The sequence below is a fragment of the Vicia villosa genome, linkage group LG4, assembly GCF_029867415.1.
Source record: "Vicia villosa cultivar HV-30 ecotype Madison, WI linkage group LG4, Vvil1.0, whole genome shotgun sequence".
NCBI classification, from domain to species: Eukaryota; Viridiplantae; Streptophyta; class Magnoliopsida; order Fabales; family Fabaceae; genus Vicia; species Vicia villosa.
This window is the reverse complement of record NC_081183.1, coordinates 184,469,065-184,541,153: the sequence shown is the minus strand read 5'-3', so window position 1 is coordinate 184,541,153 and position 72,089 is coordinate 184,469,065. Positions and strand designations below refer to the sequence as shown.

Below are 72,089 nucleotides of genomic sequence, written 5' to 3'. Positions count from 1 at the left end.
AAATTCTTGCGCTGATTGTCTGGCTAAGCAGGGATGTATGGAGTGGAAGTTTGTTGTCTATAACGAGCTTCCTCATTTTCTGAGGAATTTTGTTGAGTTAGATGCCAAGGGGATTGTTCCTACCTCAGTTGAGGTTTTGTAGTTATGTTGTTTTTCTTGGGGCTTAGGCCCTCCCTCATAGCAAAAAAAAAAAGTTAAATCTAAATTAGACATTCATGGTAATTGCTCAACGTGTAATAAATATGAATTGCTTGAATCTAAAATCCATAAACTTAATCAAGTAATACGCATTTATGAAAAAGGAAAAAATGGATTGGATAATGTTCTAAGTAATCAAAGATATGTAATTGGTAAAAGTGGACAAGAATATTCTAAATTAAAAAATTATATTCAAATAAAAAAGACTATCTTTGTCAAATGTAGCAACGCTTGCAATAATGTTCAACCTATAAAAGTATGTCATAATTTTCAACATATAAAGGTATTTCTATTATCATAAAAATAAAAATAAAATGCCTAACATGACATTGTTAGCTAGGAATTTTTTACTAGAGCCTGAAGACCTGAAAAGTTTGAGTAAAGGTCCAAGGATGTAAAAGTAGGTCGACCGAAAGGAGGCTACATAAGAGACGACTAGTGTAGAAATCTTAGGAAAGGATTAAGGCATGTGAGCAAACATAACAAGCTTTACTTGAAGTTTACCGATGCTATTGTGAGGCTTAGACATGAGCTCTATAGTTACTTACTACCTATTTTCATGTCATTGACAAATATAATAAGGTTCAGGTATGGTATCACATGTCACAACACCATACATCATTTATAAACATTAGATGAATTATTGAAATGGAATATTGTCCAACATATTCACTCACTTTGTTTTAACTCTTTGTTATACCTCTCAGATTTCCATTATTTTAAATACAAGAGATACACTATTATTTGTTACCATAACTCGTATATATTTTACAAATTCTCGTATGAGGTTTCAATGTGGTTTAATACAATCCTCTTAGGATCAACATTGTTTATCACTTGTTACTCGTTTGACTGTATATACGTGTACACACATAAATAAGTCACAAGTTTTTGGAACCGTTGTCCGAGATTGTGTCATTTAAATTTTTTTTATTAAATCTTGTAAAATAATTCTTTGAGCACTTAGTTTATGTTGGCCATTTGGTTAAAAGACATGTAGCGTCAAAAACTCTACGTGTGTGGGTTAATTTCTCTAGAAACTAAAGAAGATTCAGATTTTGAATGAACATTCAGAATCTTGAGGAGATTTCAACAAGCTCGTCTTTTAATTGAGAACCTTGTTCATGTACCTGAACAATTTGAAACAAAATTTTAAACTAACAACAAGAGAGAGAGAGAGACGAAGCCATGGAGAATCAAGACATATTGGCATTGTTGATGACCAAACAAAAAAATATTTGACTAAATTTGTTGGAACCAAATTTTATAGCCCCATTGAATGAATTGGTTGAAAAGTGTACTTGACAAGCTCCCTCAATCAAAACGCTCTCTTCATAATAAAAAAAAAACTCCACCGCCCACCGCCCTTTTTCTTCCTAAAATCTAAATGTTTGGTCTCAATCATGTAGCTACATTACTTGGTGGTGTGATGGGGTCTCTCCTCTGCACCTCCATTTTACCTTGGGCTGTCCAACGTGGTTTCTCTGACGTTTTTTCGGTGTTTTCTAGTGATGGTTGGTCCTCTAAGGTTGTCTCTCGTTACACCCTCATCCCATTTGGGTTGACTGGTTTTTGTTCTTTTCTTTTCTGGTTTGGCTCCGGTGACGTTCGCTTCAAATAGATTGGCTTCCGATTCCTTTAGATCCGGTCTTGTGTTCTCTTCGGTGGCTGTTCCAACCTTTTGTAGGTTTGTGTTTTTGGTGCTGAGTTGGTATCTTTGAGATTTTGATTCTCTGGTTGGCTTCAGATATGTTGAGATCTGTAGGTTCCAAAATTTTAGATTTTCCTCTCTGCGTCGACACTAACTTATTATCCTCATTAGTCTTCGGGATTAATGTGAGATTGGTTTCATATCCTTATCATTCAATTTTATGTTGGATTGTTAAACTCGAAAGAGTCGTTTTGCTTGCTGGATTTTTTCCTAAAGGTTGTTGGTTCGTGAATCTGGTCGTGTTGGCGGTTGATTCATATACAAGTTTGTTGTTCTTCAAGAGATGAATTCGCTTGTCTATGGTTTTCTATGTTGCTTCGAGACTGTTGAAAGAGTATTGTGGTGTACTTTTCGTTATTATCGTATCCACAGGGATTATTGCGATATCACCGCCGTTCTATAGCCTATTTTGTCTTGAGTTAATGTTACTTTAAATTTGGGTTTGCAAAAGGTCATTCAATTCTTTTAGTAGCAAAGAGTAAATTAATGAAAGTTCTAAGTTAAAGAAAATGTATCAAGATTCGATTTCATCGACCTAAATTTGTATGTCTCCTTATAAATATACGTATATGAACATGGTAACGATCAACATAATTACGTATCGACGCCTATATCGTCCGTGTCCGCAACGATATAGTTAGATTTACCGTATTGTTTAACCGACGATTTCTCCACCGTTTAAACAATACAAATAACGTTTTAAAACCGATACTAAGTAAACATCAAACGCTAAATCCATGTCTGCAATTTATAGTTTGATAGATGATAAAGTTAGATCTAGATACAAATATTGATGTCTCAAACACTTATACCAAAGAAAAGGCTTTAATAAACAAACTAAACCATCTATATTGATCATCACTTGTTCATACACATATATTCACAAGAAAAACCTACAAAAGGCTAGGAAGATTACATCTTATCTTGATACAAAAGAGATTTAGCTATCCATGAAAATGGTAGCTTGCTCAAGAAGTAAAGGATGAAGATCAACAAGCATCAAAGGCGATTAATCGACGATCAAAGCTTCCAATCTTCGATTCTTTGTTTGCTACAGTGCACAAGTGTTCTTTAGCTCTCAAAATCAACCAACCAACATAAAATATCTGAAAACTCCTTTATATAGTATTTCTGAAATCTGTCCAGGGCGCGTCGCGCCCTCCAGCGCGCTTCGCGCCAATACACTTAAAATTATAAACCGCCCATGCGCGTGACGCGCGCAACTCTCTGTCTGGAAGCTCCAAAATATCTTGCCCAGGGCGCGACGCGCCCACATCCCAGCGCGACGCGCGCATACTTCTGCCAGGCACTCTCTTGCAAAGCTCAAAACAAGCTCCAAACTTCCCCAAAATTGGCTAAAACCTACAAAATCATAACTAAAACACATATTAACATAAAATGAAAGCTTAATATTATAAACCATAAATAATTATCTAAAACTTCAGGGAATTGTACGAATATCCGATAAAAACGGTCGAAAGGTGCCATTAATTAAACTAAATATAAACACAATTTGGCACCTAACAACTCTCCCCAACTTAAACTCTTGTTTGTCCTCAAACAAAACAATGATAAATTTCCGGGAACACAAAATATCACAAATGAAACAACAAGGTAGAAACAAGAACAATTGAATGGTTCAAATTCCAAAAGTACACAAAGATCAAGCTTTACCAGTTTTCATCAAAGTACCATGATAACAATGCTAATCCTATATACAAATTCTATGTCAGAAATTCCACAAAGCAAAAGAAGTTCAAGAATGAATCACACCTACGTATTTCTCTACTGAGAGAACAAAAATGGAGGATCCTAACACTCACCAGACAATGACGCAAACATACCGAATTAATTATAAACTCATCTAAGCATAAGATATATAAAAAGTATATAAGCATGAATCACTAAGGACTTTCGGGTTGTAGCTTGGCTTGGTTAACAAGGAAGTGTCATTTCTCAAGGCCATTGAAACAAAAGGGGTCAATTCCTAAGAGAGCATTCAAATCATGATAATATCCACACATCCTTATCAACCGATCACACAATTTTATTGCTCAAGAGTTAATCTTTTTATTTTAAAAGAACTAGCTATATACAAAGCTCTTCTCTTTTCCTTTTTCTTTTTCTTTTTTTTTTTTTTCTTTTTTTCTTTTTCTTTTTCTCTCTTGAGCAATTATTTATTTTCTTCTACACACCAATACAACCAAGATCAAAATTTTATTCTCCCCAACTTGAATATTACCACCACATAATCACGAATGCTCCCTATTCTAAGGCGAAAAGGAATCAATCCTAACCACATTTCATGGTACTTTTCAAGGTTCAAAGAAAGTCATCAAGATTCAAATCAAAAATCGGCAATTATAAGGCATGACATGATACCGATTGAATCTTGGCAAAATGGCTCAAAGTGGTTAGCAAATACTCACACACTCACCGGATAGGTTATATTTGGATTGGAAGTTTTTCTCATAGTGCAGAACAAAACGCCTTGATCACTTTCATGCTTAACACAATTTAATAACAATGCAAGATTAATCATAATAAAAACGAGTTAAAACGCACATTGCTGGTATCCAGCACAATTTATATATATACACAGTGGAAAGTCTCCTCACAACTACAGCTAGGCTAAAGTGATTCACAATTGAACTAATTTTATCCACAGAAATTAATGACAACTAATTTGTACAATTAAAAGCATCAGAATCGAAGGTACTTGATAAAAAAAAATGATAAAGGATGTACCTTGCGCGTACAGTTTTCAACTTATATCATCACCACTCAAATTGTGTTGCATCATCCAAATTCATCGTGGCAACAAAAATTCGTGTTCCAGCTAATTAATCATCAGGACAACTTATCAAACCATTATTTCTAAAATATAAACACTAAACTAAAATAAACTACTTAAAAATAAATAAATGCAAAAATAAAATAAACTGAACTTATATAAAATAAAAACCACACCAAACAGGTGTTAACTATCCAAAGGCGTAAACTTAGCCTTTCAAAGTACCTCATCCAAAAGGATGGAACAAAACTATAAACATTAAAAACAAAGTAACTAAAAATTGTTCTAACATAAAACTAAAAACAATAAAACATAAAACAGTAAAAAATAAAGTCTACTCCTCATCGGAAGTCTCCGGATCATCCTGCTCCATCCCCTCCTCAGGATCTGGCCTGCCCTCAGGCCATGAAGCATAGGCAGATAAATCATCCCTGGAACCAACAGGCTGCTGCAGAGAAAGCTGCCGGATAGAATCCTGCAAAAACATAAACGCTCTCTGATGCGCCATATGCATCTGATAGTTCCAATCACTTGCATCACCATACTGTGGACCAGCAGGCGGTGCAGCAGCAACCGGAACAGCTTGAGAAGCATCGAGAAGGTTAGATGCACCAGCAGCAACACCAAAAGGACGACCTCCAAGCAAACAGTACCTGTTAGCAAAAATATCATCTATAATACCATCCATGGGGATCATCCCACCAGTTGGGAACCGGACACCAGCCTTCCTGCACAAACCCATTATTAGACCAGGAAAAATCAACCTACATTTCACCCCATCTCCATGAAGAGTCCCATTCAGGGCGACTCTTTTCAGCTCATTCGCCACAATCCTGGACACATCAATGTTATCACCATTCAGAATACCCTGAACCAAACCTGCCGTATCAATGGTGAGGGAAGAAGTGTGACTCCGTGGCCTAATGTTGTAAAGGACCACCGAAGTCACCAACTGAGCCTCCTCCGTCAACTGACTACGAGTAAAAGTCTTTGGCAGCCCAGCTTTAGTCAGAGTATAGGTGAAACCAGTCCTGCAAATCCTGTCCCTAATGCTGTCTACATCCCAATTTCCTCTATTCAACCTGGGATGGTACTGACACTCTTCTACCAAAGCAAGAGGGTTATCCAGAAAATCAAAAATTGCCTCTTTGCTAAAATCAATGGCCTTACCTCTCACCCATGTTTTAAACGGGTAAGCTTCAGTACCTGACCAACTGCTCGGAGGCAAGGCATTTGCATAAAACTCTCTGACAATCTCCACCTGATAGAATTGTGGTGGAGTGAACAACTTGTCCCAGCATGTTTCAGACAAAGCAGTCCACGCCCTTTGGAAGAGGCCGTGGTCAATAGGAATCACCGTGCGTTCACTCCACACAACGCGGCTTTCAAGCTCATGGTACCTCGCCTCTTGCTCCGGACCTAGAAACTTCGTCCGATCAAACCTGCCAGCTTGTGAGGAAGATCCCTCACCAGAACCAGTCTTCTTCCTTTTCAAAAAAGGTGCCATTCCTGCACAATTGTAATTCAAACAAAACACGCACAATTGAAACAAAGTTAGCATAACCTCTCAACTAAAAACCCACATCAGTCCACATTCATCATCAATCACAAAACAGGCCTAAACAAATACTCAGAATGCATAAAAAAAATTTCAAAGTTGAACCCAGGGCGCGACGCGCGCTGGACAGGGCGCGACGCGCGCTCTGCGAAACCCAGAAAAATCCTTCATTTTTCTGCAAAACAGAAGAGGAGAACCAACTTCTCCTCACTTCTAAGGGTTCCAGCAAGCAATATTTACAGTCAAAACGTGGTTTCTACCCTAATTTTTCAAAATTATTCAAAATATTCCTAAATCTAAAAACCTAACAACTAAAACTATTTTAATGGAAAGAAAGGAGAAGAAGAACATACCTTAGATGATTGATGACAGTAGAGAGACGAGTGTTAGTGAGGATAAATGCAAGAATCAAAAAAATTTGGTTGTGTGTGTGTTTGGTTTCTTGGCACAAAGAGGAATGGAGGCTATGACCTCCAAAAACCCTAAAACTTACTTCTGAACACGAAACCGGGTCGGGCCCAGCATGGGTGGGCCCAAACAAAATTATTTTTTTTTCAAAAATATGTACAGCGCGCGACGCGGGCAGAACCGGCGCGACGCGCCCTCATCTCTGCCTGGAAGGGGTCCTTGAGTACACATAGCGCGCGACGCGCGCTAATGGGTGCGACGCGCGCTACACCAGAAACAGCAGAAAAACTGCATTGTTTCAGCACGCCCAAAAATACCGGTAGATCGTTTCTGGCTCGACGACAACTCAAAAATCCCACCTGCAAAAATAACACAAATACAAGTGAATATATACAACTTGGGGTGCCTCCCAAGAGCGCTTTGTTTAACGTCGGTCAGCTCGACGGTCAAAGGCAATCAAGGATCGCCAAACGATAAAACGCAAGTTTCACGATTAAAATCGCTTCCCCGATACACCTTCAACCTCTGACCATTTACTACCCACTCTTGGTTTGATTTTTGGTCCTCTATCACAATAGCCCCTTGGCTTCTCACTTCTTTTACCAAAAACGGTCCGGACCATTTAGACTTCAACTTTCCCGGGAAAAGTCTTAACCGGGAATTGAAGAGTAAAACTAATTGCCCTACCTTAAAGTCCTTCATTCTAACCTTACTATCATGATAGAATTTGGTCTTTTCTTTGTAAATTGAATTAGACTTATAGGCATGCAATCTCATCTCTTCCAACTCATTAAGTTGGATTTTTCTTCTCTCTCCACACAACTTGTGGTCAAAATTCAAAAGCTTTAAGGCCCAATATGCCTTATGCTCTAGTTCTACGGGAAGGTGGCAACTTTTACCATACACCATTTGGAATGGTGTAAGACCGATCGGTGCTTTGAAAGCGGTCTGATACGCCCACAAGGTTTCATCTAACTTCATTGACCAATCCTTCCTAGAACTAGACACAGTTTTCTCAAGAATTCTCTTAATCTCTCGATTGGTCCTCTCAACTTGCCCATTAGTTTGTGGATGATATGGAGTAGCTACCTTGTGCTTTACTCCATATTGCTCCAACACTTTTTCAAGCGGAGCATTACAAAAATGAGATCCACCATCACTAATTAATACTCTTGGCGAGCCAAACCGCGAAAATATATTTTTCTTCAAAAACTTTATCACGGTCTTACCATCTGCTTTGGGTGAAGCAATCGCTTCCACCCACTTAGACACGTAATCCACAGCTACCAAGATGTATTCATTTGACATTGAGGAAGGGAATGGTCCAACAAAATCAATGCCCCAACAATCGAATACCTCAACTTCTACAATACTTTGGAGGGGCATTTCCTCTCTTTTCCCTATTCCACCAGTTCTTTGACAACTGTCGCATGAGGCAACATGGTGGTAAGCATCTTTGAACAAAGTAGGCCACCAAAATCCCGATTGAAGGACTTTTGTGGCCGTACGCAAACCATTAAAATGACCACCATAAGGCGAATTGTGGCAATGCCACAAAATGCTTTTTGCCTCCTCATCCGCGACACATCTTCTCAGAAGATTGTCACTACTCAACTTAAATAAGTGAGGATCATCCCAAACATAGAAATTAGCATCGTTCAAAAACTTTTTTCTTTGATTCCAAGTTAGATCCTCCGGTATCCAGCCAGATGCTTTGTGATTAGCCATATCTGCGAACCAGGGTCTAACTTCTTGTACCATGTACAGTTTTTCATCGGGGAATTCTTCCCTCACTTCTTTTTCATTGTTTGTCACCTCGGTATTCACTAACCGAGACAAATGATCCGCAATCAAATTTTCTGTACCTTTCTTATCTTTCACTTCAAGATCAAATTCTTGAAGCAAAAGAATCCACCGAATAAGCCTCTGTTTTGAATCAGGCTTGGTGAGAAGATATTTGATTGCGGCATGATCAGTATAACACACCACTTTAGAACCAATGAGGTAAGAGCGAAACTTTTCCAATGCAAATACAATTGCGAGCAATTCTTTTTCGGTAGTGGCATAGTTAACCTGTGCCTCATTTAAAACTTTGCTCGCATAATGTATAGCATGGAATTGTTTGTTCTTCCTTTGGCCTAAGACCGCACCAACCGCATAGTCACTCGCATCGCACATGAGTTCAAACTCAAGCGACCAATTAGGAGCGACAATTATGGGTGTGGTGGTCAAATTTGCTTTAAGTTCTAGGAAAGCTTTTAGACATGATTCATCAAAATTAAATTCCATACCTTTGTTGAGCAAATTACTCAAAGGCTTTGCGACCTTGGAGAAATCCTTGATGAATCTTCTATAGAACCCAGCATGTCCCAAGAAGCTCCTTATGCCTTTCACATTCACCGGAGGGGGAAGCTTTTCAATAACTTCAATTTTTGCCGGATCGACCTCAAGCCCCTTTGAAGAAACCTTGTGGCCAAGAACAATCCCATCCGTCACCATGAAAGTGCATTTCTCCCAGTTGAGAACCAAATTTGTTTCAATGCATCTCTCCATCACCACATCAAGGTTCTTCAAGCACAAGTCAAATGATGACCCGTACACAGAAAAATCATCCATGAACACCTCAATGCTTTTTTCGATCAAATCTGAGAAAATAGCTTGCATGCACCTTTGAAATGTTGCAGGAGCATTACATAGTCCAAATGGCATTCTTCGGTATGCAAAAACGCCAAAAGGACATGTAAAAGCAGTTTTCTCGTGGTCCGCCGGATTCACTGATATTTGATTGTATCCCGAATAACCATCCAAGAAACAATAGAAATTTCTTCCGGCTAACCTCTCTAACATTTGATCCATAAAAGGTAATGGAAAGTGATCTTTTCTTGTTGCTTGGTTCAACCTCCTATAATCAATACACATACGCCACCCGGTCACCGCTCTCGAAGGAATCAACTCGTTCTTCTCATTTCTCACAACTGTCAATCCACCCTTCTTAGGAACCACATGCACCGGGCTCACCCATTCGCTATCGGAGATGGGATAAATCATCCCGCCTCTAATAACTTCACAACCTCTTTTCTAACAACTTCTTTCATGGTTGGATTCAATCGCCTTTGAGGTTGTGCCACGGGCCGAAAATCATCTTCTAACATAATCTTATGCATACAATAGGCCGGACTAATACCCTTCAAGTCGGATAAAACCCATCCTATTGCTTCTTGATTCTTTGTCAACACTTCCTTCAATCGATGCTCTTCCTTGTTAGACAAACCACTATTAATGATAACCGGCTTAGTAGAATTGTCACCGAGAAACACGTATTTCAAGTGAGATGGTAACACATTCAACTCCACCTTTTGCTCTTCAACTTTAGGTTCATCCTTCAACTCTTCAATTTGAGTTTCAAATGGATTCATCTCCTCACAAGCCTCTAAATTTCTCAAGCAATCTTCAATTTCCTTCTCTTGATCTTTGGTGAGAACTTCGAGAGCTTCCATTAAAGTCTTCTCAAGAGGATTCGACAAGTGCATTTGATTCTCCACTTTCATAATAGCCCTTTCGGTAGCATCGATTCTAAAACAATCATCCTCATCATTAGGATGCTTGATGGCTTCAAAGAGATCAAGACATAATTCTTCATCTTGGTACCTTAATTTCATTAAGCCATCATCAATATCTATCATCATTCGGGCCGTCTTCATAAAAGGCCTTCCTAAGATCAATGGAATCTCAGGATCTTCTTCCATGTCTATGACAATAAAATCAACAGGATACCAAAATTTGTCAACCTTGACAAGCAAGTCTTCCGCAACTCCATGAGGATGAGCTGTGGATTTATCTGCTAATGATAACGTCATTCTTGTCGGCTTCAAATCGTTGATTCCTAATCTTCTCACCATAGACAATGGGATCAAATTAATGCTAGAACCGGTATCTACCAAACCTTTGCCTATGTGAACATTTCCAATAGACACCGGTAAGGTTACCCGCCCAGGATCATTCGATTTTATCGGAGTAGTGCGTTGAATTAACGCATTACAACAAGAGCTCACCGTTACTACCTCCGGATCCAAGAATCTTCTCTTCTTAGTGATGATGTCTTTGATGAATTTTGCATACATCGGCATTTGCTCTAATGCTTCGGAAAAAGGAACATTAATTTGCAACTTGCTAAAAATATCCAAGAACCGAGCATAGTGCTTTGCATCTTCTTTCTTTGACGGACCGGGAGGGTAAGGTAATTTCTTCACTTGTATAGAATCATCCACCTTCTTCTTTCCCTTTTCACTCACACTCAATTTTTTTCTCTCTTTTTCTACAACTTTCTCAAGAGTTTCTTTTTCCACTAATTCTTTCTCTTTCTCATTTTCAACTAAATCACCCTCAACATTTTTTTCTACTTCAATCACCCTATCTTTTTCACTCTCAACAATTTCCTCCTCAACTATTTCTCCTACACCCATATCAATATTTCTACCGCTACGAGTTAGAATTGACTTACAATGCTCACGAGGATTTTCTTGTGTAGTAGCCGGAAAAGGACCTTTGTTTTGATCGGCAAGTTGCTTTGACAATTGCCCGACTTGAGTTTCAAGGTTCTTTATTGCGGCATCCGTACTCTTTTGGCTTGCAATTTGCAATTGCATGAATTGGCTAAGAGTGTCCTCGATTGAAAGCTTTGTTTGTTGAGGTTGTTGATTGTAACCGCCTTGATAAGGATTTTGACGATTCGATGGGCCCGCTTCCGGCCTCCATCCTTGTTGATAACCTTGATTACCTCTTTGTTGGTAACCTTGGTTATTGTTGTAAGGTTGTTGTTGTTGTCTTCCACCATATCCTTGATTAGGATTAGACACATAATTCACCTCTTCACCCGGTGGAGGACAAAAACCTGTTTGATGGTCACCCCTACACAATTCACAACACATCACATGTTGATTTTTAGAAGGGCTCCCATTTATCTCTTTGATTTGTTGAGGGAGTTTTGACATTTGTTGAGTGAGCAATTCTACTTGTTGTGTCAATAACTTGTTTTGAGCAAGTATTGCATCACTAGTATTCAATTCAAGAACTCCCGGTTTTCTTTGCAATGCACTACGGTTGTGTTGCCCTTGATGATCATTCAAAGCCATTCTATCAATGATAGCAATCGCTTCTGCAGCAGTTTTTGACATCAACGAACCACCCGCGGTAGCATCTAAAAGAGTTTTTGGTTGAGGTTGCAGTCCATTTCTAAAGATATGGATTTGAGACAACTCATCAAACCCATGACCTTTGCACTTTCTAACCATGGACTTGAACCTCTCCCATGCTTCATTGAGAGATTCATTCGACCCTTGAGAGAACACCGCAATAGAAGTTTTCGCTTCCATGAACCTATTGTGAGGAAAGAACCGATCCAAGAACTTCTCTTCTAACTCGTTCCAATTTGTCATGACATTATTAGGTTGATCAAGGTACCATTCCTTAGCTTTTCCAATTAAGGAATGAGGAAAAAGTCTCCTGAACACCTGTTCTTCTTGGTCTTCCGGAGCACCAATTGTTCCGGCGATCTCGTAGAACTTTGTTAGATGAGTAAATGGATCCTCGTGATCTGCCCCTGTGAAAGGATTCTGATAAAGTAATTGAAGTAACCCCGTTTTCATCTCGGAGTTTCTTCCATTGGCTTGATCACGAGCAAATTGTGCATTGAGTCGAGGGCTATTAACACAAGGCCCTCGAGCTGGAACATTAGGAATCTCTCCTGCCATTTCTCCCTCAACTAAGTTTTCAACCGGAGTTGAAGAAGAAGATGCCTCTTGTTGTTGTCTTCTTTCCCTAGCTAGTTGTCTCCTCCTACGAGTTTTGCTATTCTCTCTACGAGCAGTCCTCTCAATCTCAGGATCAAAAAGGAGTTGATCTGCAGGTACACGTCCTCGCATAAACTGTAATCTGAAAAACTAACCAAGCAAATTAACAAACACAAGGAAAATAAATTTAGAAACAAGATATTAATTATAAGACTCAATACAAAACAAACTATTGCAATGCTTGCAATATCTAAACAACAATCCCCGGCAACGGCGCCATTTTGTTGAAAGAGTATTGTGGTGTACTTTTCGTTATTATCGTATCCACAGGGATTATTGCGATATCACCGCCGTTCTATAGCCTATTTTGTCTTGAGTTAATGTTACTTTAAATTTGGGTTTGCAAAAGGTCATTCAATTCTTTTAGTAGCAAAGAGTAAATTAATGAAAGTTCTAAGTTAAAGAAAATGTATCAAGATTCGATTTCATCGACCTAAATTTGTATGTCTCCTTATAAATATACGTATATGAACATGGTAACGATCAACATAATTACGTATCGACGCCTATATCGTCCGTGTCCGCAACGATATAGTTAGATTTACCGTATTGTTTAACCGACGATTTCTCCACCGTTTAAACAATACAAATAACGTTTTAAAACCGATACTAAGTAAACATCAAACGCTAAATCCATGTCTGCAATTTATAGTTTGATAGATGATAAAGTTAGATCTAGATACAAATATTGATGTCTCAAACACTTATACCAAAGAAAAGGCTTTAATAAACAAACTAAACCATCTATATTGATCATCACTTGTTCATACACATATATTCACAAGAAAAACCTACAAAAGGCTAGGAAGATTACATCTTATCTTGATACAAAAGAGATTTAGCTATCCATGAAAATGGTAGCTTGCTCAAGAAGTAAAGGATGAAGATCAACAAGCATCAAAGGCGATTAATCGACGATCAAAGCTTCCAATCTTCGATTCTTTGTTTGCTACAGTGCACAAGTGTTCTTTAGCTCTCAAAATCAACCAACCAACATAAAATATCTGAAAACTCCTTTATATAGTATTTCTGAAATCTGTCCAGGGCGCGTCGCGCCCTCCAGCGCGCTTCGCGCCAATACACTTAAAATTATAAACCGCCCATGCGCGTGACGCGCGCAACTCTCTGTCTGGAAGCTCCAAAATATCTTGCCCAGGGCGCGACGCGCCCACATCCCAGCGCGACGCGCGCATACTTCTGCCAGGCACTCTCTTGCAAAGCTCAAAACAAGCTCCAAACTTCCCCAAAATTGGCTAAAACCTACAAAATCATAACTAAAACACATATTAACATAAAATGAAAGCTTAATATTATAAACCATAAATAATTATCTAAAACTTCAGGGAATTGTACGAATATCCGATAAAAACGGTCGAAAGGTGCCATTAATTAAACTAAATATAAACACAATTTGGCACCTAACAGAGACTTATACACATTTTTCTTTTGCAATCTAGTTTTATTCCCCGCGTTGGGTTCACTGGTTTGTGTTATGTGTATTTCGTCTTTAAGTATATGGTTTCATTAACTGAACTTTTGTCCAGTTTATTTTATCACTTTTGTTTATTTGATGTATTACTTCTTTTTAGGTTGATCTTGTAGTTGTTGGGTAAGGTTTATGCCCCCTCAGCTTGTTGTTCTTCTTTTGATTTTATATATTTTCCTTTGCTTAAAAAAAATTGGTTGAAAAGTTGGTGACAAAGGCACTGCCAATATTTACCTTATTAATTAATGGATCATTAAAGTATATTAATTGAATGATATGTATACTATGTATTTTTATTTTATAATTTAGAAAAATAATATAAAATTATGGATAAATGTTAGCTCCCAGTGAGGATTGAACTCACGACCTTTCCCTTACGAAGGGAACGCACTACCACTATGCTATGGAAGCCACACAACAATGCTTTATTTATTTACACTCCATTAATTATTTAATGTATAGTTGAAAGTATTACACTCCAGTAATTATTTAATGTATTATTGAAGATTTATAACTATGTTATGGAAACCACAAAATTGTACTTCATGAATTTTCAATTAATTATTTAATTAAAATATTTTAATTGTTTACACCGATTCTTTGGTGATTGGCTTAATAATCAATTTGAGTTTTTGCGCGAGCACAATGCATCTATTAAAAATGCAGTGCATCCTGGGGGATCACTGTGCATTCTTATGTTTCATCACATACACAATATTCCCCTCGTGACACTTATAATAGGCTATTTTCAGCCCCTTTTGTATAAAATTTATTGTGGTGAAATCCTAGTGATAAAAACATAGAGAGGCAAAACAATGGATTCTTATGATTCATTGTTCTAAGAATTGGTGTTAGAACAAGATTTGTTCTTATCAATTATCTTAGTTTTGATGATAACAATAATATGAATTTTGCTTAAGATAATATGGTACTCTAATCCAATGCAATTTCCCTTTCAGGAAATATATAAAGAGTACGCATAATTCAGCGCTCAGAAGTTGTATCTCAAATGGTTCAGCATGCAACATCAGAACATGGTCTGGCAAGACATCAGAAGATGGTCGAAGCAGAATCAGAACATGGGTCTATGGAAGCATCAGAAGAACATGAGATCAGAAGCACTGAAGATCAGAAGATGGTATCACGCTCAGAAGCACTTCAAGGTCAGAAGATCAGAAGATGCTATGCACCAAGCTGTTTGACTCTGATGATATTCAAACGTCGTATTCACAAACATCAGATCAGAAGGAAGTACAGGTGGCAGACTACGCTGACTGACAAAAGGAACGTTAAAAGCTACTAAAGGCTACGTCAGTAGACACAGCGTGAACAAGGCTCGAGGTAGTTGACAAAAGCGTATAACATTAAGTGCAATGCTGTACGGAACACGCAAAGCATTAAATGCATTCAACGGTCATCTTCTCAACGCCTATAAATATGAAGTTCTGATGAGAAGCAAGGTTAACATTTCTGCACCAAAACAACTTATATCAAACTTGCTGAAACGCTGTTCAAATCTAAACTCAGAATCTTCATCAACTCACTACATTGCTGTTGTAATATTTTAGTGAGATTAAGCTTAAACGTTAAGAGAAATATCACAGTTGTGATTATCGCTTTTAAGAAGCATTTGTAAACTCTTAGAATTACATTAAGTTGTAAGGAACTAGAGTGATCAGTGTGATCAGTATACTCTAGGAAGTCTTAGCAGTTGGCTGAGCAGTTTGTAACTAGAGTGATCGTGTTGATCAGAATACTCTAGGGAAGTCTTAGGAGTGAACTAAGCCTAGAGTGATCGTGTTGATCAGTAGACTCTAGAAAAGTCTTAGAGGGTATCTAAGCAGTTGTTCCTGGAGTGATCAGTGTGTGATCAGAAGACTCTGGAAGACTTAGTTGCGGACTAAGTGGAAAACCATTGTAATCCGTGCGATTAGTGGATTAAATCCTCAGTTGAGGTAAATCATCTCTGCGGGGGTGGACTGGAGTAGCTTAGTTAACAGCGAACCAGGATAAAAATAATTGTGCATTTTATTTTTATCGTCCAAGATTTAAAGTCACACTTATTCAATCCCCCCCTTTCTAAGTGTTTTTCTATCCTTCAATTGGCATCAGAGCGCCGGTTCTAAGGTGCAAGCACTTAACCGTGTTTAGAAAAGATTCAGGAAGAGAAAAACGCTTCATTTAAAAGATGGTTGATGAAAGTGGAAAGTCTACATCTACACCTGCATCTACATCTGGCTCTGCTGAGCAATACAACGGAAACAATGGTTATACTAGACCGCCGGTATTTGATGGTGAAAACTTTGAATACTGGAAAGATAAACTGGAAAGTTATTTTCTGGGTCTAGATGGTGATCTATGGGATCTTCTAATGGATGGTTACAAACATCCAGTAAATGCCAGTGGCGTGAAGCTGTCAAGGCAAGAAATGAATGATGATCAAAAGAAGCTTTTCAGGAATCATCATAAATGTAGAACTGTTTTGCTGAATGCTATCTCTCATGCTGAGTATGAGAAGATATCTAACAGGGAAACGGCCTATGACATATATGAGTCCTTGAAAATGACTCATGAAGGAAATGCTCAAGTCAAGGAGACAAAAGCTCTTGCCTTAATCCAGAAGTATGAAGCCTTCAAGATGGAGGATGATGAAGACATTGAAAAGATGTTTTCGAGATTTCAAACTCTGACTGCTGGATTGAGAGTTCTTGACAAAGGATACACCAAGGCTGATCATGTGAAGAAGATCATCAGAAGCTTACCCAGAAGATGGGGTCCTATGGTGACTGCATTCAAGATTGCAAAGAATCTGAATGAAGTTTCTCTGGAAGAGCTGATCAGTGCCTTGAGAAGCCATGAAATTGAGCTGGATGCAAATGAGCCTCAAAAGAAAGGTAAGTCTATTGCATTAAAATCTAATATCAAGAAATGCACTAACGCTTTTCAGGCCAAAGAAGAAGATCCTGAAGAATCAGAATCTGAAGAAGAAGATGAACTGTCCCTGATCTCCAGAAGGCTAAATCAACTCTGGAAGACCAAGCAAAGGAAGTTCAGAGGCTTCAGAAGTTCAAGGAAATTTGAACATGGAGAATCTTCTGATGAAAGAAGATTTGACAAGAAGAAGGTCATGTGCTATGAATGCAATGAGCCTGGACACTACAAGAATGAATGTCCAAATCTTCAGAAGGAAAGTCCCAAGAAGAAGTTTCATAAGAAGAAAGGTCTTATGGCAACCTGGGATGAGTCAGAAGATGATTCAGAAGATGAGCAGGCCAACTGTGCGCTGATGGCGACAGAAGATGACGGATCAGAATCTACATCAGAATCAGATTCTGAAGAGGTATTTTCTGAACTTACTAGAGATGAGTTAGTTTCCGGTCTAACTGAACTTCTGGAACTCAAGTCTCAGATCAGTCTCAAATACAAAAAGCTGAAAAAGCAATTTGAATTTGAAACAAAGAAGCTTGAGTTGGAGAATTCTGAATTAAAAGAAAAACTTTTAAAATTATCCAATAATGTTGGATCTCCTTCTAATTCAGAAAAATCCACTCCTAGTCTAAACCATATTCTGAAAGAATATGATTTAAGTTTCAGGAAGTTCTTATCTAGAAGTATTGGCAGAAGTCAGCTAGCTTCTATGATATATGCCGTATCTGGAAACAAAAGAGTTGGCATTGGTTTTGAGGGTGAAACCCCATACAAACTTGAACCTGTTGATGAAATGAAAATTACATACAAGCCATTGTATGATCAGTTCAAGTATGGCCACTCTCATGATATTAGGCACACTTCACATGCACAAAGTTTTCACATAACACACACCAAGAAGCATGTGACACAACCTAGGAAATATCATGAAACTCACATTAAAAATTATCATGTTGTTCCTCCTATTGCTTATAATGTTAAACCCAAGTTCAATCAGAACTTGAGAAAATCTAACAAGAAAGGACCCAAGAAAATGTGGGTACCTAAGGATAAGATTATTCCTATTGCAGATATCCTTGGCTGCAAGAAGGACAAAGCACAACATGTCATGGTACCTGGACTCTGGATGCTCACGACACATGACAGGAAGAAGGTCTATGTTCCAAGACCTGGTGCTTAAGTCTGGAGGAGAAGTCAAGTTTGGAGGAGATCAGAAGGGCAAGATAATTGGCTCTGGAACTATAAAGGCTGGTAACTCTCCTTCCATTTCTAATGTACTTCTTGTAGAAGGATTAACTCATAACCTCTTATCTATCAGTCAATTGAGTGACAATGGTTATGACATAATCTTTAATCAAAAGTCTTGCAAGGCTGTAAATCAGAAGGATGGCTCAATCCTATTTACAGGCAAGAGGAAGAACAACATTTATAAGACAGATCTGCAAGATCTTATGAGTCAGAAGGTGACCTGTCTTATGTCTGTTTCTGAAGAGCAGTGGGTCTGGCACAGAAGATTAGGTCATGCTAGTTTGAGAAAGATTTCTCAGATTAACAAACTGAATCTGGTCAGAGGACTCCCTAATCTGAAATTCAAATCAGATGCTCTTTGTGAAGCATGTCAGAAGGGCAAGTTCTCCAAACCTGCATTCAAGTCTAAGAATGTTGTTTCTACCTCAAGGCCATTAGAACTCTTGCACATTGATCTGTTTGGACCAGTCAAAACAGCATCTGTCAGAGGAAAGAAATATGGATTAGTCATCGTAGATGATTATAGCCGCTGGACTTGGGTAAAATTCTTAAAACACAAGGATGAGACTCATTCAGTGTTCTTTGATTTCTGCATTCAGATTCAATCTGAAAAAGAGTGTAAAATCATAAAGGTCAGAAGTGATCATGGTGGTGAATTTGAGAACGGATCCTTTGAAGAATTCTTCAAAGAGAATGGTATTGCCCATGATTTCTCTTGTCCTAGAACTCCACAGCAAAATGGGGTTGTAGAGCGAAAGAATAGGACTCTGCAAGAAATGGCCAGAACCATGATCAATGAAACCAATATGGCTAAGCATTTCTGGGCAGAAGCAATAAACACTGCATGCTATATTCAGAATAGAATCTCTATCAGACCTATTCTAAATAAGACTCCTTATGAATTGTGGAAGAATAGAAAGCCCAACATTTCATATTTCCATCCTTTTGGATGTGTATGCTTTATTCTGAACACTAAAGATCATCTTGGTAAGTTTGATTCCAAAGCTCAAAAGTGTTTCCTTCTTGGATATTCTGAACGCTCAAAAGGCTACAGAGTATACAATACTGAAACATTGGTTGTAGAAGAATCAATCAATATCAGGTTTGATGATAAGCTTGGTTCTGAAAAACCAAAGCAGTTTGATAATTTTGCAGATTGTGATATTGATATATCAGAAGTTGTTGAGCCAAGAAGCAACGCATCAGAAGCAGAGCTCCTCAGAAGCAAAGAACCAGAAGATCAAGTATCAGCTTCTCTGGAGGATCTAAGCATTTCTGAAGAACCATCTGTCAGAAGATCATCCAGACTTATCTCTGGTCATTCAGAAGATGTCATTCTTGGAAAGAAGGATGATCCAATCAGAACAAGAGCATTCCTTAAGAACAATGCAGACTGTCAATTAGGTCTTGTATCTTTGATCGAGCCAACTTCTGTTGATCATGCTCTAGAAGATCCAGACTGGATAATTGCTATGCAAGAAGAACTGAATCAGTTTACAAGGAATGATGTTTGGGATCTTGTTCCTAGACCAGATGGATTCAATATAATTGGTACAAAATGGGTCTTCAGAAACAAGCTCAGTGAGAAAGGTGAAGTGGTAAGAAACAAAGCCAGACTGGTGGCTCAGGGTTATAGTCAGCAAGAAGGGATTGATTATACAGAAACCTTTGCACCAGTGGCCAGGTTAGAATCTATTCGTCTATTAATTTCTTTTGCCACTCAACATAACATCACTCTCTATCAAATGGATGTTAAGAGTGCCTTCTTAAATGGTTATATAGATGAAGAAGTTTATGTCCATCAACCTCCTGGTTTTGAAGACTCTATGTCTCCGAATCATGTGTTTAAACTAAAGAAATCATTATATGGATTGAAGCAAGCTCCCAGAGCTTGGTATGAACGCTTAAGTTCTTTCCTTCTAGATAATGGTTTCACTAGAGGAAAAGTGGACACTACTCTCTTTTGTAAAACCTTTGAAAAGGATATTTTAATTTGTCAAATATATGTAGATGATATTATTTTTGGAACATCTAATGCTACACTTGGAAAGGAGTTTGCTGAGTCTATGCAGGCTGAGTTTGAAATGAGCATGATGGGAGAACTCAAGTATTTCCTTGGAATACAAATAAATCAAACATCAGAAGGAACATATGTTCACCAAAGCAAGTATGTGAAGGAACTTCTGAAGAAGTTTAATCTTCTGGACTGCAAAGAAGCCAAAACTCCTATGCATCCAACATGCATCCTAGGTAAGGATGAGGTAAGTAAGAAGGTAGATCAGAAGTTATACAGAGGTATGATTGGATCTCTTCTATATCTGACTGCTTCTAGACCTGACATTTTGTTCAGTGTTTGTTTGTGTGCTAGATTCCAATCAGATCCTAGAGAATCTCATTTAACTGCTGTTAAGAGAATTCTAAGGTATCTGAAAAGTACTACTAATGTTGGCTTAGTTTACAGAAAATCTAAAGAATACAACTTAGTAGGATTCTGCGATGCTGATTATGCTGGAGATAGAATTGAAAGAAAAAGTACTTCAGGAAGTTGCCAATTTCTTGGAAGTCATTTGATCTCTTGGTACAGCAAGAAGCAAGCAACTATTGCTCTATCAACGACAGAAGCAGAATATGTAGCTGCTGCTGGTTGTAGTACACAGATGCTCTGGATGAAGAGTCAGTTAGAAGATTATCAGATATTTGAGAGTAACATTCCTATATTCTGTGATAATACTTCTGCTATATGTTTATCTAAGAATCCTATTCTTCATTCAAAAGCTAAACATATTGAGATTAAACATCATTTCATAAGGGCCTATGTTCAGAAGGGTGTCATATCTTTAAACTTTGTTGATACAGACCATCAATGGGCTGATATCTTTACAAAACCCCTGGCTGAAGATAGGTTTAAGTTCATTCTGAAGAACATCAGTATGGATTTATGCCCAGAATGAGAAGATGAGAAGTTCTCATGTATGAGTATCTTCTGAAATGAATGTTGAAAATTTTTTTGTCAGAAGTTCTGATTGAAATCTTTTAGAAATTATGATTCGGTTATTACTAACGTCTCATTGTCTAAGTTGATTCAGAACCTCTTTTAAAGCAAAACAGCTGTTACGTTTTATCTCGGGATGGTAAACCTGTCGTTACTATTCATGGATAAGCGCGCGTGCAGTTGAAGGGACGCCGACCATAGGTAACTGTGCTAGTCACCTCATTTGTCTTTATTATCTCTCCTCACGTCACGTAACATTAAATGCGTTTCTTCATTCGTTTCATTTTTTTTTAAATACTCTTCAAAATGGTTTTTGGTTTCCTATCTCTCTGTTTTCCTCTTAAAGTTTTTTTTTCCTCTCTCTCTCTCTCTCTTTCTCTCGTTTTTCATTTCTTCTCTCAAAACCTAGCGTTCACTCTGAGTCTGTTGAAGCTCCATGACTCAAAGGTGGCAGATCTGCATCAGAACCAAGTCTCCCTGACTCCTCGCCTGAAAGCCCGAGAAGCAGTCAATGAAGCGTTTCACTCCTTCATGGCATGCTGGCACAGACGTTGTCTTAGCTAGGGTCTTAGGATTTGGTCTTTGTAGTTTTCTTTTCCCTTGTTGCATCTGCTTGTTAAACATATGAACTTCTTGTAATCCTTTGATTATCAATGAAAAAGTTTCTTTGTTTTACATTCCAGTAAATGTCTTATTTGTCGTTTTATGCATCTGAATTTTTTTTAATATTCTTTTTGATGTTATGACAAAAAGGGGGAGAAGATAAACGATAAATGATTTGATTAATCTATCAGTTGCTGGGTAAAGGCTCCCACACATTCACTAACAAGAACTGCAAGTTCTATATGGTTTGAGTGTTTGCAGGTACAGAGAAGTGAAGTGAATCTTCAGAAGCAAACACAAGAAGCAAAACCATAAGAAGCGTTATTCTGTAAAAGGAATAAGCTCTTGGAAACTGAAGCAAGCTGAGTGCTGTCAAGCTTCAGAGATCAGAAGCAAGAAAGAAGAATGAATCAGAAGCACTGATAATAGAATTTGAATATCTTTGTCTATCCTGTTCTGACAAAATTCTATTTGCTATGATACATATAATGTTATGGCTCTGATACATTATTTGCTCTGATACATTATTTCAGCCTATATGGCTCTGATACATATAATGTGTTCAAACATACATTTTATGTTCTAACTCGTTCATGCTGACTTTTGTCGTTTAGTTTTTGTTCTGTAACATTTCAGGATGTAGAGATGCTCTGATGATGCTCTGGTACATTCAACAATGTTCTGATACAAATCTAGCATGAAGTGATGTTGGTAGACATTCAAAGTTCTGAAGCTATCCGAGGGAAGCAGAAATCAGAAGATGTGAATGTTCTAAAAGATCCAGAAAATTCAAGTTCTGAAGCTGTCCTGAATGGAAGCAGAAGTCAGAAGCTGTGAATGTTCTGAAGATCAAAGAAATTCAAGTTCTGAAGCTGTCCAATGGAAGCAGAAGTCAGAAGCTATGAATTCTCTGAAGGCAGAAGCTTATATGATCGTCTCTACCGAAATAATCAGGGAAGTCTTTTATCAAAGTTCTTCGAGTATTTATTTCAGGGGGAGATTATTTATCTCAGGGGGAGATTGTTAATCTCAGGGGGAGACATATTCATATGCTTATGCTATAGCTGTGTAATTTGTCTTTTGCCGTCTACTCTTTCTGATCGCAAATTCATATCATTTATATATGTTTTTGTCATCATCAAAAAGGGGGAGATTGTTAGAACAAGATTTGTTCTTATCAATTATCTTAGTTTTGATGATAACAATAATATGAATTTTGCTTAAGATAATATGGTACTCTAATCCAATGCAATTTCCCTTTCAGGAAATATATAAAGAGTACGCATAATTCAGCGCTCAGAAGTTGTATCTCAAATGGTTCAGCATGCAACATCAGAACATGGTCTGGCAAGACATCAGAAGATGGTCGAAGCAGAATCAGAACATGGGTCTATGGAAGCATCAGAAGAACATGAGATCAGAAGCACTGAAGATCAGAAGATGGTATCACGCTCAGAAGCACTTCAAGGTCAGAAGATCAGAAGATGCTATGCACCAAGCTGTTTGACTCTGATGATATTCAAACGTCGTATTCACAAACATCAGATCAGAAGGAAGTACAGGTGGCAGACTACGCTGACTGACAAAAGGAACGTTAAAAGCTACTAAAGGCTACGTCAGTAGACACAGCGTGAACAAGGCTCGAGGTAGTTGACAAAAGCGTATAACATTAAGTGCAATGCTGTACGGAACACGCAAAACATTAAATGCATTCAACGGTCATCTTCTCAACGCCTATAAATATGAAGTTCTGATGAGAAGCAAGGTTAACATTTCTGCACCAAAACAACTTATATCAAACTTGCTGAAACGCTGTTCAAATCTAAACTCAGAATCTTCATCAACTCACTACATTGCTGTTGTAATATTTTAGTGAGATTAAGCTTAAACGTTAAGAGAAATATCACAGTTGTGATTATCGCTTTTAAGAAGCATTTGTAAACTCTTAGAATTACATTAAGTTGTAAGGAACTAGAGTGATCAGTGTGATCAGTATACTCTAGGAAGTCTTAGCAGTTGGCTGAGCAGTTTGTAACTAGAGTGATCGTGTTGATCAGAATACTCTAGGGAAGTCTTAGGAGTGAACTAAGCCTAGAGTGATCGTGTTGATCAGTAGACTCTAGAAAAGTCTTAGAGGGTATCTAAGCAGTTGTTCCTGGAGTGATCAGTGTGTGATCAGAAGACTCTGGAAGACTTAGTTGCGGACTAAGTGGAAAACCATTGTAATCCGTGCGATTAGTGGATTAAATCCTCAGTTGAGGTAAATCATCTCTGCGGGGGTGGACTGGAGTAGCTTAGTTAACAGCGAACCAGGATAAAAATAATTGTGCATTTTATTTTTATCGTCCAAGATTTAAAGTCACACTTATTCAATCCCCCCCTTTCTAAGTGTTTTTCTATCCTTCAATTGGAAGACCTTTGGGGAAATCTATGAGGAATAGGAAACACTTTTAAACACCTTAGATTTGTGTGATTCGTATATGATAGTAGAAAATAGGGATTGAATGTTATTTTCTTGTAACTCATGTTATAATCTCTTTTCACAACTTTTAAGTATCGTGGATAAGAGAATTAACAACTTTTAAGAATCGTAGTATATAGGTTTGATCACACTAGATAAACAATGACTACAGGGAATGCAACTCCTCCATGTCGAAGATGTATATTTACCAGGTTTTATCTACAACTCCTGCATGTCAAACATGTCTAAACTTACATATACAATGGCTACCAGGAATGCAAATAAAATTCATAATTACATGGAATGCAAATTTGAAATGATATTCATTACTTCACCAAAAACATCTCTACAATTCCTACATATGAAAAAAAAAACCTTTTTAAAAAATTTATATAAAAAACGCACCAAAAAGAGAAGATAAAATTATTGCTCTATGTTTCCTTTGCAAAAAACTTACAAAGATTATACATCAAAATGCTAGTTTAACTTATGTGAATCCAAACAACTATATAATATAAAATTTAAATGTAAAATCAATGAGCTGACCTTCTCTTTATAATTTTCTTCAATTCTCTCCTGCTTGTATACTGCGATTAGTTGGAGAATTGCAAAGTTAGAAAAAACAACTAGAACACAAGTAATCAATTAGAATAAAAATAATGCATAGTTAATAATAATCAAATCGAACAAAAGTAACAAAATTCTTTGAAACATATACCCATTTTTAATAGAGATAAACAAAGAATAATTCATTAGGTAGAAGAAAGATGAAGGTAGTAACGACGGTGACGGTAAAGTTTTTCTTCAGATCAAGTGATGCGGAAGTTAGGTTGAGGCAAGTGAAGGCAATGACGACAGATTCTTTCCCTCGATCTAGTGATAAGGCGACCAGATTGATGGCGACGAAGGTGGCGACGATTTAGAGACATTTAAATTGTATTTCTAATATATTAAATTTTGGCGACTAATTCGGTAGCTAGAGTGATTGAAATTTTTTAGTTACTAATTCTGTCACTAAAAGTGAATTTTTTAGTAGTGAACGCTCAAGACACTACCATTAGTGATCTACATGAAACCTAAGACTTAGACGAACTTCCAACTTAGAAGAACTTCATTTTCTACCTCCAAACGCCATTTTTCATTTACGAAACACTATTTTTGAACTAAACAAAGTTTGAAAAGATCATATCTTCCATAACCAAAACTCGAAAATATCATATCTTTTATTAACAAATTTCAGTACTTCACCATCTCTTCTCTAACTTGAATGAAATAAGAAAAGTATGAATTTAAGTTAGCACTAATAATTGTTGTCCTTTTTTTTGGTATTGTTGTTGTTGTTCTTGTTGTTATTGTTGTTGTTGTTATTGTTGTTGTTATTGTTGTTGTTCTTGTTATTGTTGTTGTTGTTGATGTTATTGTTGTTGTTATTGTTGTTGTTGTTATTGTTGTTCTACTGTTGCATTTTTTATTTATTAAAACACAATTGCTTAATATAACCATGGTTGTATATAGCACGTTATCCAATTTACTACCACGGACAGTAGACTAAAATTGTAAATAACCGACTTACAACTACACCCTATCTAACAACGATTGTTCAACCATTTTTATAGGTCTTTCGCAACCACTGTTATATGAGTTTTTTTGCTGTTATATGAGTTTTTCGTAATAGTGTAAGTTGTTTTGTCATAATATTAATTACTAAAAGACATGTGGTTGAAAAAATATTAGTTAATCTCATGTTTAAAAATAAAAATGACAATTATTTTAAAACTAATTCAATTGTAATATATGAAATTCCTTGTGGAATCTATAAATTAAAAATCAATAAAGTGAGTACTGCATTTTTGATAAATCTTAAAATTAAGACCAATCAACACAAAATGGTATCATAAAACTAAAGATTTGTACAATAGAAAAACCCCTTCTCTCACAATTCACTCAAACCCTCGTCTCTCTCACTGTCACCTTTTCACATTCTCCGTTTCAGCGAAAAACATGTCTTCAGAGTCTCAAGAACCGCCGCTCTCATCAGAAGCGCAAAGCAAAAAGGCCGCTAAGAAGGAAGCCGCAAAGCAGGAGAAGCTCCGCCGCAAACAAGAACTTGCCGCCGCCACCACCGCTGCATCAAATCTCTCAGTCGAAGATGACCCCCTTGCCGTCAATTACGGATTCGTCCCTCTCATTGAGATCCAGTCAAAGACCCCTGTTGATGTCAATGAATGGACCCGAGTGGAGGCTCTTGATGATTCGGTAGCGAAAAAGCCGGTCAAAATCCGGGGTAGGGCGCAGACTATTCGACCGGTGGGGAAGAAGATGGCGTTCTTAGTTATCAGAGAAAATGGTTTTACTGTGCAGTGTTTGGTTCAGGCACAACCTGATTCAGTGAGTCCGCAGATGGTGAAATTTGCGGCCGCGCTTAGTCGGGAGTCTATTGTTGATGTGGAAGGCGTGGTTTCCATTCCGGCCGCGCCTATTAAAGGTGCCACACAACAGGTTGCTTAGGTTTTGTGATTTTGTGGTGTTTGGAATTTAGGGTTTGTGGTGTTTTACTGATAATGATGATCTTGTTTTGTGTGGTTTTGTTTTTGATAGGTTGAAATTCAAGTGAGCAAACTGTATTGTGTGAGTAAGGCCGTTCCTACTCTGCCGATTAATCTTGAGGATGCTGCCCGAAGTGAGGTTGAAATTGAGAAGGCCATTCAGGTATATACATTCAATTCTGACTAGCAATGTTGTAATTAGGGTTGCAGCAAAAACTTCAATTACGATGAGGTTGTCGAGTCTCGGTTGCAATTACTTTATTGCGTGTTACAATTTAAAATCAAACTGATTGATTTAAGATGCATGTTTGTTGTTTGCTTAATATAGTGGAACTTGTCTCTTTTTATGTGTTGTGGTGTAATTACTTTATTGCGTGTTACAATTTAAAATCAAACTGATTGATTTAAGATGCATGTTTGTTGTTTGCTTAATATAGTGGAACTTGTCTCTTTTTATGTGTTGTGGCGTAAGAACCAAACTAAACAATGATCCAATGAACCTGAAGATCCAAATCAATTAAAATGTTTGATGTTTTGCTTTCATGCTAGCACCAAAACCGAACCAAACCAATCAAACCCGACCTCTATTGGTTCACTTATCTTGTCAGTTTCATGTCATTTAAAACCATCACCGAGACCCGAACTGAATTGTTACATTTTGTTATTTCTTTTTATATCACACCATATTATGGATGTTATGTTAAAAGATATGTACTGTGCATGCATTTAAATTATTATATATTATTTTTCTCAGTTAGCTCATGTACTGTTATAATATTATATGAAATCTATAATGCTTGAAACAAAGTTCATCTTTTAAGATTTTTAAAGTTTCTTAAATTTTTAAAAGTAATTAGCCTGATTGGTCCAAATCAAACCAACCTGTTCTTCACCAATTTGGTTTGGTTAGGATTTCAATAGAAAAGATTGCATAAACATAACCAAACCGGTTATTTTTTTACTGGTTCAAATTTTCTCCTCTAAATCAAACCAAACAGACACGTTACACCTCTATTTATATGAATGTTGATGGGGATTTTTACTTGTTGCAGGCTGGTGAACAACTTGTTCGTGTGAATCAGGATACACGATTGAACTTTAGAGTACTTGACCTACGAACACCAGCTAATCAAGGAATTTTCCGCATTCAGTCTCAAGTTGGAAATGTAAAGCCTGTTATTTCTGATGCTATTCTGACAAGTTTTTTTTACCGTTTGTTTCTTTGAGTCATATTTGTTACTTGCAAGTTTGGCTACTCAGGAACTACGCTGAATGATCTGGTTATCTCATGATTGTGATGTTGGGCAGGCCTTCAGACAGTTTTTATTAGGTGAAAGCTTTGTTGAAATCCACACTCCAAAGTTGATTGCTGGATCTAGTGAGGGTGGAGCTGCCGTCTTTAGACTGGACTACAAAGGGCAACCTGCATGCTTGGCTCAGTCACCTCAGCTTCACAAGCAAATGTCAATATGTGCTGACTTTGGCCGTGTTTTTGAGATTGGTCCTGTGTTTAGAGCAGAAGATTCCTTTACTCACAGACATCTGTGCGAGTTTACAGGGCTTGATGTTGAAATGGAGATTAAGAAGCATTATTTTGAGGTACATTTGACAGCTTAGATTTTGGATGTTAGCATTTGAAATTGTTGAGGGACAAAACTTGGTTTACCGATGATTTGAGCTTTTGGCAGGTTATGGATGTAGTTGACAGATTGTTCGTCGCTATATTTGACAGTTTGAACACAAATTGTAAGAAGGATCTCGAAGCTGTGGCAAATCAGTATCCATTTGAACCTTTAAAGGTGTTCATTTTTATCATCTTGGTTGTCTTATACATGGAATTTGTTATTTATCTGACTATCAGTTTCATTTCAGTCAAATGATTTGTTATATAGTGAGTAGATGATGCTTTTGTTGTGTAATGTATTAGTATTAGGTGCAAATGAATGCATTTTTACATTTTATGATCTGACTATTGCCTTGTAAATTTGCAGTATCTGAGAAACACTCTGCGGCTAACATATGAAGAAGGTATTCAGATGCTCAAGGTAAGCTTAAATGTTTCTCAATTAATTAACTTGCATGCTGTAGATAAACAAACAATGTGATAGGATGATGATGGCGATGCTTGAACCTTTAAATCTTTTATTCTTGTATATTTCATATTGAGATAGAGAGGGGGTTGAAGTTTAAGCACCGTTAGGCAGTGTCCTGTGCACATTTAGATTGTGCCAATGTCCCATCCTCAATCCATATCATAATAGTCTTGCAGGTTGTTGGTTTGGAGTCCTATAAAGGACAAGTTGAGTGTATTTTCTTCGTATAATTATTTGATTGGTGAGCAAATTGGTGATACTTGTTTAGGTTCCAAGGTCGGATTGAGAGATGACACTCTGATGTATTCCTGGCTATTTCATTTGCCTGTTGAGACATTTACCTCAAGACTCAGAAAAAGGACTTGATCTAATTTAATTATGACTGATAGGACGGTAGAAATGTATGGTTATGTTGTTGCGCAGCTAGTAATGATTTTGCTTTGCAGGAAGTTGGAGTAGAAATTGAACCTTTTGGTGACTTGAATACTGAAGCAGAAAGGAAGCTAGGCCAACTAGTTTTAGAAAAGTAATTCCCTATTCAAATCTCTTACAACTAAAGATTTTGTCTTTGTTTTTAAGGATACTGTTTAAAATTCTTTCTGGACTGTAATTCTATATACAGGTATGGAACAGAGTTCTATATCCTTCACCGGTATCCTTTGGCTATAAGGCCATTTTATACAATGCCTTGCTATGACAATTCAAATTACAGCAACTCGTTTGATGTCTTTATTCGTGGTAAGTAGACACTAAGTTATTTTATCATGCAATATTTTGGTATTACAATCTACTGCATAATTCATCATGTCTTATTTAACCTTCACGCATCTGTAAAAGCGTTTGTACTTCCACAAAAGCTTGAGCTTTTGATCATGTTTCTCCAAATGTGTCTGTAGTTACATAGCAGCTTGAGTTTTTGATAATTGTTGCTTGATTTGAACTTCTGTCTATTCCTTTTCCCTCAGGTGAGGAAATAATTTCAGGAGCTCAGCGTGTACACGTGCCAGAATTTTTGGAACAACGTGCACAGGCTTGCGGTATTGAGGTCAAAACAATATCTTCTTACATCGATTCTTTCAGGTATTATTTTTAACCTCTTCCTCTTGTTTTTAGTGGCTCTTATTATCAATTTTTGGTGTAAATAATTGTCTTTCGGAAAAGCTAAATGATTCATCATTTCCAGATATGGTGCACCACCACACGGTGGCTTTGGTGTAGGATTGGAGCGTGTAGTAATGCTCTTTTGTGGGCTGAATAACATTCGCAAAACATCGCTTTATCCACGTGACCCACTCAGAATTGCACCATGATGATATTATTAGTGTGTGTTTGAGTAGAAAATAATGTGACCTCACGTTCAACGGAAGGCGCATCATGAGGTGAAATTACTGTTTCGAATCACACTATTAACAATGGTGCGGATATTGAGTCTTATCTATTTTTACTGGCAATCTTGCAACTGATATTAAAGATTTTGTACGAAATATTTCTGATGTTTGACATGATGTTGTCATTTTGATGCTACACCTCACTTTCAAAAGGTCCATTTTTGGTCTAATCAGTATCCAGGTGATTCAGTGATAAATTTAATCCGTAATGAACTTTTGTATGAATGCTTTCATAGGTCATTATTTGAAGCTGATAGATTGTTGACTTGTGTGCATGATGGCATGAAATTGTTAGGAAAACTTTTTACGAATGTATTTTTTTCCAAACACAATTCTGCCATAGAAACAATTCTGCCTACTACATACCATTTGTAGCGTGTTACTAACCTTTCAGTTATTCACAAATGTCATTTCTTGGTATCACATTTTCATAATTCGAGTTGTTACATTAAATCAACCAGCACAATCTATGTTAAGCAATTTGGACAAGTTTTTATTTTGAAAGTTATAGACAATGATTTCTTAAAATGATACTTTAATGAGAAATGGAGAGAATCCTCTCAATTTTTTGTGTTCATGTTCGTGGGTTGTGGATTACATAGTTTGTGTTTGCAGCTGCATTTTCAAAACAAAAGTAAAACTATAATTATTTCAAATTCAAAATGAAAATTAATTTGAAAAAGGGAAGAAATTAGTATCCTAAATCTCTTATATGTTACGATGAAGGAGAAGAAATGTTTCTATTTGTCAACTCCATAAGGTAGTGTTATGATTTGAAGAAGGAGAAGAAATGTTTCTGTTTGTCAACTCCATAAGGCAGTGTTATGATTTGAAGAACGAGATAATACTTATAAAATTTTAAAGACATATTTCGCGTCAAAATTCTATTTATATGAATCAACTTTTGTTATAATATTTCAAGCTGATGTTCCTACAACTTTTTCTAACAACAACCAACTCTTATCCTAATAAGTGTAGTTATTTATATGAATCAACATTGTTATAATATTATATTTCAAGCTGTTGTTCCTACAAATTTTTTGCACAAATTTTTTGCATTATATTTCAAGCTGATGTTCCTACAAATTTTTTGCAACAACAATCAACTCTTATCCTAATAAGTGTAGTTATTTCAGGACTATGTTTTTATTTAAATTATTAATTTTTGAAATTTTTTAATAACTTCTCTTATAATTTTTTTTAGATTTTTCTCTACCTATAACTATTTGACTCATTTTTATCTGATCTATTCTCTTTATCACAAAATTTACCGGTCTTTTTTCTACATGCGCAAACCACCGGAGTCTATTATCTACTATTTTTTTTTTACCATAGGTGCTACTCCAACACTCTCTCTAATATTATCATTTTTAATCTTATCATGTCTAGTCTTACCACGCATCTAATGCAACATCATCATCTTTGTTACACATACTTTATTTTCGTTTTAATTCTTAAGCACCAAATATTTTGTCCTATACAACATTGCATGTCTTACCGTAGTTCGAGAAAATTTTCCTTTCAACTTGAACGATACCTTTCTGTCACAAAATCTATGAAGTCCTCCATTTCAACCAACCAACTTGAATTCAATGATTTACATCTCCATCTAACTCTACATCGTTTTGTATTACGGGCCCAAGATATTTAAATCATGTGACAAGTGGGGAGGAATATGGTCTCCAACTTTCACCTCTACGTTACTAACACTTCTTTTTTTCCTAAAATAACATTCTATATATTTCGTTTTCTTCTGCTTAGGCGAAAATCCTGCATTTCTAAAACTCTTCTCCAAGTCTCCAACCTCTCGTTTAAATCCTCCTTCAACTCTCCAAGTAGGACTATATGTCATTTGCTAAGAACACGCATCTCAAACTTAGCTCTTGGATGTGCTTCAAGAGTACATCCAAAGTTAAAGTAAAAAGGTAGGGGTTTAGGGTTAAACCTTGGTATAAATATATTATAATGGAAAAATCGTCCGTCTCTCCACCTTGTGTATGCACATTAGTCGATAACCTTTCATACATATCTTAAATAACTCAAATATATGCAATCTTAACTCCTTTCTTCTCTAAGACTTTTCACAAAATCTCTCTAGGCATTTTATCATACGCTTTCTCTTAGTCAATAAAAATTAAGTGCAAGTTTTGTTGGTATATCCGATACTTTGCTCCATTACTCGTCGTAGTAGATAGATCACTTTCAAGACCGATCTTTCAGACATAAAATCAAATTGATTTTCAGCGACTTGAGCCTTTTTTTTTTTTAATTTTCATTCAATCACTATTTTCCATAAATTTATTGTACGACTCATAAATTTAATCTCTCTATAATTTTCATAATTTTGTATATCCTCCATCTTACAGATTAGAACTAAAGTGATTATTCTCTATTCATCTGACATTTAATTTAATCTCATAATTTCGTTAGTGAGCCACTCAATACCCTTACCTCCAATAAATCAATCCAAAAATATAACATAATTGGTATAATATTTATGTTACACAATTATTTTGTGTAATAGAAGTACTACAAATTTTATAAATTTGAAATAGTTAAACACTACTCGTCATAGCTAAAGATCTGTGGATATCAAATTGTTGAATATTTATTTGATATATCTTAACTTATTGAATATTCAATTAATATATTTTAGGCTAAATTACCCCCAGGATCCTTTAAGTTATTTAATCGTAACAGTATGGTCCTTCAAGTTTTTTTTGTAACAACTTGGTCCTTTTGGGTGATTTCGGCCTCATTTTTCTCTCATTTTAAACATTTAGAAATGTTGATTGTTGTATTATTGGTTGCACTTCATCATTTTTATACCACTCAATATAATTGCATCCACAATTAGCACATTTTCTTTGTTAAAAAAGGATAACGGTGTGCACATTTGATAACATAAAGGACCTAATTGTAGCGAAAATATCATGAAGGACCAAACTGTTATAATTAAATAACTTAAAGGACTCTGGGAGTAATTTAGCCTATATTTTAAATGTCGAAGTATGCCTTAAAACCTTAAGTGATGAAGAGAAAAAGAAATATTTCGAGATTGCAAAAACCAAAAGGTCGTAAAATAACCAGTAGGTCAATATAAGAGTTCTCACTGCAAAAAAATTTGAGTTACAAGACAAACATTTAATGTGTGTGTTATCAAGATCATCTGCTCCTATTTACTACTGTAAAAATAAGATTGGTTTTGCACCTGGCCTTGAGTTTTGATGATAAATTAACATGACATCTTAGAGAAAAATTGTGTACTCTAATGATTTCTATCTAGTGTATAGCTTTTGCTAAACAAGTTCTGACTATGGTAAGAAGGCGTGTGATGTCATCAAGTTCTGAACTCAACACTACGGAAGAATACCTTTGGTGTGTTACAAAGTTAAGTCAAGATTCTGAAATGCTTCTTATGCAACAGTACTAAGGAACATTAGTATAAGAGCTTCTAGTCGTGACTTTGCAAGGAAGCTTTGGAGGCCTTATAAAGTTTTTCTTCTGTTGCCCCAAGTTCTGAAGATGCTGAAGACAAGGTTCTCCTGAACGATTTTTGAAGATTTGAAGGCATTACTTCTGAAAACCAAGTGCTGAAGACTCTGAAGATATGGTTCTGCTAAACAATTTCTGAAGACTCTAAAGACTTAGGTTAAGAAGACTCAAGTTTTGATCCTTCTACAACATGCTTCAATCAACATACATCGGAAGCCTCTGAAGAAATAAAAGATAAAGATCAAGACTGGCTTGCATGAGATGGTGAGTAGAAAAGTAAAAAGTACACTGTGACCACTACTGTAATAGGGTGGCGTAAGGACAATACTTTTTGTACTTGTTGTCTATCATTCCCACTATGACCGTGGCACAAAACAACTGGTTTTATGTTTTCTATTCTACCCTCCAACATATCTATTTTTCACCTATAAAAGAAGGACTTAGAAGAATTTGAATAGAATGAACCCATTCTACAAAACTACGCTAAAGCGCTACACAAACTCTTTTGCGATATTTTTTATGTAGTTTTGTATTCTTAAAAAGGAGTTTTTGTTCATATCTTGCTATCAACACTTTTGTGTTGTAGAACTTAAATATTGTGTAATCTTCTTGTTAGAATCATCTCTGTGTACACATCTTTGTAATCAACAGTTGTTGATAGGTTCCTTGAGAGACTAGGTTTAGTAAGGATTCTTAAGAAAACTTTGGCCGCAGTCAACGTGGATTGGAAATAAGGATCGACTGACTTGTTGGGGTTGTCAACAAGTTTGATTAGACTTATTGTGGTTATCTACAACTTGACAATAAGGATCAACAGCCTTGTTGGGGTTGTCAACAAAGTTGATCAGACTTATTGTGGTTGTTTGTGGCTTGACAATAAGGATCGACAAACTTGTTAGGCTTGTCTACAAGGTTGATCGGACTTATTGTGGTTATCTGTAACTGGTTGATTATAGTGAATTAAGTCCTTGTGGATAAGGCAAATCACCTTGCGGGATGGACTGTAGTAACTTAGTCAACAGTGAACCAAGATACAAATAATTTTGTTAATTTATTTTTATTCACCTTTTAGCTTTGTGTTTGAGTTGCAAAAAAGATTATATTTTGTGCAATCCAATTCAAACCTCCCATTTCTTGTGTTTCTCCCACCTTCAAATACACCATCAGTCTCTTCTCCCCCTTAGATGACCAGTTGGGGAGCTCGAAACAATGAAGAAGAACATTTTAGAAGTTAGTCTTAACACTTTTGTAACAATCCTAACTCAATCCTAGATAGAAAGGACTTGGAGGACAACTTTTTTGGACAATACAACCGACCCAATTCAAAAGTTCAATATAGGGTTTTACTCGCCTAAGGATGACTTAGGCGAATCCTCGCCATGTGGCTGCGCAATGCCACTCGACACTACACTCATAGCAACCGTTAGAATCAATCCACCGACCTCTTGTATATTTCACGTCGTGTCCACCGGGGGCCGTTCTAACCATTCTTCACATATAAGCACGGTCACGTGTTAGGCCACTATACAATTCTTTCACTCTTGGAAGTTATTCATCTCTGATCTCACTGACTTGGATATTAAAGTGCTAAACTTACATGTACATCCATTCTTTATCCACTAGAAACTCTTACATATGCATCAGAGAGCTTCTACGATGACCTTTGATAATACTCCACCAAATTTTTATTTCACATCGAAATATCAATGAATTATTAATACTATTATATTCATAATTATTCATTTTTTCTCTTATTTTTTTTAAATTTATCTTTCACATACCATTATTGTTATTTTTATATAATATTTTATTAATCGTTCACTTTCTTGAAAAATGATAAAAATAACTTAAATAAAAAACAGTTTTACAAAACTCATGATCATCAAATTCATAATAAGAAATCACACTTAGTAAAAAGCTACACTTTATAGTTTCACAAAATCACGGTAGAAATACTTTTAAACACTCGATAGCGGTGGACTACCAAGGTAAAAAAAAATACTTTTAAACACTTGATAGCGGCAGACTACCAAAGTAAAAAATACTTTTAAACACTCGTAGCGGTGGACCACTGAATTACCAAACACACACTTAGTCTTTTAATCTTTCTTTTTTTTAGTTCTCATTAGTCTTTTCGTCTAAAGAGAAGAAAGTGAGGAGAGGATCCAAATCCGAATAAAATTCTCAGAATAAGTTGCAATAGAAAGAGAATGGTGAAACCAAATGAAGTAGAAGGAGGAGCAGTACCTCAATCAACAATAGAACTCCTCAACCGTACTTTATACAACCTTGAGGAACTCGAAACCCAATTGCCCCAATTCCTCTCCCACTCAGACCCCGATTACCTCTTCCAACTCCCACTCCTTCGACGTGCTCACTCTCTCATCTCCCTCGCTAAACTCACTTCAACTCTCTTCTCATGTTAGTAGCTACAACTTTATTACCATTATCAACATCACCATCTATTTATTGTTGCTTCACTTCAATTTTTTGATCTTGATTTTTCATTACAGTGAAGTTGAAGTGTAGAGGAGTTAACCCAAATGACCATCCTTTCAAATCTGAGCTTGTAAGTATGTTAAAGGGTTCTTTTTTGGGTATTGTTTTATTTATGGTTCACAATTTGAGCTTTTGTGATGCATTGCATGTTGCTGAAAATTATTGGTTTTATGTTGCACAGGATAGGGTTAGTGTGTGCCAAAATAGACTGGAGCGCCTTCCAAATCTTAGTGAAGGTAAGTTCATGTTACTTGTTTCTTATTCTTTCTCAACCACGGTGTTTTATATCATAACTTTGAATGGAATGGAATGAAGTGGTATAAATTTATGTTCCGCTGTTTGGATTAATTAAAAAATAATGAAATGAAGCGGAATATGAAGGAATGCATTCCACCCCATTCCATCACTTTCCATCATTTTTTATACCTCCTATTTGGACAGAATGACAAAATTGATCTTTTCTGTTATGATACCCAAACAATAGAATGACATCTTTGTTGTGATAATCATGGGCGTTGAAGTTAGTAGTTGTGATGTTGGTGTTGAAGTTCCTGGACTGTTGGTGTATAAATATGTGAGAGCAACCTCACCCTTTGAGCTAACTTTTGGAGTTGAGATCCAAATACATTTAACAATGGGGTTGCACTATCTCCCAAATGGACGACTCTAGGAATCGAACCGAGTCTCTTTTCACGGGGAGAATCATGTTAGGAGCTCTCCGAACATTTTCATGGGAAGAATCATGTTAGGAGCTCTCTCAACACTATGTTGTCTGTCTTATTCTAATTTTGTTGTGAGTTTAATGTTGGATAGAGATATGACCTAAATTGTGGTTATGATTCGTAAATATACCAAATTTTACGAGTTGGTTTTGTGCAGTTGGATAGAAATATGGTCTTGGATAAAATATTATTGCAGAAGTTGATTCATATAGCCGACTCCACTTGGAGGGATAAAGTTTGGTTGTTGTTGTGGTGGTGGTGGTTTTGTGCGGTTGAGTTAACTCTAAAATGAGATGGTATCTAGTTGTATCCTAGATCCGTTGGACTCTTAAAACTAAGTTTTTTCTTTTTAGTATGTGTGTTTTAAGAGTTTCCATTACACTGGCAAGGTTATTTTCTTTGTTTTGATTGTTTTTATTGTCTAATGCTAAAAGTTTGATGAGATGATTCGAATTTTGATACTTTTTTTGTTGAACACTCTGTTAGCTTGCCCCATTTGTATATTTCATTTTGAATTTCATGTGTCTGAAAAAGAACTTGTTATTTCAAGCAGAAGAGTGGCAAGATATGGTGGAGCAAAATCTGATCTATCATGAGCAGACTGGTCAAAAGAGGAAGTATCCATCATCTGAAGAACAACCTGATCAATATGATTCCAAGGAGTTTGTGGAGAAATTGACAGGGGAGCTTCTTGGTGATGGTAATAGTGGAAGTAGTATTAATGAAGCTATAATAGTTGACCTATCTGATGATGACGACGACGATGATGAGGTGATTACACCCTAATTTACCCAAATTCTGTTAGTTGCTTCAAATTTCTATGACATTCTCATTTATTTTATGAACTTGTATCCCCCAAATTTTATGTATTTCAATAGAGTAGCTGTATAATGGTCTAAACTTTAGGGTGGTAAGAATTTACTGTCACTAGAATAATGACTTCTGATATGCGACTCTGAGGGTTTTGCGAGGATAAAATCTGTACAGGGATTTACTTTTATTTATCAATGTAGTCAAAATCCGTATAGGTTATATGAGATTTGAATGTGGAGGTAAAAATGTTCCATCTTCGGGATATATTTACAATCAGTCATTAAGTTCTAGCAAAATTTTAGAAGATACTTTCCACAGTCATTGCAACTAGAGTGTATGATTCCTTTATAATTAAGTTTGAAACTTAGCATAGATAATGCACCTCCTGTTTGTTTTGACATTCTCTGTAATCAATTATCCAACTACTCTAACTGATCATTTAACTAACTAACTTCTCTAACTGATCAATTAACTAACTAACATCTCTAACAACTCCTCCTTATCTTTTATTGTTTTTTTGGGACTGTTATTCTATATTGTTACTAACTCCTCCTTATTCCATACACTAACAAATATGTCATTGTCCTATATTCTAACATATAAGAAATATATATATATATATATATATATATATATATATATATATATATATATATATATATTGTATTTCATTTATTTGTGAAACAATACATAAGGGGTATTTATAAAATACAAGTGACAATAAAATGTAGCACAATCAATTGATAATCAAGGGTTATTATTCTCCAAGAAGGAGAAAAATCTATATATAGGCTCTCTAAAAGAAGAGAAAGAAAAACAAGAGATTTGGATCAAGTGAAATGTGTCAAAGATGAAGAAGGCAGATTTTTGGTTCAGGAAAAAGATATAAATGATAGGTAGAAGATGTATTTCTACAATTTATTTAATGAAGGATATGATATCTCACTGGACTCTATCAGAGTCGATATTAGAGAAGAGAATCGAAACTATAATTATTACCGTCGGATTCACAAATAAGAGATAAAGGAAACGTTGAAAATGATGACTAACAATAAGGCGGTTGAGCCAGACAACATACCTATTGAAATGTGGAAAATTCTTAGAGATAGAGATATTGAGTGATTCACCAACTCTTTAATGAGATTATGAGGTCAAAGCAAATGTCGGATGAATGGAGAAGAAACATTCTAGTTCCTATCTATAAGAACAAGGGGGATATACAAAGTTGTACAAATTATAGTGAGATTAAACTTATGAGGCATATCGTGAAGTTATGGAAAAAAGTGATTGAACGAAGACTAAGAAAAGAGACTTAAGCCACTGAGAATCAATTAAGTTTATTTGCTTAGAAGGCCGACCATGGAAACGATCTATCTACTATGACGTGTGATGAAGTAGTATCAGATGGACCAACAAGACTCGCACCTAATTTTTATTGACTTGACAAGGCGTATGATAGAGTGCCTATTGAAATTTTGTGGAAAACCCTCTAGGATTGCATATATTCGAGGTATCCAAGATATGTATGAAGGGATATCAACTAGTGTACGAACATGGGGTGGAGAGACATACGATTTCCCCATCCCAATAGGTTTGCATCAAGGTTTAACCCTAAGCCCCCTACCCTTTTACCTTAATTTTGGATGAATTCACGGAACACATCCAAGAGCTACCACCAAGATGCATGCTTTTTGTAGATGACATAGTCCTACTTGAAGAGTCGAGGAGGATTTAAATGAAAGAGGTTGGAGACAAGCTTTAGAAACACATGGTTTTTGCCTAAGTAGAAGTAAGAGGAAGTATATGAAATGTAAGTTTAACAAAAGAAGAAGCGTTTCTAGCCTATAAGTGAAACTTGGAGACCATATCATCCTTCATGTCACATGATTTAAATATCTTGAGTCCGTAATATAAAATGATGGAGAAATAAAAGGGGATGCAAACCATCGAATTCAAGTTGGATGACTGGGACGGAGAAGAGCTTCAGGGTTTTATGTGATACAAAGGTACCGCTCAACCTAAAGGAAATTTTTTATCGGACTGCGGTAAGACTTGCGATGTTGTACGAGACAAAATGTTGGGCGGTTAAGAATCAACACGAGAATAAGGTAAGTGTAACAGAGATGACAATGTTGCGTTGAGTGTGCTGTAAGACTAGACATAATAAAATTAAGGGTTAATAGTAATTCACCCCTGTAATGTTAGTGAATTTTGCTTTTCCCCCCTCCCTATCTTTTGGCAACGGTTTTTTCAAAAAAACCGTTGCCAAAACCTGCCTTTGGCAACGGTGGGGGGTAAACCGAAACACGCTCATATTACAGGGGGTAAACTACTATTAACCCTAAAATTAAAAATGGAAATATTAGAGTGTTGGGGTAACACCTATAATAGAAGAGATGGTAGAAAATAGACTTAGGTGGTTTAGACATTTAGACAAAATATTTGTAGATTTTGTGGTAAGGAGAGTAGATCAGATGGAGAGAAGTCAAACAACTAGAGGAAGAGAAAGACCTGGAAAGACTATAAGAGAAGTTATCAAGAAAGATCTCGAGATTAACGATTTGGATAGAAACGTAGACTTGGATAGAACATTATGGCGAAAGTTAATCCATGTAGCCGACCCCACTTAGTGGGATAATGCTTGGTTGTTGTTGTATTAATGCTGATTCTAACTATAGTAAAGACAAATAAGTAAAATTAATTACAATTTACGTCCAATGTTAATGAGCTGTTAAACAATATTTGTTGTATTATTCTGCAGCAGAGTTTGTTTGATTTTGTAATGATACTCAACACTCCCCCTCAAGTTGGTATGAATATGTCATTCATAGCAAGTTTGCAAACCATGTTCTCAAACTGTCTCTTTCGAAGACTTTTTTTGAGAACATTAACTACTTGACTTTTGATATGTATGTAAGACATACAAATCTCTCCGCTTTCAATTTTTTCTTTAATGAAATGCTTGTTCACTTCAACATGTTTCATTCGGTCATGTAGGATAGGATTATGAGCAAAATAAATAACTGCCTTATTGCAGTAAACTTTGACTCGAGTTGAGCTAGAAATCTTCAATTTTTCTATGAATCTTTTAATCCATAGTACTTCACAAAACTCACGAGCCACATATTAAAATTCAGCTTATACACTGCTCCTAGCTACAACATTTTATTTTTTTTCTCCATGTAACTAAGTTTCCACATACGAAGGTACAATATCTTGAAGTAGATCTGTTTGACCTGTCCTGATATTCAATACTCCTCCTCAAAGTGGTATGGATATGTCACTCATAGCAAGCTTGCAAACCATGTCATCAAACTGTCTCTTTGTGAGAACATTTGCTACTTGACTTTTGGCAAGTATATAGGACATACAAATCTTAGTGTAGGGCAGACACTTTGATGGACATGGTGCAAGTATGTTGTTTGAATCGAGGACAACTGTTTCCAAACGGGTCCTTGATGAAGGGGGTCCTTAAAATATCAAACACATTTTAAGATATTAACGCGACCCTCCAAAGTCTTTCTCTCTAAAAGTCTTCAAAAAAATCAAACACATTTTAAAGTTGTGCGGTACTCAAAGAGATTTTTCCTATTTTCTTTTACATATCAGTTGCTTTCTATCACTTTCTCTGACGAGTTCCACGGTCCTCTTTGATTCTGTCAGTTTCTTACCATGTTTGCTGGCCAATATCTGCAATGTGTCATTTCTGTTGTCCATTGTGCAACCTGGATCTGGCTGGTCATACCAATTGTTTGGTTTCTCGGGAATTTCTTAGCCAGAAAGGGGATTATTAGCCCCTGAAGTGTATTGATCAAAGAAAAATGAATGCACAAGGGAACACTATCTGCGCTCAGTCTGTAAAACAACTTACAAGAATAAAACCTACTAACAAACTAACCTAATGGTAAAGTAAAACAGAAAACACTAACGGCTAACAACAAACCAAATTACAACATTAATCCTTGTTAGGATTTCTTCCCTTTCTATAATAAACCTTTAGAATCTTCTCTGAAGGGAGAGGTTCCTCAATATTAGTCTTCGGCCTAACAGTATGGGTCCTAAACTTGAATAAGTGGGTGTATACTTCTCCCTTGATTGTGAAGGTAGAACAAAAGATGTTCTGAACAAGGAAACAAGCTCATTGGTTATAGTGGTTTCATGCATGCTTTTTTTCTTTTCTTTTCAGAATCCTAGAATATTTAGGTTTTATTATTCTGCCAGAGATTTTTACTTTCTAATATTTTTGCAGTATATGTGAGAGTGAACATCAAGGAGCTGTGTTCATGGGAGGGAATGCTTTTGATGTGTTTCAGCATCGTTGTTGCTTTTCCGCTTTTGAATGACTCATCAAGTTTTGGCCATAGAAATCGAGGGCACGCTAACATGACTCTATGCAGTGATATATCCAAGTTGTAATGCATGTATAGATTTTGTTTTATGATCTTAGTTGATGTGTAACAGATATGCAGCTATTGTTGTTTGTAAGGGATGAATGCTCATGGAAAACTAAGATTTTGAATTTGCTTTTTAAGGTTACAGTTGCACGCATTCAACTATGTACATGTATGGATTTAATGTTATTTGTTTGATTACAAATCTGACTTAGTTGTTATTATGATCACATGTAGTAGTTTTAGCTTCTACATATTTTTCTTATCTCTCTCTTCTTTTTCTTATCTTCTCTCTTCTTTTTCTTTTCTTATAGTGATACAAGAAAATTAAGAAAAAGTGTCTATGTTACGGATTATCTAATTTTTTTTAATATTTACAAATTTTTTAATTAATCTTTTTTACCATCCTATCATTTTTTTTTCAATTTCTTTCACAATGTTTCCTTTATCTTACAAATATTTTGTTTATATAATAATCCTTATCTTTTAGCACCTATCATACGCCATTTTTTTTTTGTAATTAGTCTTTTTTTAGCAATCCTATCTTATGTCATTTTCTCTTTTTTTTTTTTTGTAATTTTTCCATTTCTCTCAAAATGTTTTTTCTGCAACACTTAAAAAATATTTTGCTTGTATGCCTTATCTTTAGAATCTTTTTTATGCCATTTTTACTTTTTCCCATTTTCTTTTGTAATTAATATTTTTTAGCAATCCTATCTCATGCCATTTTTCCATTACTTTTTGTAATTAATCTTTTTTAGCATCTTTATCATTTTTTTCATTTCTCTCAAAATGTATTTTCGTAATACTTACAAAATACTTTTGTTTGTAATCCAATTTTAGCATTTTTTTCCATTTTTTTTTTTGTAATTAATCCTTTCTAGCAATCCTATCTTATGCCATTTTTTTTCATTGTTTAGTAATGAATCTATTTTAAGCATCATTCTCATTTTTTCGATTACACTCTAATTGTTCCTATTTATTTTTTTTTTGTAATTCTTACAAAATATTTTGTTTGTATTCCTTACTTAACAATCCTTTCTTATGTCATCTTTTCCATTTGCACTATGAAAACCATTTAACTTTTCATTCAAACTTTTAAAAACTTTTCTTCATTTTTTTTAAAACCAAAAATAAAAAAAGTTTCCGAAATGTTAATCAAAATACCATTTGATTAGTGTTCCACAACCTGTTAAAAATCAGATATGCATGTGTTCCATTACTCTCCCCCCTCTCAAAAGATAATTTGTTTACAGAAACAATTTTTTCCCCTTTCACTAAGGATTTATAAACATTTGACAATTTCTTTCCTTCATGATAACTTCTGTTATTCTTTCCCAAAATTTAACATTTCATATCACACAAATTGACCAAATGTTTCAGCATATATGCCTAATTTTCGTATCCTTAATAAAATTTCAGAAGATATACAACATAAAAATGAAAGAAGCAGGCCAAACCATATGATTTAATTCATAAATTTATATTAAAATTTGAATAATATGATCCCAACAAAATACCAAGACTAGACTACTACTAGCAATCACCTCACTGTGACTGTCTCTAAAACACTTTAACCAATCCCAATATTTATAATAATAATAATATACTGTAATAATATAAATATCCAAACTAAAAAAGTCACAATTCAAATCAGAAAACCCACATAGCAGCCACCACTCCCACAGCCATCAAAACACCACCACCTTGCAAAACACTTCCACCACTAGTTGGACTTGGAGCAACAGCTGGACCTTCAACACCACCACCTGGTGAAGGTGCAGATGCAGGTGAAACAGGACCAACACTTGGACTTCTTGGGCTTATAACAGACACAATAACCTTCTGTCCCTTTTCACAGTGACCCTTTTCTCCACTGATGTAGTAGTATGAACCAGAATGATCAAATCTCACCTTGGTTTTCCCATCATTGTACTTTTTGATTGGGTTTGAGATGTTGCAGCTTGTGTAATCCTCTTTGCTCACTTGCAAAACAGAGTCTTTTCCAGTTTCATAGTTGAAAACTGAGGAACAAAAGATGAAAATTTTGTCAACATCATGAAAACATATACAAAAAGATTAAATTTTTACAGATAAAAAACGAAAAAGATTGAATTTTTACACATAAAAAATGAAAAGATTGATGGGAAAGTGATAATTACTAAGATGGTCTGCAATGCGGAAACGAACACTTTGTGCCCATTTGTTGAGAGAGTCAGATTCAGAAGATGGAACCTTCCATGCATCAGGTTTGCCACCAATTAAGTAATCCTTGGGTGCTGCAGCAGCAAAAGCAAAGACAAGAAACATGAGCAAAAGAGAAGAAGAAGATGAAACAGCCATTGTTTTTTTTTTTTTGGTTCTGTTTAGTTTGTGTTTCTAGCAGAAGTTAAAAATGGGGTGGTTTAGGAATGTGGAAAGTGAGGGGTTTGGAGTGTTGTATTTATGGTGGAAATGAGGAAGTAGCCGTTGGTATAATGCTTGGGAAGAGTGAAAAGAAAGTTCTAGACTATGAATGAGGTGGGGGCCATTGGGTTTTGTTTTCTAATTAGTTTTTTTGGAGATAGAGAGCAACGGTCAAAAACTATGGTCATGGTCATAATTTTGGTCTTAGTTAAAAGAATTTGGAAGGCTAGAAGAGAAGATATTAATTAGGAGTAACATAGAATTATGCATTGTATTTTATGAATTAACTTGAATTCGATGGAATTCTATGTGTTTTTTTGTTGAATGCACTCTCCTTAATGACTAAGGGAAAAAAAATACAATTGACTTGTTTTAGAATTTTAGGATACTAGTGAGAAATATTAGTAACAAACTCATGCATACGCACGTGTTCTGATTTAGTACGCGTATTTGTTTATATAATATAGTTATTTTAAATTAAAATTTGAATTAAAATTTTTGGATCATAAATAAATTTTCGTATATAAAAATAGATTTTTTTTCCATATACCATTTTTGAATCAAAATTTTTTGAATCACAAATACCAATTTTCATATATAAAAATATTTAGATCATTAATAGATTTTTTTTCCTGTAAACCCTTTTGAATAATATTTTTTGGATCATAAATACAATTTTTCGTATATAAAAATATTTAGATCAATAATAGATTTTTGGGTTAATAGTAATTCATCCCCTATTATGTGAGCGAATTTTGCTTTTCCCCCCTCCCAACCTTTTGGCAACGATTTTTTCAAAAAAAAAAACGTTGCCAAAACCTGTCTTTGGCAACGGTGGGGGTAACCCGAAACACACTCATATTACAGGGGGTAAACTACGATTAACCCTAGATTTTTTTCCACATACAAATATTATTTTTTTTTATATAACATTTACAAAAATATATGAATCAATAGAATTTAACTATAAATAATAGTAGTATGCTACGATTGAATAAGTAATACACTTTTCCCCGTATATATATATATATATATATATATATATATATATATATATATATATATATATATATATATATATATATATATATATTTCTCATATTTAAATTAATAACATATATTTGTGAAATGCAATCAATAACAAATAATTTATATAATATTTAATTGTGCAAATATTATTTTTATTGTATACACTTCATTAATGACATATATTAATATAATAATATTTTGAATCATATAAATTAAAGTTAATGATAAGTGACACAAATTTTTGTATTTTATCCAATAACACACATTTTCAAGTATATTTTTAAATTCATTTTAATTGAAATAAGTTTTTTTAAAATAAATTATTATTGTTTTCTTAAAAAATATTGTATCTTAAAGTAAAAATTATTACAAATTATATTTCTTCGTTATTAATATTCAATTAATAAAGTTAATTTTTTAAAATTAGATATTATTTTAAATATAAATTAGCAATCATTTAAAATGATCATAATAATTTTTTTATTAAAAAATAATTTATTGAAATATTTTGATTAATTATTTATTAAAAATAATAATAATAAAGTAATAAAAAATGAAAAGTGAGTTGGAAAGTGAAAAATGAAAAAGTGAAAAGTGAAAAATGGGTTGAAAAGTAAAAAGTGAGTTGGAAAAAATTAACAACAACTTTTCTTATATTATAGATACCTTAGAAAAATTTAAGAAATTATGGTTCATTCATCGATTATAAGTATTAAACTACCGGGCATCAATAATAAGTTATAAAATATTAGAGAGGAGTGAGGTATATCCGGTTCTGTTGTACTCTAATACTAATAAATCACCTGTGCTGCCGCACGGGTACATTTATTTGATACTACTATTATATATATATATATATATATATATATATATATATATATATATATATATATATATTTTTATATATATATATATATAAATAAAATTTGTTTAGATATTTATAATATTAAATGATAAATATAATTGTATAAAGAATAATGATATTCATGCATTTATTTGCATAGGTTAAAATAATTTTGTAGGGTGGTTTTATACTCAAATGCATATTGAAAGCAACATTTATAAAAAAAATTGCGTGAATTTAACTAATCGTATCCCGTTACAAATTTATTTATTATGATATAGATTTTATTTTAATAAATATGTAGATATTTTATTGATAGTTCTCCGTGAAAAAAATAAAAATTTTGACATTTGATAATAAGAATTTTGTGTCTCAAATAAAAATAATTGTTAATTAAAATAAAATATGTATTTTGCTGATAGTTTTCAGTGAAAAAAATAGAAATATTAACATTTAAAAATATTTTTTTAATAAGTATAAATAATTTTTACATTTGAAATAATATTTTTAATAATTATGTTAATTCAATTTATTAATTTATTTATGTTTAGAAAATAAAAAAGAAAAGAGAAAATTGAGAGAGAAAATTAAAATGAAAGTGAAAATATTGGAGAGAGAAAAGGAAAATGATAATTTGAAAAGTGAAAAATTGGAGGATATGTGTTGTATTTTGATTTGTTTGGAACAGTGTTTTAAAAACCGGACCGGACATTAAACCGGTGAGGGTACTGGGTCACTGGTTTATTGGTCGAACTACTGGGTCACTGGTCGAACCTCATGACTAAATCGGATTAAACCGGATAACTCGGTTGAATAGATCGGTCGTTATAACAAAACTATATAGGTATAAAACATGTCGAACATGATGATTCAGTCTCTACAATATATAACTGGCACTTAAATTTTTAAAAAATATCATATCCTAAATAAATTCACAAGTTCATAATTTAAATTCAAATTTTAAACATAGGTATTACACATAATAAAATAGTACAAAATTACAAAGTATATATTTGCAAACAAAATTTAATCGCAAAATAATATAATTGAATAAATGATACTATCTCCGGTCCTATTTATAAGAAAAAATTCTCTTTCTAGATACATTGAATAAGTAATGTATCTGGACAATATGTTGTTCAAATACATTATTTATTCAATGTATCTAAAAGGGGAATCTTTTATTATAAATAGGACCAAAGAGAGTAATAAAGTAACTTCATTGTCTACTAAATTTAATTTTAAAGAAAAAATTATTTTAATGTTGATATCTCCTTCTTCAATATCAAATTCATCTGAAACAAAATTAACCGTATTCGAAACATTTTGTTTTTTTATTTTGTTTTTTATTTTATTATTTTTATTTTTCATTAAAATAATTAAAATGATGTTATTTTAACTTTTTAAAATAAAAAAAATTAAAAATGCATTTAAACCACCGGTTCTCAAAAACTGCCGGTTTTTCCGGTTTACACTGGTTTTGACCAGTTCACACCGATTTTGACTGGTTCACACTGGTTCAATGACATATCCGATTCAGCAATCGAACCAGACCAATTGCCTGACCGGTTCTCCGTTCAACCAGTCCGACCGGCCGGTCCGGTTCGGTTTTTAAAACACTTATTTGGAAGTTGAATAAAATAGTTGGATTATGAAAGGACAATTTAGTCTTTTTTCCTTTGTAAATTGTTGTAACAAAAAGAGTAATTTAGGTAGAATGGTAGACTTTTTTTTTAATAGCTTGATAGTATATAGATTGCACATTTATAAATGTAATTAATGAATGAATGAAATAATTTATCTGAAAGTATTAGTTGAGTTTGAACTATTGATTGAGAGTTCAGTATCTTTCTGTGGTATATATTTGTATTTTTTTTTATAATGTATAAAGGTAAACAAATTATATCAATATATATATTTTTTAAATTAAAATAATTTGATCTTTGAAAATACCAAAAAAAATTAATTAAAATATACCGATACCAAGTGTTAAGCCATTGAAATTATCCATCGCATATAATTGACACACTCTCATTTTATATTCACATTTTTATTCACCTTAACTTGAGCGTTAAATGTTAACCTGACCGATATATATTTTTTATAGAATTACTAAGATCAAGTATGCAACTATGTTGATACACTCCCTATAATTGAACAATCAAGTAGTCACAGACAAATCCTAGTATCATATTACTAATCTTGTGATGAAGCACTTTCATGATTTATTTAACACTGCTTCTGTTTTGCAGGATTTGAACTTGGTGGATGAGGTAATTCCTTATTTGATTTCTGAACAGAACAACACCTTATTGACTTTATTGCCTACATTGGAGGAGACCCATAATGCAGTGTACTCTCTTAAAAAAGATAGTGCATCTGACCCAGATTGTTTTAGTCCATATTTTTTTAAAATTTATTGGCATACCGAAAGTTTCATCCGTTTGACCATCTGTCCAGTTTGTAAATCATTGATATCAATTTTCAATATCAACCAAAAAAATTGGGATCATGACTCATGATGCATACAATTACAAACCAATATAAATAAATGTTTGAGGTACACGTTCCAATATCAACGACACGTAGCAGCTACGTGTTGAGAAAACAGCCAAATCATGAGGATACGTGCCTAACCAACCTCCTTTATGATTTGAAGCATCTACATAGATACAACACAACTACAAGAGAGAGCAAAAAAAAGATGAGTACTGGAAACGAAAACTGGAGGACAAATGCAGAAACACACAAGATGAGTTCGGAACAAGTAAAAGCAGCAGGAGTGGAAGATTCAAAGAGGCCACCGGGTAGTAGCCATGGCTCTGGTAGAAATGTTCTTCACCAAAGGAAGTCACTTCCATTCAACTATTCAACAATGGCTATAGCTGGTTTGCTTATTACAGGTGTTGTTGGATATTCGGTTTTGTATTCGAAGAAGAAACCAGAAGCTACTGCTGGTGATGTTGCAAGGGTTTCTGTTGGAGTTGCAGGACCTGAGGACACTCACCCTAAGAAATAGATGGCCTTATATTTAGACATCGTCATGATGATGTTACTGTCTTTTATATTGTAATATATATCAATAAAATTATGATATTTATAGGCTTAGTTGTATTGATATTATCAATCCTTGTTATAACTGTTTTAGTTCAAGATCGGCTTGCCTTCCGGATTAATACACCACTTCAACCATGTTCAACATTACCACCCTTCCTCCTATTACTTTAAAGATAGTCTTCTTATCTTAGATACAATATCTTTCCAAGTGTCTCTCAGATTGGTTCCTATCATGGTGCGGGGGTCCGCAATTGCTGTGTGACTTTAAAATTACGCCTTTGGGTGTATTAGGAGAGCTACGTCAGACGTTTACAATCAAGTTTCTTCAAGTATTTTCATCAATAATCCAAATATTAGAGTCCTAGAGTCCTAGTGTATTAGATAGGAGCTACGTTTTTAATCAAGTTTTCTTCAAGTATTTTCATCAATAATCGAAATATTAGAGTCCTAAAACACAATTTTAGCAATTTACTTTTTTATGTAATGAAAAATTTTAAAATTTTCATTTAATCAAGTTTTTTTCAGAATTTTTTTTTAAATAAAATTACGCAAATAACTAAGTTTCAGAAAACATTGACACCAAGGCGCCATGTGAGATGACGCCACCATTGTATCAGATGAAGGGAGGCGCCATTTGGGATGGCTCCTATCTACAACTTTTCTGTAATAAGCCATTTCAGATAGCGCCTTGGTGCATTTTTAAATGGACAATTGAACAAATATATACAAGGAGGAGATGAGATGGCTCTTCCTCCTAAATGTTGAAGGGAGGCGCCATTTGACATGGCTTATTGAGACTGAGTGTGCCATGTCAGATGGCGCCTAGAACTAAAAAAATGAAATAAGCCATGTGAGATGGCGCCTTGGTGTTAAGGGTTTTAGAAACCTAGTTATTTACGTAATTTTTTTTGAAACGTCGTTATTTGCGTAAATGTTTTTTAATATATGGTTATTTTTAAAAAAATTCCTTTTTTTCAAGTATTTTCATCAATAATTAAAATATTAGAGTATTAGAGTCCTAAAACGCAATTTTAGCAATTTACTTTTTTATGTAATGAAATTTTTTAAAATTTTCATTTAATCAAGTTTTCTTCAAGTATTTTCATCAATAATTGAGATATTAAAGTCCTTAACTCTCTTATGTAATGTAAAAACTTAACGTTTAGTGTTAAGTGTTTTTTAATATTTGTATTCCAAAGAAAAAACAAGAAATGCGTCGGGTTGATCCACCGCCACAAGCTAAGAAAAAACAAGAAATGGGTTGGGTTGATCCAACGCCACAAGCTAAGAAAAAAAGAAAGACTGCTTGTAAAAATTCATCCTTTAAATTGAATCCAAATAAGTTACTCTTAAATAGATTCACACAAAGCTTTACACCAATTCTTTACACCGATTCAAAGCCTCTTAAGATTCCTTTGATGATCCAAAAGTTCTTCCATGCTTCATCATAAATTTGATGATCCAAAAGTTCTTATGCAAATTGTAGTAGCTCAGAGTGTGTGCTATCACTGATTTTGAATCCTTGGAGTTCACGCCGCTAGCCTTTTTACCATAATTAAGAAGAAGAATTGAGATAATGGTGTGTTATCACTGATTTTGAATCCTTAGAGTTCACGCCTGCAAGCCCTTCTACCATAATTAAGAAGAAGAATTGAGATAATGGTGTGTTATCACTGATTTTGAATCCGTTCACGTCTGTTAGCTCTTCTACCATAATTAAGAAGACGAATTGAGATAATGGTGTGTTATCACTAATTTTGAATTCGTTCACATCTGCTAGCCCTTCTACCATAATTAAGAAGAAGAATTGAGATAATGATGTGTTATCACTGGTTTTGAATCCTTGGAGTTCACGCCTGCTAGCCCTTCTACCATAATTAAGAAGAAGAATTGAGATAATGGATCACCCCGTCCCTTCTACCATAATTAAGAAGATGAATTGAGATAATGGATCACCTTGTCCCTTCTACCATAATTAAGAAGATGAACTGAGATAATGGATCACCCTATGTCGCAATTTAGGTTACCATAACAAGTATTGTCCCTGAGTTATTAAATACCAGAGCTTTCATCCATCCAATCTGACCATTTGTTGCCAAATTCCATCCTCCTCATAGTATACTTAAGATAATCCCATAATACATAATCATAGGCCTTCTCAAAGTAAGATAATCTCATGATACATAATTATAGGCCTTCTCAAAGTCGATCTTCACCATCATACATTCTTTCTTGTGTTTCTTAGTATAGTCAACCATTTCATTAATACCAAAACTCCATCTAACATCTGCCTCTGAGATAGGAAGGTTTCCTTTTTTAATTTAGAGGCTAAAATCTTGGATATAATTCTATATAAGCTCCCCATTAAACAAATGAGTATGTATTCCTATATTCTTTTAGGATTTTCTGATTTAAGAAGTCAGACGAAGAAATTATACAATCACAACCTCGGGCAACTTAGGATTGGAGTAAAATTCAATAACAAACTTAGAGATGTCTTCTTTCAATATATCCCAATACTTTTTGAAAAATTCAAGGTTGTAGCCATCTGATCCAGGACTTTTCTCCCCATCATTTAATCACACCACTTTCTTAATTTCATCATACAAGAAGGGTTCCTTTATCATATTAGAATCTTTTGAGCATGAGACAAGATTGGTTAGTTTTGAAAAACTTAGATACAAAAGGGGATAAGGTTACTAAAAGGGCATAAAGTTACTAAGGACTATTATGCAAATACAAACACGGGAGCTATTCTATACTTCTGTCTAAAATATGTAAAAATAATTTTAATTGGTTATCATTTATGAGAAAAATGAGAGAGAGAAAAATTTAAATGCTATTAAAAATTAATTTTATCTTGAAAATAAATCTTTTAAAATAAAATATTAAAATAAATAAAGTTTATTTTTTTTAATAAAAAAATGTTTTTTTCTAAGAATTCTTTACGGTGGAATTACAAAGACTAAGAAATTTTTGTGTTTTTGTGTTTTAGGTGTTTTTAAGAGAGGTAAGGAGTGACCGTCATTGTTGGGTTGTTCAAAGTTTTCACGTGTCTTCTTCTTTTTAAGTTATTCATAGGCATTTTATACACAAGTTTGAGTTTAATTGGTTTAATGACTACTTAGTTATTTAGAAACAATTTCGTAACATTCTCTGCTTTTATGAAAGAGTGTCGTAACAAATAAAGAAAATAATTTGGATCTTGTAACGGGCAAAGTCCGAGATGGGAATCCCATCCTGGTTATTCGACCGTCCCAATCTAAGGACAAAATTTGCGATGTACATAAGTAGTGCTGCCTATATAAAAAAAAATTGAGATGTACATAGGCCTCCAAAGCATGAGGTCTGTAAGGGTTAAGTGTTCTGAGTTTAACCTAGATCACATAGACTTCTCATACATGTATTTAATTGAGTAAACTTCCCGTAAATTTGTGGTCTTGATGATAGATCAGTTCCTGAGGCATTCACCCTGGCGTATATAAGGAAGATTTATGACTTTAATGAAATCGGAAAAATCTACGACTTTAATGGAGAAGCCGGAGAACCCTAGTGGGTTCATGATGAAGATAAAGGAGGGAGCCCAGGTGGGATCTCAATCCATTGAAGTTATAGAAACCGATAAGTTCGAGGCATAAGGAAGTCGAATAGCTCTCGTCGAATCTTGTTACTTTGAATTTTGTACTAGGATTAATCTCATTTGATATCCATTGTTATAACAATAACTAGTATAGAAGATTAAATATAAGTAAAAGACAACAAACACGATTGATCTTCGTTAACGCGGTTTCGTCAATGGCGCCTACCTCTGTGGTTATAGAGTAGTTATAGTTTCCGTTATTTTTATCTTGTGAGTTCCTTAAATTACAGTGTTACAGGATATATATATATATATATATATATATATATATATATATAATACTAGAATTTATTTTATCTAAAACCTTAATCCTCAATTTCTCTAAACAAACAATTATCTCTACCCATAAATTATCTCAACAATATATGTTATACTCTCAACAACACATAATTATCAAAACAATATGAGTCATACTCAATAATTTGTTGGGAAGTCTAGGGAACTCCAGAAGTGTCAATGGACTAAATATTTAGGATCCAAGAGACATTGACACCATATATCCACCTAAAACCCTAAGACAATGGGGTATAAGTCATTTATCTTATAAATCCAATATTTCTCCCATTTCCATTAACACTTAAATCCAACAATCTTTCCTACTAGTGTGAGTCACCACATCACTAACATTGATCCACACTAGTATCTCACTTTTGCTCCCTACCAAACTTAACCATACCATTAATACTACTAGTTGAGGGAGTCCGGGGAGTGTCGGATGTGTAAACGGGATAAACTTTTAGGGTCTAAGAGACCTTGACACCACATATCCATCCAAAACCTTAAAAAAGTCGGGGTATAAATCATTTATCTTTTATACACCAAACATTCTCCATTTCTAGTTGATGAGAGACTTAACCACTCAAACTCGAATCCCAACAATCTTCCCTATAAGTGTGAGTCACCCACATCACTAGCCTTGACCTATACTAGGATCACACTTTTGCTCTTCCACCAAGCCCTAATCTAGCTCTGATACCACTTGTGGGGGAGTCTGGGCACGAAAGTGTCAATAGACTAAACATTCATATCCAAGAAACCATGATACTGTTAGGGAAGTTTTTCACTATGGAGCATTGACATATAGTGTAGGACTAGACACCTTTGTCAGAGACACACCACCTATCCACCTAAAATCTTAAGGTGATAGGTCAGTGGATTCTCCCACTTATATATGTTCAAGTCACCACATTCCTACCCAATGTGGGACTATTTTCCCACTTACTCACACTTGCATTATTATTCTAACACCCCCCTCAAGTGTGAGTCCTCAATGTCTCTCTCATACTTGTACCGCCGTTGACACCTTGCAACAGGACACCACTTCCTGGGCTTTTCGATACAAGTGAGCCGACCTCTTTCTCGAAACCAGGCTCATGATACCATTTGTTAGGGGGGTTTTTTCACTAGGGAATATTGATACATAGTGTTGGACTAGGCACCTTTGTGAGAGACACACTACTTATTCACTCAAAATTTTAAGGTGATAGGTGAGTGAGTTTTTCCACTTATTAATGTTCAAGTCACCACATTTCTATCCAATGTGGGACTATTTCCCCACTTACTCACACATACATTATTATTCTAACAGATACCACATTTCAATCTAAAACCTTAAGACAATATGTGATTATGAGTTCTTTTTCTTATATACCCAATATTTTCTCAATTTTTAATTGATGTAATACTTAACCACTTACACTTGAATCTCAACAATTTCTCGTTCATGCATTTAGAACAAATACATTCTATGATTCCATTACTTATAAAAAAATTATTTCAAGCACCTTTAAGTTTTTATTCGGAAAACTTTTATCTAAATAATATGAAGCACCTTAAACTACGACATTTATAAAATGATTGTTGACCATATCTTTTTGTATTAGGTCATACTTATAAGTCATTTAAAGATGCTTTTGTTTTTGTTTTTTTTTTGGTAGGGGGAGGATCTAAGCCCAAGAAAAAGAAGAGACTACACAAAGAGCTCTTTACATCGGGTATGAGCCCGATGTAAATCCAAGTGATGTAATAAATCAAAGACATTTTACATCGGGCCAAAGCCCGATGTGAAAAATACACCTACCACATCGGTTGACAGCAACGTCTGATGTGAAAATTTTTTTTTTTTTAAAAATAAGTGATGGTTAACATCGGCTGCGTATAAGGACCGATGTAATATGTATGTTTTAACATCAGTGGTTTGCTTGGACCGATGTAATATGTATGTTTTAACATCAGTGGTTTGCTTGGACCGATGTAATATGTATGTTTTAACATCAGTGGTTTGCTTGGAATTCAGCATAAACAAACATTAAATTAGAAACTTATATATACCTCAAATTATAAATGTGTAAATTAGGAGGAAAAATGTGCAATCATATTATAAACTATATTCATGTATCAAATCTTTTATAGATGGAATTTGTGAATATCAGCCTCTCAAGGAATTAAGCATTGCTTTATAACTACATATATCCTTAAAATTAATATTTTAGTTAAAGAGGTCATTCAAATTTAAATCTCGAAAAATTAATATATACACTTAAAATTAATGTAAAGACTTTAATGCTTGATCCTACAAAAATAGAATTAAAGAGGTCATTCAAATTTAAATCTCGAAAAAGTACTGAACATTAAAGTCCATGAGAAACATATAAGTTCAAATGGAAAGTTAGTTTTTCTTTTTCATGAATACAGGGAGGATAACATTTCAGATGAGTCAGAACATCCATACAAAATAATCATCATGCAACTAAATTTCCTGTTTTTTTCTTTATTTCAATTTTACAAGTAAAGGCTAATTATAATGTAAAAATTAGTTGGCTTGTAGGTGATGATTCATTTTAACATTATCATCAATTATGCGCTCAAAATGATAGTGGAGGTACTTAAAGTTTCCTCAAAAACATTAAATATAACATTGAAGTAAAAGCATCAGTACAACCCAAAATTTCATACCTTAGTGCCTTTCCACCTCGCTGAATCATAGTGGCAACTACTGCATTGTTAACCTTAGGAACAAGTGTCGTCAAATCAATATTCTGATAGCACAAAGGATCTTTTGCACATTTGCTAAAAAAGAACAAGCAGCGGATACATAGCACAGGCTCTGTGTATCAAGCATCGTGAAGATCTGCACATCATAAGCCACAATTCACTTTTCAGTACTACAACATGTTCAAAACCTACCTAACTAGTCAGTATTTTCTTTCACCCTCCTATCATAGAAAATAGTGGTTACGCTGGAATGTTTTAGCGATGTTACATTACATCGGCTATTAGACTACATTATGTCCTATCGGAGAAAATAGATTTAAGCTACAATTTGCTAAAGTGGGGCTGGAAAGTGGAAATGAACGGAAACCATGATAAAAACACAAGTGCAAAAATATTCATACCCATATATTCTATCAAACTAAGAGACAGAATCCCACAAGTCAATACTCTTATTGATAGTTAGATAAAGGCAACAATAAGACACACAGCTTCAATCATGCCGATATAACTTTAAACTCCTTATGAAAATCTCAAAACAAGTTGAAAATCAGCAGATTCTTTGGGTTGTAGACAACGATCTTAGCCATCAAGATTAGAACAATCTAAATTTTTAGAATCTTAGATATCGATATTAGTACAGTCTAAAAATAAAAGTTCATGTACCTGGAAGCTTTAGACTAAAAAGCAATACCAATGAACTAAATAAATTGAGTATGGAAGTGAGTAGCAAGAAACAATTAGAGCTTCTATAATTGCAAAGCCCAGTTGACAGCCACCAACTGGAAGAACATATGATATGAACAATTCATTAACAGAGATTCCAGATAACATGAATTTTATAATGAAATTAAAAATAAAAAAAATGTAATGTGCATCCAGATATAAGCTCACTGTCTGAGATGGATAAATAGACCCACATATAACTCTTAATCTTCTCATTCCCATCCAAACCTTCTTTCCGCAACTTTACTAGAGAAGGAACAACATGACAGAATACCTGCACAAGAATATCGTGTATAAAGATCATAAAAGGCCAAAACTTTGAAAGAAAACAAGCATATACAAGAAAGAAGAACACCACTGATCTCCATATGATAGTAACCTATTTTATAGGTATGCTTAATCAATAGATAAAAGAATTGAAAATCATACATAAATAAAGGAATCTAAATATTCTTTGGCCTTCAAAGTGACAGGTAGGAAAATAAAATAACTTTAGTGGCTATTGTCTGTCAAACAAACTCAATGAACGAAAGGGTTTACTTGCATAATAATGGACGCTATTATTTGAGGACTGATTCAAAGCTGGAAAAGAGATAGCTTGAGCTCAGAGGAGAAATCACCAAGTTCATCTTCCAGAAGCTACATGAATGACTGTTCACATGTATGTCTATAAACTCAGGAAAATACCATGAATAAAAAAAGGACTTAACAGTTGGTGAACACCACCAGTTCAACGAGAAGGGCTATCAAACTACTCTTTCCAACAATTTCTATTATTTCCAGACATTCACATGGGTCTTGGTCTATGAAGCACGGACACCCCTAAAATGACCCCGACACTGACACGGTGACACCGTTAATAATTCAAAAAAATGAATAAATTAAATGTAATTGCAAGTGTCGGTGCAGGTGTCCGTCATCGACACGGACACCGACACGCCTGATTTTAGAGGTGTCGGTGCTTCATAGGTCTTGGTCAAGATCACACAAGCATTAGTACAAGCACATGTCAAAAATACCACAATTATGCCATGTCTTGGTCACATGAGTAATTTGCACGAACACATTGTGTGCTAAGCTTCACACTAGAATTTCTATGTAAATTTCCATGTTAAATTCTAACCATATCTAAGAATCAACATTAGAACCTAAACTAATCAACACAACAACTTCACAATCCTACATCAAGAAACACATCAACCTTCACAACTGTATCAAGTTATCAAAAGCAAGTAAGGAATTACCAAAAGAATTGAAGAAGATGATGATGCTTGGAGACGGTGATGATATTGCGAAACCGAAAAAGGAGACGGAGACGAAGGCCGCGCGAAAGTATTGGACAGAGGGAGTGCGTCGCGATTTGACCGGTTGCAGCGACAAAGATGTGACCAGAGAGAGTAGTGCACGGCGGAGAAATTCCAGCGGAGCTGGACCGAAGGGAGGATACGACGGAGCTGGCCACGGCAAGGCCTGTGATAATTCTTGTATGCGTGGAGTTGGTGTTGTTGCTGAGAGTACGTGAATGAATGTTAGGTATTTTGAGTGAAAGAATGAGGGAATGAAGTAGAGTTTTAGCAGCAGAATGAGGTTTCGGCGGAAAAGAAGAGGTTGCGGCGAAGAAGAAGAGAGAAAAGATTTGTGTGTGTAAAGAAGGACTAGGATTTTAGAAAAAAATTGTTAACGTTTTCCATCGGTTTTCTTTTGGACCAATGTAAAGACCTACTGTGTTTAATATTTTCCATCGGTTATTATTAAGGCCCGATGTAAAGGTCCACTTTCGTAATATTTCTCACATCGGTTAATATATAGGTCCGATGTAAAATCCCTTATAACGAGAATTTCATTTTATTTACAATTCTGCCACCGCTTTTTTTTTTCATTTTATTTACAATACTGCCACTGTGTTATACATTTTTTATTTTTTATATATTTTTTATATCATTGGAAATAAATACCTGATGTAAAATCTTTTGACAAATATTTTTCACATCTTATATTTTAATACCTGATGTAAAATCCTTTAAGCAAATGTCATATTTTTAGTAGTGGAGATTCCTATGAAAGGAATCTCCTCTAAAATTTGAAATCACTAACTGACTAATGAAATTAGAAACAATCACTCCGAAAACCATAGACTCCCCACTAGAGGCACTATGCTTAGCCAGAGCATATGTGCACTGATTTTCCCCACTAAAGGTTTGAACCAAATTAATAGCTTGAAATTCCACCAGCTTCTTCATGATTTGCTTCACCAAAGCGACACTCTCCATATCTTTGGCTATCCCTGATTTTAACATTCGGATGACTATTTCCGAATCCACATTGATCTCTAGTCTCGTTACGTCCATCTCTATCGCTATCTTGATGCCTTCGAAAACGCTCCACAACCCAGCTTTGACAACACTCAACTGCCTAAGAATTTAAGAAAGCCACCTTTAAACTCTCCACTAACATCTCTAATGATACCCCCATAGCCAACTATATAACCATTTATGCAAGCTTCTTCGGTGTTTAGCTTCACACAACCTCTCTCCGGGGGATTCCATTTCACCATGGTAGTAACTTTCTTCCTGATGGCTATAACCCGATTATTTAGTATACTCTTCCTATACTCTGCCAATCTAGCAAACACATGAGAACAAGGATCTGTCGGTCGATGAAAGTTGTCAATGTGTATCTCCTTATTCCTCCAATACCAATTGCTATGACACTCCACAACCCAGTAAGTAGATCAGTTATTGTTCATACTAAGATTCAGATCAATCCAGTCCTCTAGCTCCATAGAGAAGAAATTATAATTGATGCTAGATGGCACCATATTGATCCAAACTTCCATGGCTTTAGGGCAATCCCTAATGGCATGAAGGATCGATTCTTGCACTCCTCCATAAATTTTACAATCAGCTCCACCAAGGCCAAACATACTTTTGTTGTAATTTGTAAGAAGGCGCTCATGGCACATGATCCAAATGAAGCAGCGGATTCTTTCTTGGACTCTCAGCTGCCAAATCTGGTTCCATCTAGCATCTCCGGATTTGCATTCATACTTGACAATATTATCATAACAGTGAAAAATAAGCTTTTGTTATTAAAATAGTAAAAACCATCAAAATAAAATACACTTAGATGCAACAAATATTGACAACCTGACAAAAAAAAAAGCTTTAATTGTCAACTTCATCAACAACTATAATATCTCATACATCATAAACAATCATTATCTGTTTTTTTACTTATATAGTTGAGTCCGGCATCAAAGGAGTCTTACTATTGGATAGAAGTGAATCTCTACCAATGTCAAATTCTTCATTTGATTCTTCTTTAGATTTCCCGGCCCCCATATAACACCTTAAAATCCAATCGATAGTATTATTGCTCCAAAAATACTACAAACAATTGAAAAATAAAATGTAAATGTTAAAAATTAGAAGAAAATTGTGTACTATTTAATTGCTTCCAATTTTCCAAAATAACAAAAAATAAAATTAGTGGATGAAACTCTTACGTTCCAAAGTATAATGCTTCACCAAGGAACATAACACTAAAAAATGCAGCAATAACTATTGACAAAGGCTTAAACATTGATATATATAGAGGGCCTTTAATATGGAGTCCCCATGCATGAACAAGACAACTTAGTCTAGTAGAAAACACATTGGTATTGACACTAGTGTTCCACATAGGTTGTATAAAAAGACAGAAATAACCACCGATGGATATTCTTTTATGATGTTTGTCTGTTTGCAAGAAACAAAATTTTGCTAGTAGTTTATGTGAAAATTAAAAACTCACAATTTAACTGTATATACCTGAAGAATGTACCACAGTGGAACAATGAGATACTCAATAATAAGTAGAGATCCACCAAGAATCCAATGTGATTGTGATGTTGGTCTTATTGGAGAATGAATAGTATGTGGTGGTTTAGTTGATGGTGAAGATATAATCATTGGACCTTTATAAAGTACAGCTATGAGTGCACCTAATATTGATATGGTAAAACCCAATATTTTGGCCTGACTGCTTTTGCTTTGTAAATTTACCTTCTCCATCCTTCATTAAAGACAAATCATTTATTAAATTATTTACTAGAATTTCTTATACTTATTTAGATAAAAAAAAAAAACTCACTTTCTATTATTTCTTGATGAATCTTTAATTAAAATTCATCCTCGTATTTTTGGTTCTACATGTTTTGTTCATGATCTAACATCATATTCCCCTCCAACGCATTGTTTCTACATCTATGCAGATGTCACTTTTTATGAAGATACTGCATTTTTCACTTTGTCAATATCACATGAATTTGTGTTAGTTGAATACTACCAACTCTCCCTATTTCATTTGTTTCTGAATTTTCATCCCCGTATACATTATAGGGCCCGTTTGTTTTGGATTTTTTTAAAAATGATTTTTGTAGTGTTACTAAATTTTGTGAAAAAAAATTTTACAAAGAATTTTTTTATAAAAGCTTCAAATGAAAATTTTGTTTGAATAGTTATTCTTAAAATGTGGTTTTAGGTATTTCATCTATTTATGGCAAAAAAAATTAAATATCAAAATTTCAAAAAATCACTTAATTTTGAAGCTATTTCAAATAGATTTTCATAAAAATCATTTTTGAAATACAACTTTTTAAAAAAATTATAATTTTGACTAAGTTTTGGTCTTCAATTATATATGTTTATGTTATAAGATATCAAAATTAGTGTTTCATTTTAGAAAAATCGAATATAAAAAAACTTGTAATATTTTGAAAAACAGTTTTAGAAAATCTATTTTCAAAAATACAAAGAAAAAATCCATTTTTTTAAAGCTGAAACAAACTTGCCCATATTCTTCCATCTCATAAGTTTTCTTTTTCCTCATCAATTAACTTTTCCATAGTGTGCACAAGTAAATGAATTAATATGATTCTATGTGATATATTAATTAATATGATTAATATAGTCTTATTTTCTTACTTTGATTTTTTTAATACACCCTCACATTTATTATACTTGGTGTATGGATATAATTTATATGTGGTGAATGACCCAAATCAATAGAGCATGATATTATAGTCAAGTTTTCTATTTGGGTTAATTCAACTTTATAAAATCGGTGTAAGGTTAAATTAGACCCAACCTAAATTCTAAGATGATATCAAAACTTATTTAAGATCTATTAAGCTACATGATAAAGTTTATATCCAAGCATTAAAACTAATAATATTGGTGTAATGATGTGTTAAGAGTCTCAAATTAAAACATGCATAATTTTTTATAAGTGAAAACTCTTCTTATCTGAAAATTCAGTTTTATAAGAATGTATTATGCTCAATTTGAAAATTTTAGATGATATCATAGACTATTAATTCGAACCAACTAACATTTATATTTTTGCACCAAGTATATAAGTGTTTAACTTGAAGGAGTGTATTGAAAAAATAAGTAATGGACACTCATATATTAAAGAAAGAGTTTGAAAACAAATTATAAGGAGTGACATCATTCACCTTATAGGAATGTTTTGCAAGTTTGGGTTAAGTCAAACTTAAATTTCTTAGATGATATGGTGGATGGTTTGCTCGTAGTCTCTCATACCATGTTAAATATTTGAATAGAGTTTAATTCATTCTTATAAATCAATTGTTAAGGTGAGGGTGTACTATAAATTCTAATCATGTATTCTTTTTATTGAACGGAGGACATGGCCGGATAAATCCAATATAAGATAAATATTGTTCTCACTTATATATATTCATGTTAACTCATTTTTCAAATGTGAAATTTTTTTTTTTTTTTAATAAGCAATTTGGATCTAGCGGGTTTCGAACCTGAGACCTTGAGAGGAGCACACTCTCACTTATATATATTCATGTTAACTCATTTTTCAAATGTGAAATTTTTGGCGCGCTCTCTCCTCTCTCTTCACGTTTTGGACTGAACATCTAGAGTGTAACTCAAGCGACTCAAGAGTAGGGGTTCAACATATCTTAGTTATATCTAAATATCATCTTAAAATTTATGTTGTCTTATTCGACCTTACAAAACTAACTTATAAAATAAAAATTAATCTCACTTATAAACTTACGTTCAGGTCATCTCCAATGTGACACTTTTAAAAAAAATTAAGAAGTTGAAAAACATCATAATGCTCATCCAATTGTACGAATTGTGTATAATACAAATGAAGAGTAGGAGAAATTGCTAAGTATCCCTTTGCTAAATAAAAATGAATTTCATGCATATGTGTAAGAAGCAATAGATATATTGTTGGAAGATTAGTGTATTTCAAGAGTAGGGGAAAATGTCACCTGAAAAAGATAGCTAGGATAAATGTAAATGCGGGTATAACATTGCTAAGAGCAGAAGCAAGAGTTGGTGTAGTGTATTCAAGTCCTTTATATCCAAATAGCAAAGCTACAACTCTGCCTTAAAATCCAATTCATCAAACCAAGCAAAAACAAGATTAATAATAATTATAATATTACTTAAAAAAGTAATGGTCAAAATCTCAAATAACCTTAAACAAAGTTTACTTTTGCAATATTGCTTTGTATTACCCTAAAACTCCAAGGAAAAAAGTTCTGAAGATTAGAGACATGTTTAAAGGAGGAAGCTCTCTTGACCTTCATAAACATACATATTAAACTTATGAATAAAAAATAAAAATGATTTAATAGAAAAAAAATGAATTATTTGAAATCATGTAAAAAGAAATCACCACTTGAAGAAGAAGGGTAGAGGTAAAAGGAGAAAAAGAGAGGAGACAACATAAGAATAAGCAGTGAAGACATAGAAACTCAAGCCATTTTGAGTAGCTGCTTTGAATAGAACATTGACACCAACGTTTGTGAACTCCATTGCAACCATTGCAGTAAATGGAATCACATCTTTGCTATAACAATTTCTTGATGCCATTTCTTTCCCTCTCTATATGGCTCACTTTCTTTGATATCTTTTCAATGGCCAATTAAACAAAGATGATTGTGGATTCATTGATTAGTACAATTAGGACCAGGTCAGTTGAAGTTTTTAGTTTTAATTTATTTGGTAGTGTGATTCAAGTTTTTAGTTTTAATATTATTTCTAAACTAGATCATTTGTTTGCACATGGTTTAATAATTGCGTTTAAATTTATATAAAAAAAAGGTATAATGATTCCCTTGTCAAAATTATAGGGATGGGACAAAGAAAGTGGGTGAGATTGAGTTTATGATGAATAATAATATAGCACGAGTATAATGATAGAGAAAAAAAATGTGTAAGACATTGACTTCAAACTAAGCATTGATTTGGATCCAATACCGAGTAAACACTATAAAGGTTAGAGTAAAACAAGATTATACACTTATAAGTTTCTCTCGAATTCTATAAAAAATTTAAATCACTCGTTTCATCTCATCTAGATAATAAAATCCGAATAGGCTGTTTTATACTTGTTCGGATAATAGTTTGGATTTGGATTTTTGATAGACTAGGAGAGCATTCTTGCACCTTTACGAATTGCCTTTAGAATCCTATCCTCTATCTAAATCTATAGCGAATCGAGTGTTTTTCTCTGATTCAGAGTGTGATAGGGAATCTTCTACTCCACCTTTGTTGGAATCAGATCTGTCAATAGTGGTTTTGGTTGGTTTGTGCTCTAGCCAAAGAGCTCCGAGGTGATTTTGTAACAATTGTGTTTCTTTATCATGTTTTTTTGGTTGATCTCAAGGCTTTCTATTTTTGTTGTTTATCTTGTTTTTTTAGCACTTCTTGTACTTTATGTTGTTTGTTGTATCTTGATCTTACTTCTTTATTAATATACATTTTACCATTAAAAAAAAGTAGTTAAAAATTAAAGCGGTTTCAACTACCATTATTTATCTTGTCAAGATGATATTATTCAGGCAAACTTTTAACTCAGTACTTAAAAATTATTGTAGTTGAAACCACTACAATTTATCTTGTCTAGATAATATTATTCAAATACACTTAATTTTTTAGAATTGTGTCGATTTCAACAACCACAATTTACCTTGTATGTATAATACTATTGAGACAAAACTAATATTTAAGAATTACGACGATTAAAATCATGATTATATATATATATATATTCCATTTTGAAAAGAATTATGACGATTAAAATCGTGATTATATATATATATATATATATATATATATATATATATATATATATATATATATATTCCATTTTGAAATTAGAATTAGAAGAAAGTTAATGATGAAGGATCTTGAACCGGTGATACTAATCTCAGATACGGCAGCTCGGCGGTGGACCTGCAAGGTTAGCACTCCAATGTCCAAGTCAGTTTAAGATCCAAGATGAGTGTAGTGAAAATTAGAGATCAGAAAGTGTATCTTGCAATTCAAGTGAGATGACTTTTATTGATATGAGCTTCTTCATGCACTTGGAAAGAAAGAGTCGTCCGCTTAAGGAGCCAGGGAAGCTTTTAGCAATTGTGGTCGGCCTCTGAGATATTGTTTGCTTCAAACTAAAAGTGGAAACGCTTGGAGTTAGTTGAAAAAGTAGTGGTGAATAAGCGCATTAAATGCATTTTCATCATTGAAACATTTCGCTGCTTCTTTCTGACACATGGATTGAGGTGACTAATTATGGCATGGCGCTACTTATATTGCACTTGAGTTTGTTTACATTTCCAAAGGAAAATATTTTCGTTGATTTTGTAACTTCTCTTTGAAACTAATTTGGTTCGTTTACTCATATGCGCAGAGGAATTTTTTTGCACTCCTTGAGTCAGTTTCAATTCACAAGTGTTTCTCTTCCTTCCTTCCTTAGATTATTTGCGAGAGTAGTTGCAACTCTTTGTTCTAGCTTCTATTTCTCCTTAACACACTTTCCTTTCCTTTGTTTCGTCCTACCCTGATCTAAACTAGTTAAAAGTATTTGGTTCATTGTGTTATGCCTCCACTTGGCAAAATGCAAGAATAAAATTAGACCTTAGAGCAAGAAAATGTGTTTTCTTGGGATACAAGAAAGGTGTTAAAGGTGTTTTTTCTTGATTTATGTTTTTCATTGGAACCATCACATGGTCTACTCCAATAATCCTGACACATCACATTCCACTAATCTTACCTATGATAAAAACCATGAACCAGATATAAGTCACATTAAGGATGATGCTCAAAATCTACAATCACAAAATGTAGATGACATTCATACATCATCTGAATAATTACAAAGCCTTGAACAACCAAAAATGCTTGTACCTCAAACTTTGAGAAAATCATCTAGAAACACACATAAACCTATTTATTTGTCTAACTCCGTCGACAGTTCCTCAAAATAATAAGTTGGTCCAGATTCTTCAGGTATACTCTATCCTATTAATCATGATCATTCATTACAAAATCATACATCTACCTTGTCTACTTCTACTACTTCTGAGCTAGGAAGTTATAAAGAAGCCAGTCAGCAAGAATGTTATATCAAAGCTATGAAGCCTAAACTAAAAGCCTTGACAGATAACAAAACTTGGGTCTATGTTGATCCTCCAAGCAACATTAAACTTATTGGGAGAAAATGGGTTTACATGGTTAAACATAAGGCATGTGGAACAATAGAAAGGTATAAAGCAAGATTGGTGGCCAAGGGGTAAAATCAAGTTAATGGGCTTGATTTCTTTGACACCCTCTCACCTGTAGCTAAGATCACTACTGTAAGGACATTATTTGCCTTGGCTTCTATTCATTCATTTCATTTACACCAATTAGATGTAAATAATGCTTTTTTTGCATGGAGATTTACACGAAGAAGTGTATATGTCCATACCTCAAGGAGTCACAAGTCCAAGGCCAAATCAAGTGTGCAAGTGTTGAAGTTTATTTATGGCTTAAAGCAAGCCACTAGAAAGTGGTATGAAAAACTCGCATGATTTCTTAATGCATAAGGATATCAACAATCACTCAGACCACTCTTTGTTCACACTTCACAAAGAATATCATTTTACTGCACTATTGATTTATGTATGTTATTCTGGAAAGAGATTCCTTAGATGAGATTGAAAGAATCAAGATTCCTCTTAAAAATGAATTCGATATTGAAGACCTTAGGAAGCTTAAATACTTTCTAGGCACAGAAGTTGCTCACTCTACCACTGACATTAGTATTTGTCAAAAAAAGTATTGTTTGGATATATTGAAAGATATTGGTTTACTTGGTCTAAGCCTGTCAAAACTCCACTAATACAACCATCAAACGACACCAAGATACATCAACACCTTATGAAGATATACTTTGTTATAGAAGACTGGTAGAAAAGCTACTTTACGTCATAACTACAAGGCCTGACATTACTTTACCTCACCACAACCACTATGATACAGCTCGCAGAGTAGTGAAGTACCTAAAAAATTCACCAAGAAAAGGCTTAATGTATAAAAGAGATTCCACAATGCAGCTTTTTGGGTTTCATAGATGCTGATTGGGCAGGGTGTTTGGATACCAAAGATCAACATCATGTTATTGTTTCTTCGTTGGTTCATCCTTAGTTTCATGGAGAGCAAAGAAATAACACACAGTTTCTAGAAGTTCCTTTGAGGAAGAATATCGAGCACTTTCATTTGTTGGATGTGAGCTTCAATGGTTACTTTATTTTATGAAAGATTTAAGGATCCAATGAAGCAAGCCACTTTCTCTCTATTGTGACAATCAAAGTGCAATTCATATTACAACCACCCCAGTTTTCCATGAGAGGACTAAGCATTTAGAAATTGATTGTCATTTTGTTAGGGAAAAGCTTCAATAAGGCATTTTCAAACTACTTCCCATCAAGTCTCAGGCGCAACTTGTAGACTTCTTCACCAAGGCTCTACCACCTAAGACATTCAACAACTTTATATCCAAACTTAACATGCTTGACATCAATCATGATAAGCTTGAGGAAGGGTGTTAAAACTGTCAAATATGTGCATACATACATAACATGATGTGTGCGTATGAAGGCTCATGATAGATATACAACAGGTTCATGTATGCTAAGTTGTGCAGTTAGTGCAAGTGTATGATAAGCTACCATAAGTGAAATATAAATTTGTTATATTGCTAGAGTTAGTTAGTAGTTAGTTAGACCTAATATATATATATATATATATATATATATATATATATATATATATATATATATATATATATATATATATATATATATATATATATATATATATATTCATTGTGTTGGAAATTATGAAGAATTAATGTTTATAGAAGTGTTTCAAAAATGACAAGTGGAATGGAGTAAATGCCAATAAATGCAAGGGAAATAGTCTCACATAGAAATATTTACTCACATTGAAAGTCCTTATAAATAGTTAAGAATATTAACTCAACAAAAAGACAAAAGAGAATAAAGTGGCACATGGACTAGCGTGGTGGTCATAAGCATTATGCCATTTGTCTCATCCATACAAACCATCGTCGGTGTCACTACTGACAACACCGACTCCAGCTCCGGGTCCAGGTCCGAGGGCGTGGTAGTAGAGGCGCTAGTGAGGGCTTGTAGGCGGCACTTGAGCACTTGGCACGACACATCGGAGCAATCGAGCTATTTGCGGCGTTAATGAGGCGACGTCACCGGCGCTCCGACATGCGGCGACAGTATTGCTCCTGATTTTTTTGGTGTTGCTGAAAGTTTAAATTTCAAATTCATTATATGCAACACTTCATGAAGTGGTGCATAAGGTGAGTATAGGCGAACCATTGCAAACTAATGCTAAAAAGACATTGTTTCATCAAGAGTTACAAACTTGTGAAACAACACATGCATGACCTATAGATATACTCCCTCCGTTCCTTTTTAAGTGTCATTTTAGAAGAAAAAAAAACTCTTCAACCAAGATAGTGGATTGTTAGAGTTACTTTTCCTATCATACCCTTATTTATTTTTCTCTTTCCAAATAAATTCATTCATACATTCTCTTTTTCCAATAACTAATTGAAAAATGTGAGGTGGAGTTATTGAGAAAATAAGGGTATAATTGACAAATTATAACATTAAATTATAAAACAACACTTAAATAGGAACAAAAAAATTCTTCTAAAACGACACTTAAAAAGGAATGGAGGGAGTATTATTCAAAATTCGAAATCATTCATTCAAATCATACAATACATCTTCTTCATTATCCCAGACAATCTTCCTTGCATTTGGGTTCTTCATCAGTCTTGTGCAAACTCGGTTGACAGGTTGAATTATCCTGGATATTCATATTTTCCAAACTCTAAAACCATTAAGAGAGTGTTTGAAATACTTTTAAGAAAAATGACTTCATTCACGATTCAGACCTGAATCAATTATCTTTACCAAAATTTTAATCATGTTTGTTGATAACTTCATGATGCACCTCTCACATGTGAGACTATGATATAAAGGTGGGGCTTTACTCGAGTCTCATAAGACATTCGAAGATCGTATCTTTTTCCACATATGGGGGTGGTTTACTCCAAACACTCTCACTATCAACTCAATCAAGGTCATGAGTGCAATGTTTAATACTTTAGAGATTGTGTACATGGACGTATCTTTTTCCATATAAGGGGTGGTTTACCTCCAAACACTCTCACTATCAACTCAATCAAGATCATGGGTGCAGGGTTTAATACTATAGAGATTGTGTAAGTCCATAAGTTTGAATGTTCATTAGGAATTATCTACACCCCAATTGATGTGTTTGCCTTATTTTAGATTCAAAACATTTTGTTTTCATGAGTTTTTGTCCGTGTCCTATTTTTATGTTCTTTTATCCTTTTATTAATAAATTTTCTAATAAATTTTTCTTATAGGTGATATAGTTGTTGATTTAGATGTGGTGAAAATCTAGTTGGGATCGTCCTTTTTTATCTTAAACCCTTTAGTTGTTTTTATTTGAATCCAGAAGTGTTGAAGAATTGAAATATGCAAATATATATGTTTTTTTAATTCTAATATAAGCTTAATAACTTTATTGATTTTGTGTTTAATATACAATTACTATGAAATTTTCTTGATGCACAAAATATTAAAAACCTACTAACAAACAAGTGAGCCTTAATTATCAGCTTCACTCGCCAATACATATCATCTACATTTCCAAGAATCATTTTTTTTTTTTTTTTTTAAATCTTAGTATCGACCCTGCAACCGATTAATTTAAGGGGATCAATTCCACCGTCCACTTCCAGGAACTCCGTTTAAAGCCGGAGCAAGCCAGAACACATGATTACAATTTAGCTTTTCAACAAAGGAGTCTTAGCATTGTATGAAAGTGGAACTGTACTTGTGTCAAAATCACCAATCAATTCTTCTTTGGATTTTCCCCACAAAACAGCATAAAATCCAACTGATATTACTACTGCTCCAACAACACTGCAATAATAAAAATAAAAATAAAAACATGTTAAAAGAGCCTTATAAATTTATATAATAATTCAATGTTAGCAAAAAATAAAAAGTAAAAGAATGAAATACATACGTTCCAAAATACAGTGCATCACCAAGGAATATAGCACTCATACATGCAGCAATAGCTATTGACAATGGCTTAAACATTGATATGTACAAAGGGCCTTTAACATGGAGTCCCCAAGTATGAACAAGACAACTTAATCCAGTGCAAAAAATTCCCTGCATCAAATTAAAAAGTTCCGATTATAAATAAATTAGAAGACAAACGAACAACAAACTGTACTATTATCCAAATAATTTAAATTTTCTATAACTCTACGCAAGTTTATTAATTACCGAGACTAAAATGGAGATCAACTCGATATCGGGATTTATTTTCCATGCACTCAAGTTTGGTTCTAGTAGTAAGCATAGTGGCACAGACACTATTGCTCCGCATAGGTTGTAATAAAAGACGACAATAACTTCGGATGGATATTCTTTTATGACATTGGTCTGTTTGGAAACAACACAAATCTATGTTAGTACTTGCAATGCATATGAGAATTGGAAATTCACAATGTGTCTGAAATCGTACGCGAGTTTGATCGATATACCTGAATAATGTACCAGATTGGAATAATGAGAAACTCTATAAGAAGTAGAGATCCACCGAGAATCCAATTTGGTTCTGCTGTTATACTTATTGGAGAATCAATAGTATGTAGTGGTTTTGTCGATGGCGAATGTATAATTATCGGACCTTTATAAAGTACAACTACGAGTGCGCCTAAAATCGATATGCTCGAACCCAATATTTTGGCTTGACTGCTTTTGCTTCTTAAATTTATATACTCCATCCTTCATTCAACAACCAATAATATTCACAATAAAAACAAAATTTTAAGTAGTGTAACATTTTTTAAAGAGTAAGAGAAATTGGCACCTGAAAAAGATAGCTAGGATGAATGTAAAAGCAGGTATAAGGTTGGCAAGAGCAGAAGCAAGAGTAGGTGTAGTGTATTCTAGTCCTTTGTAGCCAAATAGCTGAGCCACAACTCTGTCTCACCAAACAAATTCATCAAATCAAACAAACTCAAGATCAATAAAAAAAATATTACTTAAAAACTCAAAATATTAGATTGTTATATTACCCTAAAACTCCAAGGAGAAAAATTCTGAGGATTAGAGACTTGTTCAAAGGAGGAAGCCCTGTTGACCATTTGAGGAAGAAGGGTTGAAGAAAAAGAAGAACAAAAGTGGAGACAAGATATGAGTAAGCAATGAAGACATAGAAACTCAATCCATTCTGAGTAGCTGCTTTGAATAGAACAGATACACCAACGTTTGTGAACTCTATTGCAACCATTGCAATGAATGGAAGAACATCCTTGTAAAAATATATTGATGCCATTCTATCACTCTCCTTCTTTCTCTCTATGTTTCACTTTCCCTTGATTTCAGTGTATGTTGATTGTGACAAATTTCATTTACTAAAACTACTAGTATTAAATTTGGGTTAAAAAAATGTTTAGGTGAGTTGGGTTTTAAGGTTATTGTGAAAAACTTATTTAAATGTTAAATACAAGGGAATCGTACAAATTGTTTTCTAATACAAGGGTCTTTGTCTTGTCTCTCTGACTTGTAATAATGGCAGAATAAACATATGTGATTGTGTTTTTTATAATGATTCTGTTTAACAAGTTGAAATATTTTGTTTGTTTGGTATATAAGTTAAGTTGGCTAAACAACAAGCACCATCATATGTGAGTTTTTTTAACCATACTTTGTTGCCGGCTAGCATTTATTTTCTGTTTGTTAACTTTCTTTTATTTTAAGAT

The 72,089-nt window shown here is 34.3% G+C and overlaps 5 protein-coding genes, 1 long non-coding RNA gene and 1 other non-coding gene across 7 annotated transcripts; 3 read left to right on the top strand and 4 right to left on the bottom strand.

Moving 5' to 3' along the window:
* Positions 1-14,343: 14,343 nt before the first annotated feature.
* Positions 14,344-14,415, bottom strand: TRNAT-CGU (transfer RNA threonine (anticodon CGU)). Its single transcript has one exon. It is a non-coding gene; the product is annotated as a tRNA-Thr (tRNA).
* Positions 14,416-26,119: 11,704 nt separating this feature from the next.
* On the top strand, positions 26,120-30,460 carry LOC131596333 (aspartate--tRNA ligase 2, cytoplasmic-like). Its single transcript, XM_058868954.1, has 10 exons — positions 26,120-26,735; positions 26,835-26,945; positions 27,835-27,948; positions 28,091-28,381; positions 28,471-28,581; positions 28,774-28,827; positions 29,322-29,401; positions 29,498-29,613; positions 29,841-29,955; positions 30,059-30,460. Exons 1-10 carry the CDS (start codon positions 26,238-26,240, stop codon positions 30,183-30,185), a joined length of 1,617 nt encoding a protein of 538 aa, XP_058724937.1. The 5' UTR covers positions 26,120-26,237; the 3' UTR covers positions 30,186-30,460.
* Positions 30,461-35,877: 5,417 nt separating this feature from the next.
* LOC131596332 (uncharacterized) lies at positions 35,878-42,340 on the top strand. The gene is made up of 5 exons (XM_058868953.1): positions 35,878-36,179; positions 36,272-36,327; positions 36,439-36,493; positions 37,533-37,750; positions 42,042-42,340. The coding sequence occupies exons 1-5, from the start codon at positions 35,969-35,971 to the stop codon at positions 42,048-42,050; spliced, it is 549 nt and encodes a 182-aa protein (XP_058724936.1). The 5' UTR covers positions 35,878-35,968; the 3' UTR covers positions 42,051-42,340.
* A 1,307-nt stretch (positions 42,341-43,647) lies between these two features.
* LOC131596331 (early nodulin-like protein 14) lies at positions 43,648-44,603 on the bottom strand. Its single transcript, XM_058868952.1, has 2 exons — positions 44,346-44,603; positions 43,648-44,207 (listed from the first exon to the last, which is right to left on the bottom strand). Exons 1-2 carry the CDS (start codon positions 44,524-44,526, stop codon positions 43,837-43,839), a joined length of 552 nt encoding a protein of 183 aa, XP_058724935.1. The 5' UTR covers positions 44,527-44,603; the 3' UTR covers positions 43,648-43,836.
* A 4,530-nt stretch (positions 44,604-49,133) lies between these two features.
* Positions 49,134-49,666, top strand: LOC131600512 (uncharacterized). Its single transcript, XM_058872665.1, has one exon. The coding sequence runs from the start codon at positions 49,167-49,169 to the stop codon at positions 49,479-49,481; it is 315 nt and encodes a 104-aa protein (XP_058728648.1). The 5' UTR covers positions 49,134-49,166; the 3' UTR covers positions 49,482-49,666.
* A 10,706-nt stretch (positions 49,667-60,372) lies between these two features.
* LOC131600511 (uncharacterized) lies at positions 60,373-63,886 on the bottom strand. The gene is made up of 4 exons (XR_009283163.1): positions 63,585-63,886; positions 63,424-63,489; positions 63,175-63,292; positions 60,373-60,929 (listed from the first exon to the last, which is right to left on the bottom strand). It is a non-coding gene; the product is annotated as an uncharacterized LOC131600511 (long non-coding RNA).
* A 5,847-nt stretch (positions 63,887-69,733) lies between these two features.
* On the bottom strand, positions 69,734-71,873 carry LOC131600510 (WAT1-related protein At4g15540-like). Its single transcript, XM_058872664.1, has 6 exons — positions 71,403-71,873; positions 71,195-71,308; positions 70,866-71,109; positions 70,606-70,764; positions 70,337-70,488; positions 69,734-70,230 (listed from the first exon to the last, which is right to left on the bottom strand). The coding sequence occupies exons 1-6, from the start codon at positions 71,660-71,662 to the stop codon at positions 70,092-70,094; spliced, it is 1,068 nt and encodes a 355-aa protein (XP_058728647.1). The 5' UTR covers positions 71,663-71,873; the 3' UTR covers positions 69,734-70,091.
* Between the last annotated feature and the right edge of the window lie 216 nt (positions 71,874-72,089).

Coding starts and splice junctions, on each gene's coding strand:
- LOC131596332 (XM_058868953.1), top strand. CDS start 35,969: ATGGTGAAACCAAATGAAGTAGAAGGAGGAGCAGTACCTCAATCAACA. Junction 36,328..36,438: donor ATCCTTTCAAATCTGAGCTT/GTAAGTATGTTA, acceptor TATGTTGCACAG/GATAGGGTTAGTGTGTGCCA. Junction 36,494..37,532: donor CCTTCCAAATCTTAGTGAAG/GTAAGTTCATGT, acceptor TATTTCAAGCAG/AAGAGTGGCAAGATATGGTG.
- LOC131596331 (XM_058868952.1), bottom strand. CDS start 44,526: ATGGCTGTTTCATCTTCTTCTTCTCTTTTGCTCATGTTTCTTGTCTTT. Junction 44,208..44,345: donor CCGCATTGCAGACCATCTTA/GTAATTATCACT, acceptor TTTGTTCCTCAG/TTTTCAACTATGAAACTGGA.
- LOC131596333 (XM_058868954.1), top strand. CDS start 26,238: ATGTCTTCAGAGTCTCAAGAACCGCCGCTCTCATCAGAAGCGCAAAGC. Junction 28,382..28,470: donor TTAAGAAGCATTATTTTGAG/GTACATTTGACA, acceptor AGCTTTTGGCAG/GTTATGGATGTAGTTGACAG. Junction 28,582..28,773: donor ATCCATTTGAACCTTTAAAG/GTGTTCATTTTT, acceptor GTAAATTTGCAG/TATCTGAGAAACACTCTGCG.
- LOC131600512 (XM_058872665.1), top strand. CDS start 49,167: ATGAGTACTGGAAACGAAAACTGGAGGACAAATGCAGAAACACACAAG.
- LOC131600510 (XM_058872664.1), bottom strand. CDS start 71,662: ATGGCATCAATATATTTTTACAAGGATGTTCTTCCATTCATTGCAATG. Junction 70,765..70,865: donor CAATCTGGTACATTATTCAG/GTATATCGATCA, acceptor GTTTCCAAACAG/ACCAATGTCATAAAAGAATA. Junction 70,489..70,605: donor TGATCTCCATTTTAGTCTCG/GTAATTAATAAA, acceptor AATTTGATGCAG/GGAATTTTTTGCACTGGATT.